Below are 72,089 nucleotides of genomic sequence, written 5' to 3'. Positions count from 1 at the left end.
GAAAAACTTTGCTAATAACAGTTCTTCCAATTAAATTTTCCCGTTGGTTTCAATTTAATTGGAGGACTAAACCTTTTTACTTTGCACCGGAAAAACATGAATAAAAATTCATGCACCTTTACAGAAAAAAATCTGTTAAAAATAAAAACTCATGAACTTTATTTTCCTTTTATAGAATCCATGAACTTTTCTCTTTCTGAAAATATTTCTTTTATTTTCAGAACCTTTTATTTTTCTTTGCAAAAAAAAACATGTTACTATTACAGAAAAATATTCTATCATAATTAAATATTCATGAACTTTATAATCCCTTTTATAAAATTCATGAACTTTTCTTTTTCTGAAAATCTCCTTTTATTTTCAGAATCTTTTATTTTTCTTTTCACAAAAATAATGTTGCAATTCTGCATAAAATCACAGAAACTTTGAACATTTTCTTTTACTTTTTCTAATCATGTTTTCGTAGGAAAAAATTCCTAGAAAAAACCTTTGAATCTGCCTTAATAGACAGAAACTGAAAACCCCCTTTAAAATAAATAAATGGCCGGCCAAGCAACCTCGCTCCCCCGGCCTGGGCCAGCCTTCCCTTCGGCCTGGGCCGGCGCTATCTTTCTGGGCCGCGGCCTGGCTGGCTCTAGGGTTTCGATCCTAACCGTCGATCTGAATCGAACGGTCGGCCGGTTCTTTCGCTTGAACAAAAACCGGCAGCATCAGGGGTGGGGAAAACCTCGATCCATTCTCTCCCTCCCCCAGGCGCCATTCTTTCTCCTCCCCTCGAGCCGAGCGGTGGCCAAAGCCCCTCCCTGGCGCGGTGGCTGTGACGCCCCGCCGAGAGGCCGTGAGCGCGCCGTCCCCTTTCCTCTCATGTCCCGCGCGGGGTGGCACACAAGGCCAAAGCCTCGATGGCCACGGCGGCCGAGCCTCCTCTCCGGCGCTTGTAGCCCGCGAGTAGGGGGCTCTGTTTCCGTGGTCGTCGAGCCTCCTGGCCGTGCGGCTCGTCCCTCTCCTTGCCGTGGTGGTTGCGAGGTGGAGGTGGCCGCCGGCCGCGGCGACTAAGGGTCCCATGCCGCGCGTGCCATGCCCTCCACCCTCTTCCCGTGGCGGCTCTTGCCGGGGTTGTTGTGGCCGCCGGCAGTGGAGACCATGAGTCCCGTGCCACGCCGCGCTGCACCTTCTTTTGCTCTGTTGGCGCCGTGACCACCCCTTTCGCCGGTGGTGCGTTTCCCTTAGCGGAAGCGCACCGCCGTCGAACGGCGTGCTTGCGGTGCCCTTATGCTTTTTATCTTTTGCCTAGCACCACCACGACCAGAGAAGGTTCTAGATGTGTGACGCGACGGCGTCGTCTCCGTCCCGTTTGCCGGCGTGCGCGAGCACCTCTAGGGTGAACGCGCCGCCGTCAAACGGCTCGGTGGTGGTGCCCTTTCCCCCCGGGAGTGGTGGATTTGTTTTGCCTTTGCTGTATAATACTTTGCTTCGTGTCACTGTGGCCTTTGCGTCGTTGCCTCCCCTTCGCCGGTGGCGCGTTTCCCTTAGCGGAAGCGCGCCGCCGTCGAACGGCGTAGCCGCGGTGCATTTACTTTGCCCCCGTAGGGGTGGCTTTCTTTGCTTTGCATGTTCCCCTCCTTTTTTTGTTTGCCTTTTTCGAATCCAATCCGATTCCTTTGTTGGTTTTCCTTTTGGATCTAATTAGATCCATACTTTGCCTTCGAGGAGGTAGGTTCTTCTTCCTCACACCTCGGCTTGCCGATGCGTGTGGGGATCGAGAGGAACAGGCGCGGCCGAGGCGGCGCTCTTTGCCGGAGAGGGCTCCGGTGAGCTATTCTTTTTGCTTTGAACTTTGCCCTTCTAGGGTTCATATCGGGGAGGGGAAACTTTTTCGCTTTCATTATCTTCTTGCAACTGGAACACATCTAAAGCCTTGTGGCTCTGATACCATTGATAGATCCCGTGGATCGACAAGGCTAGATGTGTTCGGTGAGATTAGTGGTTTGTTACCTTGTTGTGACCTCGATGAGCTTCCTCTCATCGTCCATCTTGATGTAGAGGAGACGGTGGGAAGCAGGGAGATGTGGTAGCGGCGGCGGTGGACTTCCCATCGCTTCAGTGCTACCCTCTGGATCGGATTAGGGTTAGAGAGTGGAAAACTAGTGGCGGCGGCGAACCTCGTAACCCTTGCCATGGTCCCCACCTCCTCTACATATAGCACTGCGCGACAGGGGCCCACCAGCCTTGCTTGGGCTGGACGCCCCCGATCAGGGCGTGAGTCAAAGTCCAATGGGCCGTTGGGCCCATTGGGAAAGAGATCAACCTAACACCCACCACCTGGTTGTCATCCCTGAGGAAGGGGATGGCGCCACCACTTTGTTCAGATCCAGCAGCACGTCAACGTCTCCTGTTGCCTCCAATCACATCTGTGAAGGAGGATAGTCAACGCGCGCGTCCACCACCGCTTAGGGCCGCCGGACGGCGCCCGAGTAAAGGGAGGAGAACCGATCTGGGGTTGTGAACCCCAGATCCGTCGGTGCCAGCCCCCGCAGCACCGTCGGGATCCCGTTGGGCCGCCGTCCGAGCACGCCAACTCCGCCTCCATGCCGTACGCCCAGGGGTACGGTCGCATCTCAGCCAAAGTATCCCCTCGTGAAGAAGGGAGGAAGGCCCACCGTCCGCCGTCCGCCGGACGAGCTTCGCTCTCCGGCCTCCTCCGACGGCGGCGGGGAAGCAGGGGAGGAGGGAGGTCGAGGGCGGCGGCGGTTAGGGCGCCCGAGTCGCCCCCGTGAGGGCGACTCGAGCGGTTACGAGTTCATAGGTCGTATTCTTTCATTCCACGATGTTACTACAGCCAACCTGTATAACAAAAATATCTTATGAATAAAATTTCCAGCTTTGCTTATATTACATAATTTTTCATGGGGAATAACGCACTAAAGGAAACATGCTTTATGCACGGTTCAGCAAACACTAACATCAAGAGAGCAAACGCGGACCAGATAAATAAGTTTTTTTCGAAAAAAAGAGCAAATGAGGGCCAGATAGATCAGTCATTTTTTTTGAAAAAAAGAGCAAATCTCTCCCTAATAATAGAGCGCCGACATGCCACTTTTACAAAAAAGCCCCTGACATTTTCTGAAATCAACTCGTAGTCCGGATTTAAGTCAGAAAACAAATCGTTATTTTGCATTTTTTAGGAAACCCCCTGATGTTTCAGGTAATCAATCCGCAGTCCGGATTTAAGTCAGAAAACGAATCGTTTTTTTGTATTCTTTAGAAAACCCCCTGATGTTTCAGGTAATCAACTCGCAGTCCGGATTTAATTCAGCCGAAACGTTTTTTTTCGTTTTAACAAAAAAACCTGACTTTTCAGTTAATCAATCCACATTTTATCTAAAACAAAATTTTCCATATCTTTTAAACCGTAACTCCGATTTTAACATGTTATATATCAAATTTGATTAAAACAATTGTGTAGAATCGAAATATGATGTTATTTTTAGCTGTTGAATACTTCTTAAATATTATTTTTGATGCAAACTTAATTTGTAGTGCACGGTCTTTTTTTCTCTATTTCTGACGACGATACGAATTGCAATAAACATTCATTAAATTAAAACCAAATTGAGAGGAAAGAAAACATCGTTAACCACACACGCACACCTTTGGAAAACCTCGTGGGGAGAAACAACATATTTCTCATCTTATTCCGAGTGACTGTACATTCAAACGTGTTTCATGAGACACATGACATCTATATAATTGTTATTGTTTCGATGAACAAGTGTTTTGTGACGTGTGCAATCTGTTTGACAAAAGTTCATGATGGAACATGCCTGTACATATGTCGTTTAAAATTGGAGCATTCCTTCAAGTGAAGATTTTATAGGAGTTTACATGTTTATTTAGCCTTCACGGCAACATGGGAATAAAGATTACACGAAAAATTAGTAAGTTGCAGATATTTAATTGCAAAAGTAAGGAGACTAGATTGTTGGAACGGGAGAAGTACTTGTTCTTTATCATGGACATATCTACCCTCGACGAGCAATAAAAGGAGTATGTTAAGCGTGCCTGAGAAGAAGTCTTGATCCAAATATAAGGAATGGCCATTAGAGGCATGTGAGCTACTATGGGAGGCATGGGTGGCATGGATGGATTTGGAGCTACCATGGGCGGCATAGGAGGCATGAGTGTCTTCGAAGCTACCATGAGGGGCATGGGAGGCATGAGTTTTGCGTCTCTTATGGGTGGCATGAGTTTTGCGTCTCTCATGGGAGGCATGGCAGCACCTTTGGTTGGACACATGTGTTCCGGTATGCCTCCTCACATACCTTCGCATGAAGCCATTGAAGATATTGCCAACACCTACCGAGCTCCACATGATGATGATGCACGCGTCAATGAAGACGAGGAGGAGGAAGAATCATCTTCGGATGAGTATGAAGAAACGGAGGAAGAAGAGGACGAAGATGAGGATGAGGCATGATTGTTGTGTGCCAGTTCTTTGTGTGAACTTTTTTTATGTCATGATGAACTTGGATGGATGATTTTGCACTTGGTTGGATGATGTGACATGATTTTTGATGTGCAGTGGAATTAAACTATGCTATGTATTTTTATTTATGTTTGAAATATCCATATTAATCTTCATGAAAATGAACAAAGTGCAAGCGTCGGCTGCTCGCGTGTGCTGAGTTTTAGCGCGTCCATTGGAGCGGCTCGCGCGCGCCATACTTTGGCGCGGACGCTCGAGCCGGCGCACTCCGACGTGCTAAAAATTCTTATTTCGACGCTGCATAATATTTTTAGGGCGCGCGACGGTTGGGCGCCAATTGGAGATGCTCTCAGGTGGCCGTGGCCGCGCCTGGCGTGTCCACTGTTGGCGCCGCAGCGTCCTGGGCCATGGCCGCGTCCTTAGCCACGCCCGCATGAGTGCATGCCTCCGCGAGCTTGCTGGGGCCTTCCCGCGGTCACCACCAAATGAGGAGCCGTCGCCAGACGGGCCGTCACCGCCGCTGCTGGATGGGCCGCTGCCGAGCCCGATGGCGAGCGTATTGGAACCGTCGGCGCGATCCCGAGCATCCTGGGCCATTTCTTCCAGAAGGAGCCGTGAGCGGGCCTCGTTGAAAGTGGGAAAAGGGGACTGCATCGGTATTATGGTGGCGATCACGTCGTAGCAACGGGAAAGGCCTCGCAGGAATTGCGTGTGTCAATGTTCGGGCGGTGACGGGCTCGTCGACCACCGCCAGTGCATCCGCGAGCTCGTAGAGCCACCCGTAGATCGGCGTGAGTGAGGGCGCTGAATTTGGCGCTGAGATGTACTGCCTAGGCAGGTTGGTTGGCGTGGAAGAACTCGCACAGCTGCTGTCACATGCGGCAGGCCGTGTTACCCTCACCGCGGAGGACCTCGTAGAGGGGGTCGGTGATGGTGGAGTATATGAGCAGCGGGATGGTAAGGTTACTGTGGTGCCTGTCGTGGTAACGATTTCGATAACAGAAAGGGGTAGGATAAAGAAGCATGATCTATCGAGATGCTAATGGGTGACACGGTGATTTTAGCGAGTTCGGGCCTCTCACGGTGGAGATAACAACCCGACGTCTCGTGCTCCGGAGAGGCTTTGCTTAGTGTCATGAACACGGATTTACATGGTCTATTTGAGGGAGAGAGGGAAGAACGGATCTTCATCCCTGAGCTAAGTCCTGAGGCTAATGTCGCGGAAGCCAAGGGGGAAGAATGAGCCGGCCATGAGCTATTTGGTGGGAATGGCTTATATAAAGTGCGTCACCCTCTCACCTCTTATGTTAAAATATGAGGCATTTATATCATAATATCAGCCTACTACAAAAAAGAACGGTGAAATTCGTCAAAATAGAATGAAAAAATATCAGCACAAAAGAGAAAATAGTGAGAGTCGTAGAAAACAAAAAAATAGAGCATGAAAATGTAAAATACATTAGAAAAGAAAAAAAAAGAGCACGAAAATAAACAAATAGAAAAGAAAGCATTAAAATGGAAATAAATAAACCAAACAGAATAATAAACGTCAAAAGAGAAAGCATTGAAATGAAAAAAAGCACGAAAAACGAAAAAATTATTAAAACAGAAAAGAAAGCACTAAAATGAAACAAAAACAAAAATAGCGGTGAAAGATGTCAAAAAGGAATGAAAAATATCAGCACAAAAGAGAAAATTAGCAGAGTGGTCGAAAACGAAAAAATAAAGCATGAAAATGATAAACATATTTAAACAGATAAACTAGAGCATGAAAATGAAAACAAATAGTCAAACAGGAAAAAAAAGCAATATAATGGAAAGAAATAAACTAAAAAGAATAATAAATGTCAAAAAAGAAAGTAATAAAATGAAAGAAAGGAGAATGAAAGAGAAAAGTATAAAAACAGAAAAGAAAGCACTAAAATGAAACAAAAACAAAACGGTGAAATATGCTAAAAAAGAATGGGAAAATATCTGCACATAAAAGAAAATAGTTAGAGTCGTTGAAAACAAAAAAATAAAGCATCAAAATATAAAATATATTAAAACAGATAAAATAGAGCATGAAAATAGGAAAAATATTAATACAGAAAAGACTGCATTAAAATAGAAAGAAATGAAACAAAAAAGTAGAGCACAAAAAAGGAAAACATATTGAAACGGAAAAGAAAGCACTAAAATGAAACAAAATAAAATGGAGCGGTCAAATATGTCGAAAAAGAATGGAAAAATATCAACACAAAAGAGAAAGTCGTCAGAGTCATCGAAAACAAAAAAATAAACATGAAAACAAAAATATATGAAACCACATAAAATAGAGTACGAAAATAAAAAACAATTATTAAAACAGAAAAGAAAGCATTAAAATGGAAAGAAATAAAACAAAAAGAATAATAAATGTCAAAAAATAAAACATTGAAATAAAACAAATAGCACGAAAATGGAAAAATGAAATACAACCGAAAAGAAAGCACTGAAATGAAACAAAAACAAAAAGAGCTGTCAAATATGTAAAAAAAATAGCACAAAAAACGGAAAACATATTAAAACAGAAAAGAAAGCACTAAATTGAAACGAAAACAAAAAAAAACGGTGAAATTTATCAAAAAAGAATGGAATATTAACAGCACAAAAGAGAAAATAGTACAGACGTCGGAGACGAAAACATAAAGCATGAAAATGAAAAATATATTAAAACTGATGAAATAGAGCACAAAAATGAAAAAAAAAGTATTAAAACTGAAAAAAAAGCTTTAAAACGGAAAGAAATAAAACGAAAAGAATAATAAACATAAAAAAGAAAGCATTAAAATGAAAAGAAACACAAAAAGGGAAAAAATTAAAACAGAAAAGAAAGCTCTAAAATGAAACAAAACAAAAATTGCGTCGAAATATGTCAAAAAAGAATAAAAAACATCAGCACAAAAGGGAAATAGTCAGAATCGTCAAAAACGAAAAAAATAAAGAATGAAAATGAAAAATATATTAAAACAGATTGTATAGAGCACGAAAATGGAAAAAAATATTAAAACAGAAAAGAAAGTATGAAAATGGAAAGAAATAAAGAAAAAGAATAATAAATGTAAAAAAGAAAGGATTAAAATGAAAAAAGCACAAAAAACAGAAAAGAAAGCACTAAAATGAAACAAAAACAAAAATTGCGCCGAAATATGTCAAAAAAGAATGGAAAAGTATCGGCACAAAAGGGAAAATAGTTAGAGTCGTCGAAAACGAAAAAATGAAGCATGAAAATGAAAAATATATAAAAATAGATAATATAGAGCATGAAAATTTGAAAAAAAATATTAAAATGACAAAGAAAGCATTAAAACGAAAAGAATAAAAGAAAAAGAATGGAGCACGAAAAATTAAAAACCTATTAAAAGAAAAAAGAAAGCACTAAATTGAAATGAAAAAAAGGTGAAATATATCAAAATAGAATGGAAAATTATCAGCACAAAAGAGAAAATAATAGAGTCCTCGAAAACAAAACAAAAATAGAGCATGAAAATGAAAAACATATTAAAGCAGATGAAAATATAGTACAAAAATGAAAAAAATATTAAAACAGTAAAGAAATCATTAAAATGGAAAGAAATAAAACAAAAAGAATAATAAACGTTAAAAAAGGAAAACGTTAAAATGAAAAAAGCACGAAAAAGGAAAAAAACTATTAAAACACAAAAGAAATCACTAAATGAAACAGAAGGAAAAAAGCGCGGTGAAAAATGTCAAAAAAGAATGGAAAATAGAAAATATATTAAAACAGATAAAAAATAGAGCACAAAAACGAAAAAATAGAACATATATTAAAACATATAGAAAATAGACTACGAAAACGAAAAAAAGACTGACATCACACCGTACTTCCAACCCCCAACACACAGCGAGGGTGACCACCCCCTCTAGGCGACATCCACGTCCTTTCAAAGGGGTTCTTTACTGAACGGGGCAGTAAGAACTGACTGGGTGGAAAGGAGGGCTTTGAGGTCGTCGAATGCAATTTGGGCTTCGTCTGTCCACTCGAAGGTATCTGATTTCTTCATGAGTCAGTACAGAGGTAACGCCTTCTCGCCGAGTCGAGCGATAAACCTGCTCAAAGCCGCTAGGCAACCTGTGAGCCTTTGAACATCATGTATTCTGACCGGCCGCTCCATTCGGACAATGGTCCCGATCTTTTCGTGGTTGACATCGATCCCTCGTTCGGAAACGAAGAAACCGAGTAACTTCCCGCTGGGAACGCCGAATGAACACTTGGCTGGGTTGAGCTTCATATCGTACCTACGTAGGTTGGCGAATGTTTCTGCCAAGTCAGTCAGCAGGTCGGAACCTTTGCGTGACTTGACTACGATATCGTCCATATATGCCTCCACATTTTGACCGATCTGGTCAAGGAGGCATTTTTGGATCATGCGCATAAAAGTTGCTCCTGCATTCTTCAAACCGAAAGGCATATTGATGTAACAGAAACACCCGAATGGGGTGATGAAGGCTGTTTTTAATTCATCCGGACCATACAGACGGATTTGATGATAGCCCGAATAGGCATCAAGGAAGGATAAACCCTCGCAACCCGCAGTCGAATCAACAATTTGATCAATGGGGGGAGCGGGAAGTGATCTTTCGGACAAACCTTATTGAGATGCTTGAAATCGATGCACATACGGAGAGACTTGTCCTTCTTGGGCACCATGACAACATTAGCGAGGCACTCGGAGTGGTGTACCTCGCGAATGAAGTTGGCTGCCAAAAGTTTAGCCACCTCCTCTCCGATTGCCTTCCTCTTGTGCGCGGCGGACCGACGCAAGCGTTCTCGGATGGGCCGAGCAGCAGGATCCTCATGCAGTCGGTGCTCAGCCAACTCCCTGGATACACCTGGCATGTCAGCGGGCTTCCATGCAAAAATGTCCCAGTTCTCATGGAGGAATTGGATGAGCTCGGCTTCCTATTTCGGATCAAGGGTGGTGGAGATGTTTGTCGGGGCAGCGGTGTCGTCCGTCGGGTGGATGCTGACTTTCTTCGTGTCTCCCGCCGACTGGAATGCGGACTCGGAAGCTGGCTTCTTTGAACGCATCAGGTCAGCAGGGTCGGCGGTCTTCTTGTACTCATCTAGCTCGAGAATAGCCATCTGCTGATCAGCAATCCTCGACCCCTGCTGCAGACACTCCTCAGCCCGCTCCCGATTGCCCGTGACCGTAATCACACCTTTGGAACCTGGCATCTTCAGCTTCAAATAGACGTAACATAGACGGGCCATGAAACGCGCATATGCCGGACGATCCAGAATCGCATGGTATGCACTCTAAAAGAATAATAAACATAAAAAAAAGCATTAAAATGAAAAGAAACACAAAAAGGGAAAAAATTAAAACAGAAAAGAACGCTCTAAAATGAAACAAAACAAAAATTGCGTCGAAATATGTCAAAAAAGAATGAAAAAACATCAGCACAAAAGGAAAATAGTCAGAATCGTCGAAAACGAAAAAATAAAGCATGAAAATGAAAAATACATTAAAACAGATAATGTAGAGCACGAAAATGGGAAAAAATATTAAAACCGAAAAGAAAGTATTAAAATGGAAAGAAATAAAACAAAAGGAACAATAAACGTAAAAAAAAGCATTAAAATGAAAAAAGCACAAAAAACAGAAAAGAAAGGACTAAAATGGAACAAAAACAAAAATTGCGCCGAAATATGTCAAAAAAGAATGGAAAAGTATCAGCACAAAAAGGAAAATAGTTAGAGTGGCGAAAACGAAAAAAAAATAAAAATAGATAATACAGAGCATGAAAATGGGAACAAATATTAAAACGACAAAGAATGCATTAAAACGAAAGGAAATAAAAGAAAAAGAATGGAGCATGAAAAATGAAAAACATATTAAAACAAAAAAGAAAGCACTAAATTGTGCTGGAAAGGGTGCTGGAAAGGGTGCGCGAGCTGTGACATCCTCGCCGCATTTGATGAGGCCATCGCGGACGGTGTCGACGTTATCTCCGTCTCGCTGGGCGCCGTCGGCAAGGCCCCGGAATTTTATGGCGATACGACCGCCGTGGGCGCATTCCACGCCGTCAGCAAGGGCATCGTCGTCTCCGCTTCCGCGGGAAACTCCGGACCCCGAGAGTCCACCGCCGTCAACGTCGCGCCATGGTTTTTGACGGTCGGCGCGTCCACCCTCAACCGCCAGTTCCCAGCCGACGTCGTTCTCGGCAACGGCGAGACCTTCACGGGTACTTCTCTCTACGCGGGCCAGCCACTGGGCTCGATCAAGATACCACTGGTCCTCGGCGAGGACGTGGGCTCGAATGTGTGCCAAGTCGGGAAGCTGAACGCGACCATGGTGGCCGGGAAGATCGTCTTGTGCGACCCCAACATGGTCGGCCGGGCTGCGAAAGGACACGCCGTCAAGCCCGCCGGTGGTGCCGGAGCAATCCGCATTAGCGACGTAGTGTACGGTGAGCAGTCCATCACCACGCCCCATGTCCTCCCCGCCACGGGCGTCCCATTCGCCGCCGGCGAGAAGATCAAGATGTACATCAGGGCGCAGGCATCGCCTACCGCGACGATCGTGTTCTGGGGCACCGTGGTCGGCCCGACGCCTCCTTCCCCTAGAATGGCGTCCTTCTCGAGCCGCGGCCCGAACACCCTCGCCGCTTTCATGGACACCTATAGTGGAATTAGGGTACCTTGCATTGTGTGAGGGCGTGAGGAGAATACGGTGGCCCTAGTGGCTTATTGGGGAGCATTGTGCCTCCACACCGCTCCAACGGAGACGTACTTTCTGTCAAAGGGAAGGAACTTCGGTAACACATCCTCGTCTTCATTGGTTCCACTTGTGGTTATCTCTAATCTTTACTTCGTGTATGCTTATGTTGTTGTCTATCTCTTACTTGTCTTAGTTGTTCTTGTTGTTAGCTTCATATAGGTTCACCTCGGTGTTGCAATTTTAGTGAACCCGTATGATGCTTATCCTAAGTTGCTAAGATTAATTAAAAAGTGGTCGTTGCCTATTTATCCCCCCCTCTAGTCAACCATATCGGTCCTTTCAGAAAGCACTGAAATGAAACAAAAACAAAAAGAGCTGTGAAATATGTCAAAAAAAGCACAAAAAACGAAAAACATATTAAAACAGCAAAGAAAGCACTAAATTGAAACAAAAACAAAAAACGGTGAAATATGTTAAAAAGAATGAAAAAATAACAGCACAAAAGAGAAAATAGTACAGACGTCGGAAACGAAAACATAAAGCATGAAAATGAAAACTATATTAAAACAGATGAAATAGAGCACAAAAATGAAAAAAAATTAAAACTGAAAAGAAAGCTTTGAAACGGAAAGAAATAAAACGAAAAGAATAATAAACATAAAAAGGAAAGCATTAAAATGAAAAGAAACACAAAAACGGAAAAAATTAAAACAGAAAAGAAAGCTCTAAAATGAAACAAAACAAAAATTGCGTCGAAATATGTCAAAAAAGAATGAAAAAACATCAGCACAAAAGGAAAATAGTCAGAATCGTCGAAAACAAAAAAACAAAGCATGAAAATAAAAAATATATTAAAACAGATAATGTAGAGCACGAAAATGGGAAAAATTATTAAAACAGAAAAGAAAGTATTAAAATGGAAAGAAATAAAACAAAAAGAACAATAAACGTAAAAAAAAGCATTAAAATGAAAAAAGCACAAAAAACAGAAAAGAAAGGGCTAAAATGGAACAAAAACAAAAATTGCGCCGAAATATGTCAAAAAAGAATGGAAAAGTATCAGCGCAAAAGGGAAAATAGTTAGAGTGGCGAAAACGAAAAAAATGAAGCATGAAAATAAAAAATAAATAAAAATAGATAATACAGAGCATGAAAATGGGAAAAAAATATTAAAACGACAAAGAAAGCATTAAAACGAAAGGAAATAAATGAAAAAGAATGGAGCACGAAAAATAAAAAACATATTAAAACAAAAAAGAAAGCACTAAATTGAAACGAAAACAAAAAAATGGTGAAATATATCAAAAAAGAATGGAAAAATATCAGCACAAAAGAGAAAATAATAGTGTCCTCGAAAAGAAAAATAAATAAAAATAGATAATACAGAGCATGAAAATGGAAAAAAATATTAAAAGACAAAGAAAGCATTAAAACGAAAGGAAATAAAAGAGAAAGAATGGAGCACGAAAAATAAAAAACATATTAATTTTGCTGGAAAGTGTGCTGGAAAGGGTGCGCGAGCTCTGACATCCTCGCCGCGTTTGATGAGGCCACCGCGGACGGTGTCGACGTTATCTCCGTCTCGCTCGGCGCCGTCGGCAAGGCCCCGGAATTTTATGGCAATACGACCGCCGTGGGCGCATTCCACGCCGTCAGCAAGGGCATCGTCGTCTCCGCTTCCGCGGGAAACTCCGGACCCGAGAGTCCACCGCCGTCAACGTCGCGCCATGGTTCTTGACGGTCGGCGCATCCACCCTCAACCGCCAGTTCCCAGCCGACGTCGTTCTCGGCAACAGCGAGACCTTCACGGGTACTTCTCTCTACGCGGGCCAGCCACTGGGCTCGACCAAGATACCACTGGTCCTCGGCGAGGACATGGGCTCGAATGTGTGCCAAGTCGGGTAGCTGAACGCGACCATGGTGGCCGGGAAGATCGTCTTGTGCGACCCCAACATGGTCGTCCGGGCTGCGAAAGGACACGCCGTCAAGCTCGCCGGTGGTGCCGGAGCAATCCGCATTAGCGACGTAGTGTACGGTGAGCAGTCCATCACCACGCCCCATGTCCTCCCCGCCACGGGCGTCCCATTCGTCGTCGGCGAGAAGATCAAGATGTACATCAGGGCGCAGGCATCGCCTACCGCGACGATCGTGTTCCGGGGCACCGTGGTCGGCCCGACGCCTCCTTCCCCTAGAATGGCGTCCTTCTCGAGCCGCGGCCCGAACACCCGCGCGGCGGAGATCTTCAAGCCGGACGTTTGAGCATGAACTTGCTCGAGGTATCAAGCATGCCACGGCACGGAGGTTTTAAAAAAAAAAACATGCCACGGCACAGGTGCGTAGCAGGGCGGGGGCACGGTACAGAGTTTCAGCCAATTATAAATGACGTATCGTTTGCCTAATTAAATCGTCTACGCTAAGCTGAAAAAAAAAGGTCTAGGCTAATGACAGACATGATCTAATTATAAGTATTACCGAAAATTACCACTGATCTGTTATCAAAACTAGTAGAACGCCCGTGCGTTCCCACGGGCTTTTTCCTTTCCCGATTTTACATATATAAAGATAATGCATATAGCTCAAGCAGGTGAAAGCCCGCCGTAGTACCCGTTAAAATCTTTACCTAATAATAAAGAGGCTAGCGCTTCTGTCAGAAAACCCGCCGCCGCCGTTTTTGCAAAAAAAACCTCATATTTTATGATAATTAACCCACATTCCTGTTTTCACTGACATAACGTTTCGTTATTAACAGACGAGGCGTGGGGCACGCGGATCGGTACGGGCGAAAAAAAACACCCGCACGATGCTCCTAATCCAATCTCCACCTCCATGCCCCGCCTCACAGTGCGCCGCCGGCCTAATCCTTCGCCGCCGCACGCTGCCCCTTCCCCCCGGATCCCATCTCTTCACCGTCCTCCATATCCCGGCATCCTCCACCTCCGGCCATCTCTAGCGTAATTCACCTTCTCGTGTTGTTCCTTGCCCGTCCGCGGCAGTCTGATGGCGGCGCTCCGTGAAGTGGAGGCTGGACGGGGAGAAGACTGGCGGGGGCGGGTAGGGGGAGAAGAGGGGCGGGGCCTCACCGCCGCCAGCAGAGGAAGAAGGTTGAGGTCCAGATGGAGCTCCACCAGTTTCGCCTCTTTGGCGCTCAACGCCGCCGAGCTCACCTAGCTCCTTGGTGAGCTCCTAGGCGTCTTGGATGGCGCCGGAGATATGATGCAGAGCCTTGCCCTTGCTGAACAGCTTCTTGGTCCGCTTGAAGAACTTGTTGACCCTGTTCTTGAGGTTGTTGGGGCCGAGGTCGCCATGGCTGCCGTCGTACAGGCGGACCATGTAGGCGTCCACGGCGTCCTCCATGTTGTTTGAGAGCTCCCGGACCTTGGCCGCCCAGACCCGGACCTGCCGGCGGACGTACATCATCTCCAGCTCCGTGGTGAGGGACTGGACGCCCTTCTTCACGCGGCTGCTGAGGGTGAACTCGGCCGCGAGCAGCTCGCTGAGCTTGCGGAGGAGGGGGCTTAGCGCCCCATTCGCGACCTGCATTATTGCTGTGGTCGATTGGATCTAATTAATGGTGTGGCTGCTCTGCGGCGGCTTGTCTCCAGCGAGGATGGTGAGGTGGACGGGCGGCTGGTGTATGGAAGGCACGAGTCCTCTCCGGCGACCGACGGGAGTGGTGTGCTTTGCTCCCAGTCCCGGTCCCGAATCTGGCGAGGTGGTGGTGGGTTGTACAGACTACAGAGGAGTGAGGAGAGCAGCAAGGCAGGAGGACTCGCTTCTGTGCGCGTGGACTCGGGTTGACTCAACGACTCCGGCGATCTAGAGATTTAGCAGGACGTTTAGTTTCTGGCGTGTGAACGTTTAGTTATCCAATGAAAATTTATATAAATGTAAATATAAAATAAAATCTCTCCCTAATCACTTCCTAATCTCCTTTAATAATAAAGCGCAGTTTGCTTATGTCGTCCGTCACAGCCTTTTTGCAAAAAAGCTCCTATCATTTTTGTTATTCAACCCGCACTACAGTTTTAAGTGATTCAAGAGGAGGAAAAAGAAGAACCAGTGGGCGACGGCTCTGGATCGGGATCCCCTCCCGTTCAGACGCTCGAGAACGGTTGGGGCGACACGCCGCGGCGGCTGGGTGTGGGGCGTGGTGCGACGGCTGACAGGAGGAGAGGACACGACCTGTCTTTTAGATTTTTCATGCTGACGGGCGAGAAGGCGATGGAGCTTGGAGGCGAGGGAGCTCGAGGAACGACCTTGTCGCCGGAGAAACGAGGCTGAGGGGGCGGGCGGAGCGCAGGGGCGCGAGCACGTGGAGGCGGAGAGGTCGGGCCAACGCGGGGCGGTGCGGGAGGCCACCGGGAAGGGGCGGCGCGGACGATCGGGACGGGGCGATGCGGGGGGCCACCGGGAAGGGGCGGCGCGGACGACCGGGACGACGCGAGGCGCGCTAACACCGGCTGTGAGCAGAGTGGCGCACGGGGGCAATCCCTCCCGTGCGGCCGCAGCCGAGATAGAAATAGCGGAAGCGCACGCAGCGGCACGCGCCAGGCCGGGGCGCGCCACGGTGCCGCCCACGCGCCCTCCTCGCCTCTCTCGCCACGGACGCGTGGGCTCCCCTACACCCCATCGCCACCGCCCGCGCAACGGAACGGGCACGCCATGCGCCCCCTCCATCCCGTTTCCTCCTCCTGTTGCTCCTTTTTCTCGACTCTCCGCCCTCGCGCGAACCAACAAGCACAACGAGCGAGGCCGCACGGCGACGGCAGCAAGCGACCCGTTTTCCTCCGATCCGTTTCCGTTCTAGGTACGCGCGTCGTCTGCTTCCGACCGCCCTCTTCTTGGTTTCTGTCGGTCCGCGGCTGACGGCAGCAGTGTTCTTGGTTTCTACTACGTAATCCTTCAGACGTCTCGCGAGCAGGGTATGGTCGCCATGCTGCCCGCCGCGAGGGGAGACGCCACCCCAGCCACCAGCGCCGGCGCCGCCGAGAAGCTCGTCCTCCGTGGGTAAGGCCCCTTGCTCGCTCTTGGTGCGGTTCCAGATCTCGTTTCGTTTGGGGTCGCCTTTCAGTCAATGGGTTATTCCACTGTTTATCTCCATCGTTGTATGAATGGAGCTCACGCCGGGAGTAAATGGACGCGCGCGAGGGCCGTGCTCATGCCCCACTACTGCTGACGTAGTAGCTTCCGATCCGCAGGCCCGTCATCGACGGCAAGTGCAAGAAGAAGGTCCCGAGGATGGTCCACAAGGCCGAGATTCGCCACCACGGGGTCGGTCCGCTCCACCCGCACTTCCCCGCCGGCCGCCGCGGAGCTCTACTCCCTCGCCTCCGAAGGCCCCGCTCTCAATGTTGCGGCGCGATCGAGGGAGGTGGCGGAGGAGCTGCCGCTGCGGCCCGCAGAGCTCGGAGAAGGAATGGCCCTGAACGGCAACGCCCCCTTGCCCTTTCTGTTGACCCCCGTCCCGTCGAAGCTCAACCCATCTCTGCTGTTCCGGCCTGCTAGAGATGTGGAGGGGCGTCGTGCAAGGAGGTGGCGACACAGTACCAGCGCTCGAGACCCATTGGAGGAGGCATTGAGCACTCATGGGATGGTTCTTGGTCACGGTCGTCCTCGTGTGCTGCTCGAGAAAGGAGAAAAAGGAGAAGCAAAGGTGTGGTGGGGAAGGCACGCTGGGTGTGTGGAAGACCAAGAAGATAAGGTTCAGAGAGAATTAGCGGTGGGAGGGCCAAACGACACACGTCGCCCATGCAAACAAGGGGATTAAAACAAAGAAAAAAAAGTTAATTTATGGGTTTAGTTCTACATTTTTGACAAAATATTTAAATCCTTTGTGCCCATTGTGACACAAACACATGGCGGAACCATATATGCCAAGACGAGAATGAAATAAGTACATAAATTATTACCGAGCATTGCTGATTCCGGTTTGTACAAGTGCATGCTAAACCATGGGTGACAAAACATAGTTCGGTTTTCAATTAGTAGCTGAACTCTGGAAGAATGTGCTTCAAAGTTGGAAAAAATAGACTAAACAGAAGTCGCACCCCTCGTTTCAACCATTGTCCCTAGACCCGTAGCAACGCACGGGCATTTTTCACTAGTGGGGACAGGGCCTATAGCCCCGGCCCGTAAGGGGCTTTAGTCCCGGTTCACCAACCGGGACTAAAGGGGTGGGACTAAAGGCCTAACCTTTTCGTCCCGGCCCTCTTACACGCCGGGACTAAAGGTGCTCCACGTGGGCGCCTCATAGCGCCCCAGGGGCAGGCCCTTTAGTCCCGGCTCGTTACACGGACCGGGACTCAAGATTTTCAGATTTTGCTGGTTTTTTGCTTTTTTTTGAATGAAATTATTTTTTGGTTTTAGGGTTTAGGGTTTAGGTGTTCAGGAGATTAACGTGATGCCTGGTTTTGTGTTCGGGAATTAATTTTCATATAATTTAAAATAGAAATAATTATGCATATATATATATATAAGATTAACTCATCTTACAAGCGATCATATACAATTATATGGAGATCTGAATTATCGGGACTAGAGCCCGTCTATTCGATTACATGGACGAACATCAGTAATGGCCCTTAGCTACACTAAATCGTCATTTGTCTTCTATAGCTTCCGTCCTCAGAAATCCCGCAAGCTCCTCTGCAACAGCAATCGCGCGTTGCTCTGGTAGGACCTTCGTCCTCATGGCCTCGTGCTATATAAGAAGAGGACATGAATATGAATATCAATCATGATAACAAAGAATGACGGGTAAAAATAGAGGTGTGAATGTTCATTGCTTACGTCGAATCTTTGCTCCTTGAACTAAGAGGTAAACGTGCGAATGGTCTCGCAAACATAGTATCCGCATAGATGCGTTCCCCGTGGCTGCTGGTCGCACTTTACGAGAATGGAATATATATAATCAAAATAATAATCTAGCATCATAAATGTATTGAAAATTAATAGAAGTATATCATACTACTACTTACCTGAGTCGCTCTAAAGGTCAGCTTCTCAAGAAAGTTACCGGGAGTCACGCACTTGAACCGATTCCAAACCCTGCCCGACAAGGATAATGATTTGCTAAGTTTTTCATTAATTGATATATCAAAAAAATCATCGAAAGAGACCGATAGAGCGCAAGAATGATTAAAATTACACTTGGAGCATGTCCTGCAGGCTTTGGAACTGTTCCAAGGGTCTAGATAATGGGTCGAAGGCATCAACTATTCCCTTATCAATTTGAATGTTAAACAGAATCCAATGGAAGCTGCACATGTATATATATATATATGTGTGTGTGTGTGTGTGAGTAACTTATCAATTACACTTATAAGTAAATGGACACAACAGAGTAAAGACCCTCACCTGAAGTTGTATGGAAACAGTATGTGGTCACAGAAATTTTGATCTCTTAGAAACCTTAGAAGGTTTTCCTCCGTCTCCTTGGGATAATTAGTTAGCGTCGCTATATGTATTTTATCTGGATCAATAAACCCGATATTTATGATGCTCTTACTTTTACACTCCAGAATCTTCATTCTTCATAATAGAGTACAAGTTATATATAGACAATGAATTGAAATAACTAAACAAGTTGTATGTAGACAACGAATTGAAAAACTTACAGACAATAGCAACTCATAAGCGATTTGTCGAGGGCGTCGCCATTGTACATCTCGAAGAGTTCATCAAAGTCGATATGGATTTCTTCGGAGCGGCCGTAGTACTCCTGTGGGACACTCAGCACGATCATCGTTCTCCCATTCTTTGATTCACTTAAGTACCATTTATGCAAGTAACGCATATTTGTTGGGAGATCATCTTTGCTGACCAAAGGCTCTCCCATGACAAACTGTGGCTTAGGGGCTACCACAGCCTTGGGTATCCTGTCGTCTTGGGAATTAGCCAGCAAATTTTCAACCGAGATACCACATTCATATGCCAACTCATTTGCGTTTTCAAAAGCTTGCCCCTGCACCGGAGGGGGAACATTCTCGGTTAATACCTTGAGGGGTGGGATCGACTGTTTGGCCTGTTGTCCAAGCTGAGGAACGTCTGATTTTTTCTTGCTTGTAGTTGAACTTGATTTGCTCCCACTTGCACTTGCATGTGACTTGCTCTTTTTCACTTCCTTCTGCAATGTGCGTGTATAGTCATCAGGCTTATAGTGTAAGTCATACTGTGATGGAGTGGTTATGAAGTCTTCTGCCCATGCTATGTTCTTCTCGGTGTATTTCGGGCGGGGCTCGGGTTCCTTCCTTTTCATCTGTGCCTCATGTTGTTCCTTTGCTATCCTGGCGTTTTCCTCGGGGGTACGATCATAAGGTCTGATAGGAAGATTAGCATGAGGTACCTTTGGGAGGGGCGACAGTTTGCGCTTTGGGGAGCTCCGTCGCTTAGAAATCATCGACGAAGCGTTCTTGCTGGCACGCTTCCGCTTAGTATCATGTGCGGGCGGCGGCGAAGACGGACGACCCAAGTCCGGCGGCGGTGATCGAGATGGACTCGTGTTGTGCTGGCCGACGTCATGTGGAGGGCTTGGAGGTAATGGAGGTGTAGGTGACCTGCGACGACTCGGATGCGGTGTTGTCCTTGGGGCCAAGCCTGGAAGCTTGATGTAGTTCTTGTCCCATAGGATGACTCCACCCAGTACTTCTCCGAGTGTCCTCTCATCTTCGGGTCCAGCTATGTCGAGCTCCATATCATTAAACCCCGTCATGATTTCATCCACCCCGACTTTAGCAAAGCCAGCTGGAATCTCACGGCCATGCCAGCGTGCATCAGGGCCAGAAGGTAAAGCTTGTCGGACGGCCACCTTCATGGATATGTTCTTGAATTTCTGATGGAGTTCACATGATGTTGACTCCTTAATTCCATCCACGGGGTAGCCGGGACCGCCCTCTATCATTCTTCGTTCATCGTCGGGCGGGGCCTCAGATTCAGCCACGCTGCTTTTCCGCTTAGATGGGGCGCCGGTAATATCAACTGCAGGATCTTCCTGGCGCGGTACTCCACTAAGCTCATCAATCTGCTTCTGTTGCTCGTTAATCCTGGCAAGCAACTGGTTGAACTTGTAATTCTCCTCATCCCGCTGCCGCTTCTTTGCTCTCTCTCGGCTTCTGTAAGTGTCTTGGTCTCTGGCAAACCCAAGCCACCACGGGTAAGAAGGACCGAAGCCTCGCGTTCGTCCTCCATGTTCGTCATTGCCGAGGACCAGTGTGAGCAAATCTTTCTCTCTATCTGCAGTGAACTTTCTTCTTCCCTCCTTAATTTCTTTCACTATCCTTTTCCAATTCTCCCTGGGTATCCTAAGATTGTCATTGCAGATGAGGTCCGCTGTTGTTTCGTCGTACGACCCATCATGCGCAAGGAACCAATTTCTTGCTCTCAATTCCCAATCATCACGGAGTGGTTCAGGTACGACGCCTTTATCTATCAGATCTTGCTCTTTCTTATCCCACTTTAGGATGGCAGTCTCATAGCCCCCTGGCCCCAGCTTGTGGTGATATATCTTCTTGTCGGCATTTATCTTGTTCTTTTCTGATAATGCCTGGGCATCTTCTGACTCCTTGTACTCTTGAAATGCCTTCTAGTGATTCGCGTGCTTGGCTAGATACCCCTCGAATACTGGCACTTTCTGTGTCTTCAGATAGTTTTTCCATAGCTTCTTCTTCCAGCTACGGAACAGTTCGGCCATCTTCTTCAGAGTCCACTGCTTGACTTTGGCCCTCAGTTTGTCAGCGGCCTCTTCATTCTCACATTCTGGCAGGTTGAAATGTGACATGAGATCATTCCAAAGATTATCTTTGTACCTTTCGGCGACATAGTCACTATCGGCTGCCCCTTTGCGCTTGTTCCACTCCCGAACGCTGATCGGGACGTGATCCCTAACGAGAACTCCGCATTGCTTCTTGAATGTGTCAGCAGCATTCTTAGGAAGCTTGGGTTCGCCCGTAGGAAATATCACCTCAAATGTGTAATGCGTCCGTGCATCCAACTTTCTAGTCGGGCCTCGTTTCGTAGTTTTGCTCGATGTGGAGGCCTAAGAGGGAGAAACATTTGTCAAATGAATGTATGTGTATACAATATAGAGCTATCTCCAATATTTTTCACATATTACAAGTGATTGTCGAACTTCATATGTATACCTCGCCGGACTTCTCCTCTTCACCGGCTTCTCCATCAGTGGAGCTATCACCTTCTCCGTCATTGGACCTATCTCCTGCCCCATCGGCTTCATCTTCGTGTCGCTCGACCTCCATTCCAACGTCCTGGTTTAGATATAACGACAGAGATTCAGCTGGTTCAACGTCGGGGCCGTCTTTGATTATATCTTCCAGAAGTTCTTCCTCTTCGAGGTTCCTGATATGTGGATCCATAGTTCTGCAAAAAACGGATTCTCTTAACCTTTGTACCAAAAACCAAAGTAGGAGTACTTTTCCAATTTGAGACTCCTAGATTTCTGCATAGTATTCAAAGTAGGAGTAAATTTCCAATTTGAGCATTCACTAAGCAAAACCAAATCATAAAATAAAGTAGTATTCAAATTAGCATGCATTCAATTATAAGCTAATACATCATCATTTTTGTCCGTACATCGTCGAATATTATCATTAATACTCCTCGAATACTATCATACATATAGCATCACTAATACATCTAGAACCGTAGCGCCCGACGGGTATCGGCGCGGGCGGTGGACACCCAAAGAGAAGGAACCATCACAGGATCATAGCTCCATTGAGATCCCCGAAGAACCTGCCAGGTATGCTCGAACCTGCCCTCCAACGCAACCATGTAGCGACGGACGTGCTCATCCTCCTCGCTGACACGGTGACGTACCACCTCCGCGGTGTCCGGAAGCCTCGGCACCCTCACTGGCCCACGCGACCGCCACCAAACAAGGATTGGGTCAACGACGGGCTGGCTCCTCACCAACCTACGCCCCCCGGAAGGTAGCACCTCCCAATACCAGCCGGGCGGAGCCCCGTCCCAGACAGGGCCCATCTGATCAAGCAGGTGTCCTCCGCCGAGTCGATGACGAGGATGCGGGATAGGCATCGTAAAATGAACTAAAAAAATAAACTAGTTCTATTAATTTTCTTGCTAAAAATAAACTATTAACACTTAAGCATATACAATAGCAAAATTAAACTATTAATACTATAGCAAAATTCCTCCTCTCCTTATACACTATACACTATATACACTATACACTTAAGCATATACACTATACAATATACACTTTTTCTTCTTTTCTTCTCCTTCTCTTCTTATTTTCATTTTTCCTAATCTTATTTTCTTATTTTTGTTCATATTTCTTCTTCTTGTAACCCTAACCTAATTCTAAATATTACTAACCCTAATAATCTAGCACAAACCTAATAACAATAGGAATTAAATGACAAAAAAATCTTTTCTTTTTCTTCTTTTCTTATCCTTTTTCTTCCTTTCTTCTTCTTTTTCTTCTTCTCTTCTCCTTTTTCTTCTTTTCTTCTATACTAGCCGGAGTGTTGGGGAGGAGGGGGCGGGGAGCTTACTGGCCGGAGTGTTGGCGAGGAGGACGGCGCGACGGCGAGGAGCACGGCGCGACGGCGAGGAGCACGGCGCGACGGATAGGAGGACGGCGCGACGACGAGGAGGACGGCGCGACGGCGAGGAGGACGGCACGGTGGCGAGGATTACGGCGACGAGGATGGCGAGGAGGACGGCGCGACGGCGAGGAGGACGGCGCGCCAGCGAGGAGGACGACGCGGCGACGACGAGGACGGCCGACGGCGAGCAGGACGGCGGGCAGCCTGACGGCGTTGGTTACGTTCGTCGCTGTGCCGTGCCGGACAGGAGAACGAGAGGAATGGACGAATTGGGTTGGAAATTTTCGAACTCCCGCTTATATAGGTGGATCTATAGTCCCGGTGCGTGGCTCGAGCCGGGACTAAGGACCCCCTTTAGTCCCGGGTGGAGCCACGACCCGGGACTAAAGGCCTCTTTTCGGGCAGACCAAGAGGCGGGAAGCAGGGGGTCTTTAGTCCCGGTGCGTGGCTCGAGCCGGGACTAAAGGGGGTCTTTAGTCCCGGGGCGTGGCTCCATCCGGGACTAAAGCCCCTCCTCGGCTGCACGATAAATTTAGTCCCACCTCGCCCAGCGAGGGGGACTAACACCTGTTTATAAGCCCCGTCGCAGCTTCTCCATCGAGCTCCTCCCTAAAGCAGGCTTACGGGCCTAAACTTACTGAAAATTGAAACTATATTCGAAATTGTGGATAAAATTCAATCTGAATTCAAAGAGAATTCAGGTCGAATTTTGTCCACGATTTCTCATATAGTTTCAATTTTTTTTATTTTCATAATTAATAATTTTGACTATCCAAACTATTATCTATTTTGTTATTTTCAATAAAAACTATTTTTATTAAAAATTCCTTTTGCATATTTGAGAATTTGACAAAACTATGATAATGAAAAGTGTTTCAAATTGAATAAATAATGCAAAACTATTTTTTATTTTCATAATTAATAATTTTGACTATCCAAACTATTATCTATTTTGTTATTTTCAATTAAAAACTATGTTTATTAAAAATTCTTTTTGCATATTTGAGAATTTGACAAAACTATGATAATGAAAAGTGTTTCAAATTGAATAAATAATGCAAAACTATTTTTCATTTTCATAATTAATAATTTTGACTATCCAAACTATTATCTATTTTGTTATTTTCAATTAAAAACTATGTTTATTAAAAATTCTTTTTGCATATTTGAGAATTTGACAAAACTATGATAATGAAAAGTGTTTCAAATTGAATAAATAATGCAAAACTATTTTTTATTTTCATAATTAATAATTTTGACTATCCAAACTATTATCTATTTTGTTATTTTGACTTAATTTGTTATATTTCGTGCATTTACTTATTTTTTTTTGAGCTAGTTGACCCTGAAATTGAAAAGCACTACAAATGAACTCTGAAAATGTTGAAAGTTGGCATGCTATCATCATTTCACCCACATAGCATGTGTTAAAAAGTTGATAGGGCTACGACAAAGACTGGATGCAGTTCGTGTACAAAACTGACAATCTCTCTCGAAGTAGGAGGGTTTCGAACGAGAACTCATCTCTTACAAAGGGATTTCATTTTTTTTTGAACTTATTTGAACTCCATACTTTTTGTGTGTTCAAAATGCACCATTCAAAGGCACATCACAAAATTTCAACAATTTCTGACTTCATTTGTTATATTTCGTGCATTTACTATATTTTTTTTGAGCTAGTTGACCCTGAAATTGAAAAGCACTACAAATGAACTCTGAAAATGTTGAAAGTTGGCATGATATCATCATTTCACCCACATAGCATGTGTTAAAAAGTTGAGAGGGCTACGACAAAGACTGGATGCAGTTCGTGTACGAAACTGACAATCTCTCTCGAAGTAGCAGGGTTACGAACGAGAACTCATCTCTTACAAAGGGATTTCATTTTTTTAAACTTATTTGAACTCCATACTTTTTGTGTGTTCAAAATGCACCATTCAAAGGCACATCACAAAATTTCAACAATTTCTGACTTCATTTGTTATATTTCGTGCATTTACTTATTTTTTTTGAGCTAGTTGACCCTGAAATTGAAAAGCACTACAAATGAACTCTGCAAATGTTGAAAGTTGGCATGCCATCATCATTTCACCCACATAGCATGTGTTAAAAAGTTGAGAGGGCTACGACAAAGACTGGATGCAGTTCGTGTACAAAACTGACAATCTCTCTCGAAGTAGCACGGTTTCGAACGAGAACTCATCTCTTACAAAGGGATTTCATTTTTTTTAAACTTATTTGAACTCCATACTTTTTGTGTGTTCAAAATGCACCATTCAAAGGCACATCACAAAATTTCAACAATTTCTGACTTCATTTGTTATATTTCGTGCATTTACTTATTTTTTTTGAGCTAGTTGACCCTGAAATTGAAAAGCACTACAAATGAACTCTGAAAATGTTGAAAGTTGGCATGCTATCATCATTTCACCCACTTAGAATGTGTTAAAAAGTTGAGAGGGCTACGACAAAGACTGGATGCAGTTTGTGTACAAAACTGACAATCTCTCTCGAAGTAGGAGGGTTTCGAACGAGAACTCATCTCTTACAAAGGGATTTCATTTTTTCAAACTTATTTGAACTCCATACTTTTTGTGTGTTCAAAATGCACCATTCAAAGGCACATCACAAAATTTCATCAATTTTTGACTTAATTTGTTATATTTCGTGCATTTACTTATTTTTTTGAGCTAGTTGACCCTGAAATTGAAAAGCACTACAAGTGAACTCTGAAAATGTTGAAAGTTGGCATGCTATCATCATTTCATCCACATAGCATGTGTTAAAAAGTTGAGAGGGCTACGACAAAGACTAGATGCACTTCGTGTACAAAACTGACAATCTCTCTCGAAGTAGCAGGGTTTCGAACGAGAACTCGTCTCTTACAAAGGGATTTCATTTTTTTAAAGTTATTTGAACTCCATACTTTTTGTGTGTTCAAAATGCACCATTCAAAGGCACATCACAAAATTTCAACAATTTCTGACTTCATTTGCTATATTTCGTGCATTTACTTATTTTTTTGAGCTAGTTGACCCTGAAATTGAAAATCACTACAAATGAACTCTGGAAATGTTGAAAGTTGGCATGCTATCATCATTTCACCCACATAGCATGTGTTAAAAAGTTGAGAGGGCTACGACAAAGACTGGATGCAGTTTGTGTACAAAACTGACAATCTCTCTCGAAGTAGGAGGGTTTCGAACGAGAACTCATCTCTTACAAAGGGATTTCATTTTTTCAAACTTATTTGACCTCCATACTTTTTGTGTGTTCAAAATGCACCATTCAAAGGCACATCACAAAATTTCAACAATTTTTGACTTAATTTGTTATATTTCGTGCATTTACTTATTTTTTTGAGCTGGTTGACCCTGAAATTGAAAAGCACTACAAGTGAACTCTGAAAATGTTGAAAGTTGGCATGCTATCATCATTTCACCCACATAGCATGTGTTAAAAAGTTGAGAGGGCTACGACAAAGACTAGATGCACTTCGTGTACAAAACTGACAATCTCTCTCGAAGTAGCAGGGTTTCGAACGAGAACTCGTCTCTTACAAAGGGATTTCATTTTTTTAAAGTTATTTGAACTCCATACTTTTTGTGTGTTCAAAATGCACCATTCAAAGGCACATCACAAAATTTCAACAATTTCTGACTTCATTTGCTATATTTCGTGCATTTACTTATTTTTTTGAGCTAGTTGACCCTGAAATTGAAAATCACTACAAATGAACTCTGAAAATGTTGAAAGTTGGCATGCTATCATCATTTCACCCACATAGCATGTGTTAAAAAGTTGAGAGGGCTACGACAAAGACTAGATGCAGTTCGTGTACAAAACTGACAATCTTTCTCGAAGTAGCAGGGTTTCGAACGAGAACTCATCTCTTACAAAGGGATTTCATTTTTTTAAACTTATTTGAGCTCCATACTTTTTGCGTGTTCAAAATGCACCATTCAAAGGCACATCACAAAATTTCAACAATTTCCGACTTCATTTGTTATATTTCGTGCATTTACTTATTTTTTTGAGCTAGTTGACCCTGAAATTGAAAAGCACTACAAATGAACTCTGCAAATGTTGAAAGTTGGCATGCTATCATCATTTCACCCACATAGCATGTGTTAAAAAGTTGAGAGGGCTACGACAAAGACTGGATGCAGTTCGTGTACAAAACTGACAATCTCTCTCGAAGTAGCAGGGTTTCGAACGATAACTCATCTCTTACAAAGGGATTTCATTTTTTTATACTTATTTGAACTCCATACTTTTTGTGTGTTCAAAATGCACCATTCAAAGGGACATCACAAAATTTCAACAATTTCTGACTTCATTTGTTATATTTCGTGCATTTACTTATTTTTTTTGAGCTAGTTGACCCTGAAATTGAAAAGCACTACAAATGAACTCTGAAAATGTTGAAAGTTGGCATGCTATCATTATTTCACCCACATAGAATGTGTTAAAAAGTTGAGAGGGCTACGACAAAGACTGGATGCAGTTCGTGTACAAAACTGACAATCTCTCTCGAAGTAGCAGGGTTTCGAACGAGAACTCATCTCTTACAAAGGGATTTCATTTTTTTATACTTATTTGAACTCCATACTTTTTGTGTGTTCAAAATGCACCATTCAAAGGCACATCACAAAGGGATTTCTTCTTCTCTCATATATGGTGGACACTAGTTCACCTGATTTTTCAACCGTCGATGATGGTCGCTACTCCTACTTCCCCTAGTGCATAACCAATATCTAGCACAAGGGGAAGAAGGAGAAGTGATTGTTTTAATAAAAAACAGATCTATTACAAAAGGGATTTCATTTTTTGAACTTATTTGAACTGAAGACTTTTTGTATATATACGTGGTCGAAATGCATGATACCATGAAGTTAGAAAGGGCTAAACCATTCAAAAGTAGCAAATGAAGTTAGAAAGGGCTAAACCATTCAAATTTGGAAACTATAATGGCACAAACAGAAACTAGACATATATAAATTGGTCCAAGAAGTACATGATACTAGTCCAAACAGTACATAATAATAGCTACAATATATATATATACAAGTGTTCGACGTTAAGAACACTACTCGTCTGAATCATCTGAATCAGAATGTCCACCTTCCTCGAGGGGATATAGGTGACGCTGGCCATAGTGGATACTCAATGTTGCGGTACAACTCGTATGAAACATATGCATCTTTTGCTGCATACTCAATGTTGATTTCATCAAGTGGGCCCTTCTCCCAAAGTCTGTGCTGAGACCTTGGGAAACTGGTCTTCATATCAGCATATGAATCGTCGATCAAGGCAACTGCCATACGAGCCATCGAAGTCCTGTCATGTTGAAGCTTGAATATCGTTTGGATATCAACAAGGCAACCAGCTGGTATCTCAATACCGAAGCTGTGCCTCATCTTCAGCCTGTCGTTCCTTATGTCAACGGAAGCAAAAGTGACGCCGCTGCGAAGGAACTCCATGAGTTCTGGACAATGCTTGTCACTCCTGCAACAGAAACAAATTAAAATGGACCAAATGTTACATACTGCTGCAATAAGGAAACATGTTTCACTACAACTAAAGAGAAACTTATCTTTAGGATTCATATAGCACATATGCAATGGAACCTAGAGATAGATTATGAACCTACTGCTGCAATAAGGAAACATGTTTCACTACAACTATTTGAAGGGAACCAACTATGATAGAAACAAATAAACTTATACGTGGAATTCACTATGATAGATTATGGACATTATGCATAATATGCAAACAAAAGAAAGCTTGTTAACTAGTAAATCCACACTACAAACTAAGTCTTATCGGATTGACAAAATTCGATCCAATGTGAATTATAAATGAACACAAATAAATCAAATGTACTCCACACATACTACACTACTAAATCAAATGTACTACACTACTAAATCAAATGTACAAATACACAAAATCAAATGTACTACACTACTAAATCAAATGTATTCCACTACTAAATCAAATGTACTACACTAGTAAATCAAATGTATTCCACACATACTACACTACTAAATCAAATGTACAAATACACAAAATCTACTACGCTACTTAATCAGATACACAAATACACAAAATCCATGTGAACGTGGGAGTAGTGACCCTAGGGGAGGGATTATCTTGGATCAAAGAAAGCCTCAAAACTTACTTCACCCATTGGAAGATCTAGACATGGGTTGCGAAGCATATTTGGATGACGGCGACACCACGTTGATCGGCCGTGTACTCCAGATCAAGCCCGAAGAACTTCTCATGATCCGGTGCGTGGTTAAACCATCGTTCCTTCAACTATTGAAGGAAAAAACGACACCTCCGTGCTTTGGTTCGTGTACACGACAAGGAGCTTCGTCGCGCCATGCGCGACCACCTCACGAAAGATAGTTGGCATGGTGGAAGAAGAGAAGGGAAGAAGAGAGGAGAAGAACAGAGAGGGCGACACGAGAGAGAAGAAGAACAGAGAGGGCGACGCGAGAGAGAAGAAGAACAGAGAAATGGCGACTGTACGCTTCGGTTCGTGCTTTTCATCGCCCGAAACGACGCGGGATGCAAACCGTTTGGGCCATTAATCCCGGGTTGAGCCACCAACCGGGACTAAAGAGGTATACCAAACGGTTTCCACCACTACGGCAGGCCACGTGTTAGGCTTTTAGTCCCGGGTTCAACCACCAACCGGGACTAAAGAGGTATGCCAACGGTCGCCCCACTACGGCAGGCCACGTGTTAGGCCTTTAGTTCCGGGTTGAGCCACCAACCGGGACTAAAGAGGTATACCAACCGCCGCCACAACCACGGCATGCCACGTGTTAGGCCTTTAGTCCCGGGTTGAGCAACCAACCGAGACTAAAGGGGGATACGAACGGTTGCCACCACCACCGCCCGCCGCGTAGCCCTTTAGTCCCGGTTTGGGACACGAACCGGGACTAAAGGCTCCTTACGGCCCGGGACTAAAGCCTCGAGGGAGGCATTGAGAATTGGGGCAACGTGGCCGGGCCTTTAGTCCCGGCCCAGAGGCACTCCGGGACTAAATGGTCCAGGCCAAAGGCCCGTTTTCTACTAGTGTTTCCTAGTAATAAATAATGCATATAAAGAGATCAATGCCAAAATTTGGCATGTATATAAAAATTGAATTTCAGTCCATTTGCAATGTAATCAACTATGTATATAAAGAGACCAATGATAATTATCTATTACAAACTAAGACATACTTATGCGTTTGAGATATTGATGAACACAAACATCAGGAATGTTGTCTTTCACTTCATTCACATGGTAATCATATTGCTTGTTGGGTCATATCCAACGACACAAGGAATGTTCATATGGGAGAGCTTGATTTCTCACGTTCACATACTCGTATAGTTCTTACAACAATCTCCTGAAGGTTACCAAGATCAAGTGGCCTTTGTGCATGGAAGCAAATAAAAAGATGGAATCAGAATACCTGCTTCATTCAAGTCAAATTAACTATGCATGGGTCTATTGTTTTGAAAACAAAAGATCCCTAGTCTCACGGTAAAACTTATAACAAAAAACCTTTATTAATATCGATAACATGATATGTGTCAGCAAATCACATAATGGTGGAATTAGTTTGTTAAGGATTTTCCATAACAATATTGTATCTTGTTGACATTATCAATAGGTGTTGGATAAGGTAGACAACACGAGGTGCATCTGTCTCGCTACAAAATAATTCAAAACTATTTATCCGTATTCCTCAAGCAATCCAACATCTTTTCAGTAACATTGTGTTGTTCAACTTTTCAAATGCTGGAATTCGGACATTCTGAGATATTCAAGAAAAACATAGATAATCAACACAATGGTTCAGAGGCCCAACAACATCATTAGTGGTTTTTACAAATAATGAATCAGGAAGTTGGAGAATCATATGCATGGAGAAAAAAATGGTTACCTTAGGAGTAGAGATTTCTGGGGAGACGCTCCCACCATAAAATTGCAATACAGATGAACTGTGAGAATTAATTCACTTGGCTTGGTCAATCACCCTATGGTCCATCAACACGATGATGTTTCTTGAATCACCATTCCAAGGAACCAAGACATGGGAACCATCAACACCCACAGCAACTGCAAGCACCATCCTCTGTTACTAAGTCTCTGTTACTAAGTTGGTAAACCTCTACTCGCCTAACACAAAATTCTCCATTCAAACCATAGAACACACACGGCTAATGCGGATAATCAACAAAATCCCAATTTGTTACTATTAATTGCTGCCGAAGTGTAGAAAAATAGTTACATTGAGATTGTTGATGGGGTGGTGGATGCTTATGGTGGAGAATAACTTGGTCACGACCTTAGGGGAGGGACAGTGGAAGTTGACGTAAGCGAAGCTACGCCCGTTGGTGCACACTATCTCGACGCCGGCAAATCAATCCAATTTGAGAAAGCATACATGCGTTCAAGATCAACACTGTTTGTGCCATACTTATTGACCCCACAAACATCATTAGTCCAAAATTGCTCATCAAAATTTACTATATACATCCAGCGAACAAACATCCAATCTAATGGTAGGTAACAACCAACAAAACATGAGGAGAATAAGAAAGGAAGTCAAATGCAGGTTTACCTTGGGTGATGAAGGATCCCACGAGTGCCATTGGCGCGACGCTATGCAGGGGCATCTGCATCTCCAGACCCACCGCCACCGACCTGCAACAATGCCACATCATCAAGTCATGCATGAAGTCATAAATTACTTTTTCCATTAATCTCTTCATGCAAAACATACGACCTCATGCATTATTTTTTTCCAGGGAATTAAGTCATGTAAGAAATTTTTATATTTGTTTTTGCATTAATTTTAGTCTTCTATCATTTATCCATGCATTTTTTAACAAGGTTTCCGTCGCAACGCGTGGGGCATCGTCTAGTTAAGACAACATGAATGGATAATGTAAGAGGATTGGTCCTTTGCAAAGAAGAACTGGAAAGGGAATATATTGCTTCAATTCTCACATTTTGGCTTGTCACCTCCATTGTAATTGTGCGTATCTTTATCCCTCTAGGACTACAGGAGAAAAATGCATATGCACACGTTAGTGGGTATCATGTTAACACAAAAAGATGTTTCGATTAACAATAGCAGTACCATGAATGTTACTCCACTTCTCCACAGCGCAATAGTTGTCTGGCACTGAAAATTCTATCTCATTCTCACCTGCTGATTGGTTTCCTTTAGCTGTTGCTCTTCTTTACGGACATACCATTGCCGGCCTAGTTGTCACTTGTGAAATCACGTTAGAGCATGTGTGACTGGACTATGTATGTTGGACTGGAATACATGTGTCTCGGCTGGACTGGACCTATCCGGCTGTTAGGTATTTCTGATGTGAGGAAATGAAAGGAATACTAAATATAGATAAGTAAATGGTACATATATAAACAAAAGGTAACCCTTAATATTGTTTCTTGGTCTAGTGAGAGACGATGTAGCTCTTTTGCCACCAAATTATCCTGGAACATACAAATACTATACAAAAAAATATTGGATTTGCCCACTGAATAACAAATTCAGTTAGAATTTCATGTCGGCAGCAATGAAGATTTTGTATTGCCATTACGAAATGACGAAGCAGAGTAGAGATAGCAGCAACTGGTCACCAAATTTTAAGACTCGGTTGTTTGAGAGCACGTGGCAAAATCTTGAAGTTATTTCGAAGCTATCAAATACTTCAATCTATAAGATCATATATTACATCACATAAGAATAAAATGCTAATGTAAATTATATACTTACTGAATTAAATTTATCAAGTAATTGTTTCAGTCACTACAACATTGTTTACTTCACTAAAACCGAATGTCATGTGTTGCATATTACATTAGCATGTCAAATTAGCTTGACCTCTAGCAACACAGGAAATGACATGAATTAACAACATATGTACGAACCATCAAACCTCCATCAACCAAATGTAAACTACAGTCTAGCATATCAACATCACATGCCCCCAAAACATTTAAAAGCAAGCTAAATTAATTTTGGGTGTATGGTCTGATTACATGAGATCCTCCACAATGATTCGGTACTTCACCAAGCCCATACCTGGTTTGATAAATCTTCTATCGTTTCTTATCCCTATTGACGATGCCTGCCTTGCAACTTTGAATCTTCAACTACAACAAGAATCAAAGCTTTGTCCTCCAATTGTTTTCAGTAACTACTGTAGAAATATCAGATGATGAGGCACATAACCACTAACTACACAATAAGAAGCAGACCAAAGAAAGCCACCTAGGAGTATGGCTGGATGAACACTTCATTTCACCGGAGCTGGTGTTCAGAACTTGATGAACGGAGACACCACAATGCAGGTCACAACTTGAAAGAATTGTCTTATGTGATTCACATGTTAAGCAAGCATACCACAGACATGGGTTAAATTGAACGCATCTACATCAGTTTTTTCATCTTCGTCCAGTCGGTTAAAGCAAAAATTCCACGACTTTCACCTTGTTCCGGTCAATGAGTGGGCAGCCTTCAAGAACCTGGAAGTTACACGCAGATGAACTTTTTCGTAGTCCTATGGAGCGATAAACAAAGAGAAGATGAGTGTCCAGTACAATTTTTTAAAGAAAATGATTCTGATAGAAAACTGAAAGGAACTCTCATATGTAGACTCAAATGTCGCGCGACATTTTGGTAAAATGCGCGTGCGCGCGCGCACACACACACACACTTGTTGCGTTCCATCCTTGCACCGTCAATGTCCTTTATACTCTCACTAAGAATTTTGAACACCTCATCAACACCAAGGCGAGCAACATGAAACATATGGTGTAACCTGGTTCTTTTTTAACCTTTAGACATTGATACATACCTCGGCTATTATATATTGAAAGAGATTGACCTCTTTACCCAGTGAGGGAAATTGTGTATTTGACCGCAGGCTCCTCCTTTCCCCGGAACCACCTCATCCCCTTCCCTCCTGTTACTTTGCAAATCCACAGTCATACTCGTAGTATGCCCACCTCACTAGCATGTTCCATTGATCATGTCCTCCGCGACCGCCGTCCCGAACAACCTCTTGCACCCTCATCCGTTGCCCCTCTCCAAGAAGCCATGGTATCGGCGACCGGTCGCGACCCAGTCGGAATCATTCCTACGCCGCTCCACCATACCCCCACCCCTCCCATCACCACCACCACCACAACCAACCGGACCAAAATGCGAACACCAACCACAAGCGTCCTATGTAGACAACATCAATTGGGTATCTCATGGATTCCTACAAGCATGCAAGCAAGGATTAATGTAAGATTGTTGATGGATATAATACGGTGCAATGAAGCAATATTCAACTCAAAATCATTAGCGAACAAATTCCCTGTACCAAACGATGCGGTTTCTCAGGCTTAGACTTGCTTTCGCAGCGTCTGTGGCGGTTGAGACACCAAACTTGTTAGAGGAAGGCCATCGTCGCTGCGAGAAGATAGAGCTAGTCATGACTCTTCATTTTGGCTTCTCTGGCCGGTGACGCCAAAATATGATCAAGAGCGTTATACCCAGCAGGAGCATTCATCTCGTCCTCCAAAAACAAAGCGAATATTTATATACATATTACAGAGATACAAAACCAAGCTTGTAGTAACTTTTAGAACACATGCATGGACAAAAAGTAAAATAACCAGCTGCTGTAGAAGTAGAATGTTGTTGTCACCCTCAAATGTAGACTGGACATCAGATTTGGCTTTCAAAGCTCAGTCTTCAAACCTTGATCACCACAAGCCCCACGAAACTACTGATAAAAGTGAAAGAAAATCCACTGAGAACTACTGATCCAAGTGTAGAAAAATATATACTCGATTATTTTAACATATTCGCAGTACCTGAATTGTGGTCATATTCTGTCAGGTTACTGTAGCTTTCAGAGCACTTATCCTTTAACTAATTTAAGGTGTTCTCTTCACGTTCATATTTTCCTGGATGCATAAAGGTTATATAAGTAATATTCTGGCTGAAATTGCACTTCTCCTATTGGCTTCACCTACGTATTTTTTTGAGAAAGTTCTTTCCCATTTTCTATCCTCTCTAATTTGTTTATATATTATGCTGCAAATTTCTTGATTATACTTTGCTGCAAAATCTCAGGCTCACTTAGTAGAGAGGACACCATAGGTGAATTTTAATTGTAACAGGATTTGAGAAAACCTGCTTATAGTGGTATTTAATCAATCTGCTTTGTTTCTTCTATGGATTTATAGCATGAAGAATCAATATGAGAAAATAGATATAACAAAATACCATGATTTCTTTGGCGAATGAATGTTTGCAAACTGCAATTGACATGCATAGGGCATCATGAGACAATGTTATACTTAGAGTTTTAATACCCGTTGAGGCATTAGATAAACTTATTTTGCAAGTGGGGCGGCATGGATAGCAGTAGCAGGTCAACTTTGCACAACTGGAACCTGCTTGTCGTGGAGGGTGCTCGTGGTACGTGAACCAGCTCCACCGTTGGAGGACTTGTCGTAGTACGTGTGATCGACCACGCATCAGGCCTCTAGGAACACCAGGTTCTCAAAACCATGAATCAGCAAGAATCAAAGCGCATGTCAGGCTGAACCCTCGGTTGGCTCACGTTGTTGCTCCCTTGCGGAACTTGGCATGGAGTCCAGGACTCTTCAAACTCGTCTTGAGTCTTCTGGCAGTAATTCCATGCGCACCTCCTTCCTTCTGTGGGTCTAGAAAGTAAGCATATTTTTCATAAGCAACAGCGTACCTAGCAAATGCACAATAGGAGAAGCACACATATCCAACAAGACATTCAACAAGATCTAACACAAGAGGAGTTTTGTAGTTCATCTTGAGGAAAAGGACATGGCTTGAGATTTATTACCGCAATGGGATGGTGTGTGTCGTGGGTATAAGTCTGACACTAGATGTATGGGGTACGAAAGGATGGGCAGAGCCTTAGCTACGGCGAGGATGTATGAGTTCAGACCCCTCTACGGTGGAGGTAAAAGCCCTACGTCTCAGTGCTCTTGAGAGCTTAGTGTCGAGTGGATTATAGGATTACAGCAAGTGCCAACCCCTGTACCAGTGGGGAAGAGCGGCTTATATAGAGTGCGCTGCCCTTCATAATGGCCCGGTGGACAGGGGTGAAATAGTGGCGAATAAATGCCTACGTTACAGGTAACGTAAGCCTTAAATGTTAATAATGGTGTATGAAAATGTACGACCATTGCCCTCTTGGGAGGTTACGATGTACAGAGTGGAATCCAGTCGGTACGTTAAATATGCTCCGAGTGCTCGTCGCCGACTGGATGATGGGGGCGTCCTTAGTTCAGTCGGAACTGTCTAAGAGCCTTGTCCTCTATGAAGGGTAGTCCTTGGATAGGATCTATAGGACAGGACTATGACCCTACCCTGGGACTATAACCCCATCATTAGTCCCCGAATGGATCGGGGTTGGAACGATGAAGTGATGTCTGGAGTATGGAACCGACTGGTATGGAGGTGACTTTAGCGTTGTTTGTCTCGATCTATTTTATCCTTTCAACTAGTGATCCGAGTGAATATACCAGTGAAATGAACCTCAGGGACCGAGTGCTTCCGCGGAATCTTTCGACGTGACTGGTCAAACTGACAGCGCCGGATTTTCGAGGATCCTCAAATTTCGGTTGCCGCGCGCTCAGCGGGGATGACGACATCGCCATCGAGTAGGTTTTGCCTCCTCGATTACCGCGCCTTTATCTTCTCCACTAACCTCGCAGTAGCCGGTTGGGGGGGATTAGATCTCGGGTCCACCTGTTAGTGACCCAGTCGGAAGCCTATTTAAGCCTCTCCAGCGGGATTTCCTGTTGCGCTGCTCATCTTCCTCGCATTAATCCCGCTCCTCCCGCAGCTCTCTGCACGCCTCAAGCCTCCTCCTTCCCCTCCTCCTCTGCGGATCCGTCGCCTTCGCCATGACGAAGGGGCAGACCAGCAAACTCGAGTCGCAGAAGAAGAAGAAGAAGGGGGCGGCCCCTACTCAGCGGCGGTAGCGGGCGTTGCCGGCTGGTTGGATCCAGGGGGATTTCCTCCCCTCCTCGGTGATGGAGGACGACTTGCTGGAGCTGGTGGAGCATGGCATGATCGTCAACAAGTCCTGGAGGCTGCCGGAAGGCGAGACGGAGCCGGCGCCAAAGGAGGGGGAGCGCGTTCTGCTGCTCAGCCACGTGTTCAGAGGCTTCTCCTTGCCTCCCCATCCTTTCTTCCGAGGTATCATGACTTACTTCGGGGCGCAGCTCCATCATTTTCCTCCGAACGCAATATCCCACCTTGCTGCATTCGTCACCCTTTGCGAGTGCTTTATTGGATGTCCCCCCCACTAGGGGCTCTTTAAGTACGTCTTCTCCGCTAGATCCCAAACCGTCAAAAAGCTTAGCCAGTCGGATGATAAGACCCATATCCTCCAGCGCTGCGGGGGTTTAGGCTTCCAGAAGAAAACAAAGAGTAGCTACCCCCCCTCCAGTTGTCCGAGTCAGTCAGGAACTGGCAATCGTCCTGGTTCTATTGCCAGGACATTGCTTGTCCGAATGCTTCGAGTGGGTTGCCACCTTTTAGCCTAGACCGTCCGGGACCTCCCAGGAAGCTTGCGCTCTCTAAGGGGGAAAGGATCCAGATCCAGCCTTTGGTCGACGCGTTGATAGCCGTCGTCCGCAAGGGAATCACCGGCACGGACCTCCTGGAGATTTTTCTGGGTCGGCGCATCCAGCCGCTGTAGGCCCGACACCACGTCATGTGGCACTACGCGGGGCCTTCGGATTCCACTCGGTCTCATCCAGAGTGCGTGAGCGGGGAGACTGTGAGAGCATGGGTCCGCGGCATCACAGGCGCGTGTTATAACCCCGAAGGAGCCCGGCGGGTGAAGCCCTTCCGCGCCGACAATCCTCCTCCGAATGAGGTGAGCACATCTTGTCGAGTGCTTTTAATCTTCTTAGATTTATTGCTTTTCTTGTCCCACCGACTGACGTTGCCGACTGTGTTTTGTGCAGGAGTGGACCAACTGGTATTCTGCCATCTCGAACGGGAATCCAGCCGAGGAAGAGGAGGGCAGCCAGGAGGGCAGCGTGGATAGCGCCGAGTATGTCTCCGACAGTGGGGAGACAGAGGAGGAGACGGAAGAGGAGGAGGAGGAGGATGGGGAGCAGAGCTCACCACCTTCACCACCAGAGCACTGAACTAAGCGCCGTCACGATCCCGCTGCTCCGCCGGCTCCTCCAGCGGCCCCGAGTGCTCCGCCAGCCCCTCCCGTGGCTCCGAGTGCTCGGAGTGTGAAGAGGACCAGGGACGCTGCTGCCAAGCCCGTGAACCAGCCGTTCAAGGTGGCCAAACCTAGTGGGCCTAAGCCTCGGAAAGCTTTGCCTCGGATGAGGATCGCTGTTCCGGTCGCCTCAGCGTAAGTGTCTTGTTCTTCCATCTTCCTTCAGTATCCGACTGAACTCATGCTTATCCGTCGAGTGGATTTCACTCAACAGAGCTGCTACCTCCGCTACCTCTCTGCCGCGCCAGGACGATGATCCCATGGACACGGATAATGCCGCCACGTCCCAGCAAGGTACGTTGTCACGACTCCGAGAGTTGTATTATTGTTTCGCAGGTGCTGTCTTTGATCTTGCCCTTTTTCTGTAATTTCATTTTGTTCAGTCGGGCTTCCCTTCGGAGGTGATCCATCTGGAGGACGACGACCAAAGGGGGTCGAAGCCAGCTTTGGCGCCTGTCCTTGAGGTTGTCCCATCTACTGTTGCTCCCACCATGAACATGCCGCCGACTGAGACGGTGCCCCTCACGGCGGAACCGACTGGAGCGGAGCTCGGGATGCCCAGGGAGTCTTCTGTCGCGCCGGGTCCGTCAACCATTCAATATGACGCCCGACGCCTCCCGGAAGACCAGGTGGGGGCCGCCAAGGACGCCATGGTGCAGGTGGAGCTGATGGTGGGTGACGCCAAGGGAGCGTATGACTCCATCGCGTCTTTGTACAAGAAAAGCTTGGAACTCCGGGACGATATCCGAGTAAGTGCGCTAGTAAGTGTTTACTTTCCTCTTGTTACCCACTGGGGGTTTCAGCGATATACTCGGATACAGTAGGATGATTTTGCAGTGGGTTCACTCCGAGTGAACCCAGTGGGTGTAGTCCCCGAGACTTCCGCCGAGTGCTTGCACCGACAGTTGTATTTATATGTATTTTCCGTAATCTAAACAGATCAGAGCTGATCTGCCCGAATGGTACCAGTGGGGGCACTCCGAGTGCACCCACTGGGTGTAGTCTCCAAGAGTAGTGTTACTCAGGTCGGGTAATAGTAGTCTCATAGTGTTGTGTGTTTGTCATGGAGCTCAATAGGGCCGACCTGTTCGAGCTTCATGCCAGTGGGGTCACTCTCAGTGAACCCACTGGGTGTAGTCCCCGAGACCGCTGTCGATTGCTTGCATCGGCAGGGGTCTGAAGAACTTTGAGCTTTGATTGTTTTGTCATATGTGTCGATACTTTTTCCTTGTTGAATGTGTCTGATCCTCCCTTTGTGTCTATTTGGCAGAAGACTTGCGAAATGGGATCTGCGTACAATGCTCTGAAGGCTGAGAAGATTCAGCTTGTTGCGGACTTGGAGGCGGCTGTGAATGACCTGGCTGGTGTGAAGGAGGCTCTTGCTGACCGAGAGAAATCTTTGGAGGAGTCTCGGAGACCAACAAGGCATTGCTAGCCGAAGTTGAAAAAATGAAGAGTCAGAGATCCGAATGGATGGGCCAGCTGAAGGTGATGAACGCTCGGTGCATGGCGCAGGAGAACTACGTCAGCGACTGGGCAAGGAAGATGGTTGCACTGCTTGGTGGTAAGTTGTTGCCGAGTGCTTCTTGACTTTGGAGTTCACTCCGCGCTTACTTTCTGCTTGTCTTTTATTTGCAGACTTCTGTCGGGACGTTGAGGCTGAAGCAGCCGACATCGAACGGTCGCTTGTTCCGAACGTTCCACTCGTCGATGAAGCCAACCGGGACATGCTCCGAGCGTATATTCGCCTTAACAGGGTGGGACCTTTCATTGGCCGCCTGAGAAAAGTTGTTGGCCGAATCGACAAGAAGCTGTGGCCAGAAGACGACTCCCGGAGTGAAATAGATGGGTTGATGACTCGGCTGGAGGCCGTCCCAAGCAGAGTGCAGGCTTGGAAGAAGTCCGCCGCTCGGTGCGGTGCGGACGTGGCTCTATCTCTGGTCCGAGTGCACTGCAAGGAAGCCCGCGAAGAAAAACTGAAGACGTTGCAGGTCGCCAACACCAAGAAGCTTCGATTCGAAGATTTCATGGAGACCTTCCTCGACACAGCCACTCGCATTGCAGACGGAATCGACCTTGACACCTTTGTGGAGCCTGCCAGTCCCGGCGACGCTTGAAAAAACTTTATGGTGAACGCACATTAACCTTGGTATGCCGAGTGGTATCTGTATTAAACTTTGGCCACTGCTGTTGGCCGTCACATTCGTGGTTCGTCATGGATAAACTTGATTCACACCGAGCCGACTGATCGTAGATCCAACTTTGAATTCGAATCGGATCTTTTGCTCTTCTTTCGCTGAGTTTTTTTTGACACGATTTTGGCTCGTGGTTTTTGTTTGGCGTCTCTTGGTGAAGCCAATGGCAAACATGCGGAGCATGTAGTTGTCAGTTGTCTTCACATTCACATGAGCCTCAATGAGGGTCTGCTAAGCCTCCGAGTGCGCACTCGGAGCGAGCTTTTACTTAGGCGACTCTGGGTCGCGGCTAAGTCTCCGAGTGTGACTGTTAGTGCGCACTCGGAGCAAGTTGTCACTTAAGCGACTCTGGGTCGCGGCTAAGTCCCCGAGTGTGACTATTAGTGCACACTCGGAGCGAGTTGTTACTTAGGCGACTCTGGGTCGTGGCTAAGTCCCTGAGTGTGACTGTTAGTGCGCACTCGGAGCGAGTTGTTACTCATGTAGTTGTCAGTTGTCTTCACATCCACATGAGCCTCAATGAGGGTCTGCTAAGCCTCCGAGTGTATCTCGAGTATACACTCGGAGGAAGCTTTTTACTTAGGCGACTCTGGGTCGCGGCTAAGTCCCCGAGTGTGACTGTTAGTGCGCACTCGGAGCGAGTTGTTACTCATGTAGTTGTCAGTTGTATTCACATCCACATGAGCCTCAATGAGGGTCTGCTAAGCCTCCGAGTGTATCTCGAGTATACACTCAGAGGAAGCTTTTTTACTTAGGCGACTCTGGGTCGCGGCTAAGTCCCCGAGTGTGACTGTTAGTGCGCACTCGGAGCGAGTTGTTACTCATGTAGTTGTCAGTTGTCTTCACATCCACATGAGCCTCAATGAGGGTCTGCTAAGCCTCCGAGTGTATCTCGAGTATACACTCGGAGGAAGCTTTTTACTTAGGCGACTCTGGGTCGCGGCTAAGTCCCCGAGTGTGACTGTTAGTGCGCACTCGGAGCGAGTTGTTACTGATGTAGTTGTCAGTTGTATTCACATCCACATGAGCCTCAATGAGGGTCTGCTAAGCCTCCGAGTGTATCTCGAGTATACACTCAGAGGAAGCTTTTTTACTTAGGCGACTCTGTGTCGCGGCTAAGTCCCCGAGTGTGACTGTTAGTGCGCACTCGGAGCGAGTTGTTACTCATGTAGTTGTCAGTTGTCTTCACATCCACATGAGCCTCAATGAGGGTCTGCTAAGCCTCCGAGTGTATCTCGAGTATACATTCGGAGGAAGCTTTTTTACTTAGGCGACTCTGGGTCGTAGCTAAGTCTCCGAGTGTGAATTTTGGTGCGCACTCGGAGCGGGTTTTTACTTAGGCGACTCTGGGTGGCAGCTAAGTCTTCGAGTGTGACTTTTAGGGCACATTCGGAGCGAGTTTGTACTTAGGCGACTCTGGATCGCAGCTAAGTCCCCAAGTGTGACGTTTAGCGCACACTCGGAGCGAGTTCGTACTTAGGCGACTCTGGTTCGCAGCTAAGTCTCCGAGTGCGACTTTTAGTGCGCACTCGGAGTGAGTTTGTACTTAGACGACTCTGGGTCGCAGCTAAGTCCCCGAGTGCGACTTTTAGCGCACACTCGGAGCGAGTTTTTACTTAGGCGACTCTGGGTCGCAGCTAAGTCCCCGAGTGCGACTTTTAGTGCGCACTCGGAGCGAGTTTGTACTTAGGCGACTCTGGGTCGTAGCTAAGTCCCTGAGTGTGACTTTTAGTGCGCACTCGGAGCGAGTTTGTACTTAGGCGACTCAGGGTCGCAGCTAAGTCCCCGAGTGCGACTTTTAGTGCACACTCGGAGTTAGTTTTTTTGGACCGGAGTCTGCAAACGCGGAAGAATTTTGAATCGGCAAGAAATCAATCTGCTTTGTATTACTTCAATGATACTTGTTCTTTACATTGTCTCCGTTGGCAGTTATGTGTAGAAGCGCTTCAGGAGATCTCCATTCCATGCCCGCGGTTCGTCCGTCTCCCTGTCGAGGTTGTAAAGTCGATATGCTCCGTTGTTCAGCATCTTAGAGATGATGAAGGGCCCTTCCCAGGCGGGAGCCAACTTGTGTGGTCTCTGCTGGTCCACTCGGAGCACGAGGTCCCTGCTTGGAATGTGCGGCTCCTGACGTGCCGCACGTGAAATCGACGCAGATCTTGTTGATAAATCGTTGAACGAATTAGTGCCATCTCGCGCTCTTCTTCTAGAAGATCCACTCCGTCTTGCCTGGCTTGCTCTGCTTCGGCTTCAGAGAAGAGTTCGACTCGTGGAGAGTTGTGAAGCAAGTCACTCAGAAGGACTGCCTCTGCTCTATAAACGAGGAGGAACGGGGATCACCCTGTAGATCTATTCGGAGTTGTGTGGAGGCCCCACAGCATCGAAGGCAGCTCGGTGACCCATGCGCCGGCGGCATGTCCAACTTCTCGCAGGAGTTGAGGCTTCAACCCTTGAGGAATAAGTCCATTCACCCGCTCTGCTTGCTCGTTTGTTTGGGGGTGAGCCACGGATGCAAAATCCACTCGGATTCCTTGGCCTGTGCAAAAACCTTTGAACCTGTACGAGTCGAAGTTTGTGCCGTTTTCGGTGATTATGTTGTGCGGAACCCCGTATCTGGCGATGATGTCTCTGATAAATTTGATGGCCGTGAGGGCGTCAAGCTTCTTGATAGGCTTGGCTTCAATCCACTTGGTAAACTTGTCAACTGCTACCAGCAGATGAGTGAATCCTCCTTGGCCTGTTCTGAATGGCCTGACTGTATCTAATCCCCACACAGCGAATGGCCAAACAAGAGGAATTGTCTTCAGCGCAGACGTTGGCTTGTGGGACTTGTTTGAATAGAACTGACAGCCTTCACAACGGTCGACCATATCTTTTGCCATTTCATTGGCCTGCAATCAGAAGAAACCAGCTCTGAATGCTTTGGCGACGATTGCCCTTGAAGAGGCATGATGACCGCAGGTTCCCGAGTGGATTTCTTCCAAGATTAACTGTCCCTCCTCAGGGGAGATACACCACTGAAGGACACCTGAAACACTTTCCCTATACAACTGGCCATCAATGACGGTGAAGGACTTCGACCTGCGGACGATCTGCCTAGCTTGGACTTTGTCTTCTGGTAACTCTTGCCTCGTGATGTATGCAATGAACGACACAGTCCATTCGGGAATGACAGCCAGAATCTCCATGATCAAATCAACCACAGCGGGGACCTCGACTTCAATCAGATCTGTTGAGCTCTTCGGTTGTACTGGTTCCTCTATAAAAGGATCTTCCTTCACCGAGGGGAGATGTAGGTGCTCGAGGCAGACATCACTCGGGACCGGTCTCCGAGTGGATCCAAGTTTTGCCAATTCATCTGCTGCTTGGTTTTTCAGTCGGGGAACATGGTGAAGTTCCAGACCCTCGAACTTCTTCTCAAGCTTCCTTACTGCGTTGCAGTATGCAGTCATGGTGGGGTTCCTTACATCCCATTCCTTCATCACTTGATTAACCACCAGATCTGAGTCGCCATAGACCATCAGGTGATGGACGCCGAGTGTGATGGCCATGCGCAACCCGTAAAGGAGCGCTTCGTACTCTGCTTCGTTGTTGGAAGAATCAAAATGTATCTGCAACACATACTTGAGTTTATCGCCTTTTGGGGATATGATCACTACGCCGGCGCCGGAGCCATTCAACATCTTCGACCCATCGAAGAACATGGTCCAATGAGCCGAGTAGATGTGGGTCGGTTGCTATTGTTCTACCCATTCTGCTATGAAGTCAGCCAGAGCTTGAGACTTTATAGCTTTCTTGGCTTCGAACTTGATGTCGCGGTATAGCATCTCCATTGCCCACTTTGCCACTCGGCCTGATGCGTCTCGATTGTGGAGAATTTCCGACAACGGAGCATCAAATATGACAGACACCGAGTGGTCTTGGAAATAATGAGCCACCTTATTTGCAGTCATGTAGATCCCATAAATAAGCTTCTGATAATGGGGATACCTCTGCTTGGAAGGAGTCAGGACTTCGGAGACGTAATATAATGGCCGCTGAACCTTGTACGCTTTGCCTTCTTCTTCGCGTTCGACTGTCAAAACAGTGCCGACGACTTGATTTGTAGCCGCGATGTATAGAAGAAGGGGTTCTTTACTGAGCGGGGCAGTAAGAACCGGCTGGCTGGAAAGCAGGGCTTTGAGCTCGTCGAATGCAATTTGGGCTTCGTCTGTCCACTCGAAGGTATCTGATTTCTTCATGAGTCGGTACAGAGGTAACGCCTTCTCGCCGAGTCGAGCGATAAACCTGCTCAAAGCCGCTAGGCAACCTGTGAGCCTTTGAACATCATGTATTCTTACCGGCCGCTCCATTCGGACAATGGTCCCGATCTTTTCGGGGTTGACATCGATCCCTCGTTCGGAAACAAAGAAACCGAGTAACTTCCCGCTGGGAACGCCGAATGAACACTTGGCTGGGTTGAGCTTGATATCGTACCTACGTAGGTTGGCGAATGTTTCTGCCAAGTCAGTCAGCAGGTCGGAACCTTTGCGTGACTTGACTACGATATCGTCCATATATGCCTCCACATTTCGGCTGATCTGGTCAAGGACGCATTTTTGGATCATGCGCATAAAAGTTGCTCCTGCATTCTTCAAACCGAAAGGCATAGTGATGTAACAGAAACACCCGAATGGGGTGATGAAGGTTGTTTTTAATTCATCCGGACCATACAGATGGATCTGATGATAGCCCGAATAGGCATCAAGGAAGGATAAACGCTCGCAACCCCAGTCGAATCAACAATTGATCAATGCGGGGGAGCGGGAAGTGATCTTTCGGACAGACCTTATTGAGATGCTTGTAATCGATGCACATACGGAGAGACTTGTCCTTGGGCACCATGACAACATTAGCGAGCCACTCGGAGTGGTGTACCTCGCGAATGAAGTTGGCTGCCAAAAGTTTAGCCACCTCCTCTCTGATTGCCTTCCTCTTGTGCGCGGCAGACCGATGCAAGCGTTCTCGGACGGGCCGAGCAGCAGGATCCACATGCAGTCGGTGCTCAGCCAACTCCCTGGGTACACCTGGCATGTCAGCGGGCTTCCATGCAAAAATGTCCCAGTTCTCATCGAGGAATTGGAGATGTTTGTCGGGGAAGCGGTGTCGTCCGTCGGGTGGATGCTGACTTTCTTCGTGTCTCCCGCCGACTGGAATGCGGACTCGGAAGCTGGCTTCTTTGAACGCATCAGGTCAGCAGGGTCGGCGGTCTTCTTGTACTCATCCAGCTCGAGAATAGCCATCTGCTGATCAGCAATCCTCGACCCCTGCTGCAGACACTCCTCAGCCCGCTGCCGATTGCCCGTGACCGTAATCACACCTTTGGGACCTGGCATCTTTAGCTTCAAATAGACGTAACATGGATTGGCCATGAAACGTGCATATGCCGGGCAGCCCAGAATCGCATGGTATGCACTCTGGAAGTCCACCACCTCGAATGTCAGCTTTTCCTTGCGGAAGTTCTTCTCAGAGCCGAAGACGACATCCAACGCGATCTGGCCGAGTGATTTGGCCTTTCGTCCTGGGACGACTCCGTGGAACTGCATAGTGCTCTCGCTAAGTTTGGACATCGGAATGCCCATCCCCTTGAGAGTGTCGGCGTACATGATGTTCAAGCCGCTGCCGCCGTCCATGAGGACTTTGCGCAGCCTGACTCCTTCCACCACAGGGTCGACGACCAGAGCTTGCCTCCCTGGGGTGGGTACGTGTGTTGGATGGTCTGACTGATCAAAGGTGATCGCAGTCTGTGACCATTTGAGGAACGTGGGGGTGGATGGGGTTGCCATGTTCACCTCCCTGTTAACCAACTTCAGTCAACTCTTGCTTTCCACATCAGCAAAAATCATCAGCGTTGCATGGACTTGGGGGAACGGATCCTCCTTGTCCTCATCATCCTGCTCGGTGTCCTTTTCACTCGACTGACCTTCACCAAATGCTTGGATTAGGAGGCGACACTGCCGAGTGGTATGCTTTGGGAATATGGCGTTGCCTTCTTCGTCCATCTTCGTGTGGATTGGACACGGTTGATCCAGGATGGAATTTCCTGACTGCCTCTTCTTGGGGGTGTACTGAGCTTTCCCCTTGCCTTTGAACTTGGCATTTGTAACAGCAGCTGCCTCTGCCTGCGGAGTGGATTGAGCCTTCTGCTTCTACTTCCAACTACTGTTTCCATCTCCATCGGCGACAGAGTTATGCTTGCCGCTACGTATGCGGTCCTCCTCTTCGTCATTTGCATAGCGTGCGGCTATCTCCATCATCTTGCTCATGGAGATGTCGCCTGTCCGACCGAACTTCAGGTACAGATCTCTGTACCGCACGCCTGCCTTGAAGGCGTAGACTGCTTGGTGTTCTGTGACGTTCTCCACCGTGTGGTAGAGGGTTGTCCAGCGCTGGATGAAATCGCGCAAGGGCTCGTTCTGCTTCTGGACGCAGTGCTGGAGCTTCACGAGACTAGCAGGGCGTTTGCACATGCCCTCGAAGGTCCTGATGAAGACTCGGGACAGATCTGCCCAGCTGTAGATGCTTGACGGAGCCAAGTGGTTTAGCCAAGCTCGCGCCGAGCCGTCGAGCATCACGGGGAGATGTTTCATGGCGACCTGGTCATCTCCGCCACCGATCTGGACCGCCACTCTGTAGGCATCCAACCAAGTTTCTGGCTTGGACTCTCCTGTGAACTTGCTGATTCCCGTCGCCAATCGGAAGTTGGGAGGGATGTCAGCTGAGCGGATGGCCCGACTGAAGCACTCGGGGCCAGAAACAACAGTCATGCTTCCACTCGGACGGTCTCTGTTGTGACCATCATGGCGGGCTCGACTTCTGTCGACCTTCTTCTGGGCGATGTACCCTCTTGCGTCGGGCCTTGGATCATGCGCGTCACCGACTGAACGACGATCATCGTGATGCCGGGGCCCGTAAGGCCCACCCCGCGGAGGGGTGCGCGAACGGCGACGATCTTCTGGATGAGACCGAATGGGAAGCGGATTCCGACTCGGGTCCCTGGAACGGCTGCCTTCTCTGCGTCGCTGATGAGAGTCGGGACTGAAAACCGACCGATGCGTGTCCGCGTGAACATAACTGTTGTGGATCCTGTTGTGCGACTGGGAGACCGCCGAATTTTGCTGTTGCGCCGTGTGCAATAGGGCACGGATCTGCTCTATCCCTCTACCAGCCTCTGAATCGGTCGGCTGAAGAGAATCGGTTATCCTGGCAGCCGCAACCAGGTTGAGGATGGGTGTGCGGAACACCTCGACGTTGCTCGGGCGAGTGCGTCGACTGGCAGAACTATGGTGTTGACGACGAGCGCCGGATGATTCTCCGACCTCATGCTTGTTCCGACCAGTCCGGAGGGGACTTTCATGGGAATCGTCCATGAGAACTTCGGCTGCAGGCCCGCGACCCAGGTACTCGGAAGGTAGCTCAGTCGGAACTGAGTCCAAGCACTGGGATGGCGGCGCGACCACAATCGATTCGAGCACCGTCACTTGAGAGGACGCGCTCTGTCGCGCCTGGGCATGTCGCACCCAACGCTGGAGCCGCGGACGACGGGAACCACGGTGGGCGCCAACTGTCGTGGGTATAAGTCTGACAGTAGATGTATGGGGTACGAAAGGATGGACAGAGCCTTAGCTACGGCGAGGATGTATGAGTTCAGGCCCCTCTACGGTGGAGGTAAAAGCCCTACGTCTCAGTGCTCTTGGGAGCTTAGTGTCGAGTGGATTATAGGATTACAGCAAGTGCCAACCCCTGCACCAGTGGGGAAGGACGGCTTATATAGAGTGCGCTGCCCTTCATAATGGCCCGGTGGACAGGGATGAAATAGTGGCGAATAAATGCCTACGTTACAGGTAACATAAGCCTTAAATGTTAATAATGGTGTATGAAAACGTATGACCGTTGCCCTCCTGGGAGGTTACGATGTACAGAGTGGAATCCAGTCGGTACGTTAAATATGCTCCGAGTGCTTGTCACCGACTAGATGATGGAGGCGTCCTTAGTTCAGTCGGAACTGTCTAAGGGCCTTGTCCTCTATGAAGGGTAGTCCTTGGGTAGGACCTATAGGACAGGCCTATGACCCTACCCTGGGACTATAACCCCATCAGTGTGCGAGACGAATACCAGGGACAGGGAGGCAGTGTGGATGCCGCCCCGAGAGGGGGGGTGGTTTGGACGACATGGACTGGCCGGGTTGGCCAAGTCGTTGCCCCCATCCACATGCAAATGGAGCACCCACAGGACGGGTCCGACTGGATGTGGTTGGAGCAGGCGGCCGAGTCCTTCGAGTGGAGCCATCGACGACCATAACTGTCGCATGACCCTCCTCCTTGAGGCTTGACCATGTATCAACGTATCTGGGGGAGGATGAATCCCATCTCGGCGTAGTCACCGGGAAGAACTGAGAGGACCTCCTTGAGATGAATACGACACCCTTCGCCAGGGCACACGAACATGGGTACCGGCCGACGTATTGGTGATCCTGTACGCCGTTGATGACGGCGGCGATCCAAGGGGAAGCGATGATGACGACGGCGGCGTAAGGAGGCGTTGTGCGTCCATGTATTGTGGCGGCGGCGGTGATATGCGATCGAGGGATCCCTAGCTACGATCCCTTGCTGTAGATGTGGAGTTTTTTTTCGCGTGGGTGTGCTGGTTTTTTTCGTAGCGAGGGGCTAGAGCCTGAACCAAGGTTACTCTTGTGCGGGGGCTGGTTGTTTTTGCGGCAGATTTTATTTCGTGAAGGTGGGAGACGAAAATAAACCAAACAATGATGGAATGATGGACGAAAAAAGACCGGTGAGCGACGGCTACCAACTGTCCCTTTAGGAGTAGAGATTAGAGAATGTCGTACATTCTTTTTGTGATGTTATCACTTCGCATTTGTGCATATCCTACCTAAAATGATATGGTTTCAAAGTAGTGTTAAATTCCGGTTAACTATATCTCTACCCCATGGATGTTGCCTTCCCCTTTGTTGCAAACGCATAGTTGCATGCGACCAAATCGATTTAGTATACTTTGTTACCGACCGATTGGTTCATGGATTAATCATGGACAGGAAAATGGGAGTTGGAGGAGGAAAGGGAAAGAATACTTATTTTATTGGATCCACGTCTGTTTGATTCCTTCTTGCTGCAAGGGTAGATCTCAGTTGACTGCCACATATCCAATAGTAGCTCAGATGCTCATTTCAAATTCTGTATGAGAAATTTGGTTGTAGCACCTACATGAAACTTGTAGACAATCTCCTGCTGATATTCGTACTATTCTCAATTTCTTGATTTGTTGAAGTGCATTAAGATTTATGTTATGGGTCATATATGTTCAAAATGGTTTTAATGTTTAAGTGAGAAAGAGGAAGATACGATTTTAGTATCTTAGTGAGGGCCAGCTGAAAAATGTTGAGAAATAAGGTATTTTAGGTTCCTGGAAGGAGCGACACTGCCTGTGCACCGTGATGATTTTTTTCATTTATTATTTTTGATAATGAATTTAGGATAGAGGGAACAATGCTGCTGTCAGAACGGCAGGAGCTGGACATACTTGATGAAGCTTTTTGCTAATTGCAAAGTATGTGCAAATCAGTAGTGAACACTCTGTATTGTTGTTCCAGAAAAATAAGTTTCAGCAGTTTATGCGACGTTTCATGTCTGCTCCATGAAGCATTGTATGCACAGAGTATATTGATAATTTTATTTTACCTTCATGAATGCTTAGTTTTCTTATAAAACACAAATGGTTTGTGTCTTGATTGGCGTGCTGATAGATGCAAATATAATTCCTGATACAAGCATAATCTCCTTCTTCTATCTATCTATCTATTTACTAATTGGAGGCACCTTTCAGATACTCTCATTAATCCACATCATTAACATTAATTACATCGTTGGATTGTAGAGTTTACGTATAGGATAAAATGAAAACCAGCGTAACACAGATTGTCCTATCTCATAAAAAAATGCATCTGACACGTCTAAGATTAGTGGTATATAAAATAAATAAAGCCTCAATCCGTTCCCAGGAAATAAAAAGTAAAGCCACACGTTAGTTAGAAAAAAAAGTAAAGCCTCACACCAAAATAAAATACGAAGAAAATCCTGGATCGGTAGCATCACGTTTGTTTAAATAAAGTAAAGCTTCACATAGAAAAAGAAGAACGCTACGCGTTCGCCGGATGATTTTTAAAAATTATCCGTCACCTAGCTAGCCGTCGGATGCCGATCTAACGCCCCACATTCCTGCCGCATGGTCAGTAGTTATTTCCTGAAACGACCCTCGAGTTGCGGAAACTTTCGCTTTGTTGCAAGAAATAAACTTTGGATCCGTTAATTCCTGAAACAATGGTCGAGTTTCAGAAACAATTGGCTTGTTGCAGAATTACTTTTTTCTTCGTCTTTCTGTAACATAAGTATTTTTACGGAAGAATTTTTTGCAACAACGGTCGAGTTTCAGGAATTTTTGCAACGAAAGTCATGTTGCAACCGGGATCCATGCTCAACGGAGAGTCGAGCGCGCGAGCAGGGACACATCTCCAGCGAGGCAGAGAAGCTCCCGGCGGCGGGAGATCGCCGGCGTCCGCGCCGCACACCTCCTCGTTCGCCGGGCGAGGTGGGGATCCGGCGATCCGGTGAGGTGGGGATCCGGCGAGGGGCTAGATCTCGTCGGCGAGGTGGGGATCCGGCGAGGGGCTAGATCTCGTCGGCGAGGTGGGGATCCGGCGAGCGGGTGAGGACCGACGGCGGTGACGGTTCGCCGGACTCCGGCAGGCTCGTCCCTGGTAGCAGAGGAGCCACGACGAGGAACCTGGAGTGCTCCAGCTTCAGCCCCCGTCCTAAAACAACGCTTTAGTTTCTGAAACAACGAGCCAGTTTCGAAAAATGATTCGTGATCGAGGCGAGATCTAATGGACGAGCAGGCGGCGGATGGATCAAACGGATCAGCCGGTGGAACGTAATCTTTTCCCATAGAAAAAGGAAAAAAGAAGGATAAATAAAGGGGACTTCCACCGGTAGATATCTAATAAAACATATATCATCACGATAATCATCAGATCTCTGCCTGCGCAGTCGCCAACAGCCATCCGATCTAACTCTCGACACGCAGTTCGATCGTCTCCTTCGATACATTAATTCCCGAAACAACAAACCAGTTGCGGAATCAACCGCTTTGTTTCGGCCCCGACGGACCTGCAGATCGCTATAAACTTTTTTCTGTCACAAAGATTTAATACGGGATGATCGACAGATTGAGCTGACAGCTTTTGCAACAAGCATAATGTTGCGTTCGGATGTTTGCAACAGGGACCGTGTTGCGGAGCTTTTGCAACATAGATATCACTGCAGGAATTTTTCTGCAACAAAGCTAATGTTGCAGATTTTTTTAACTTTACGTTGGTTTTACGAAAAATGTTCTGCAACATAACTGATGTTGCATAATTTTTTCTTGCAACAATGAAGATGTTGCAGAAAAAAACCCAAATCCAGCAGTTCGTCTTCCTAACCAGACGAGCCCCGAAACACCCCTACTATTATTCAGTATTAGGAATGTTTGTCCTGAAACAACAGGTGAGTTGCAGAAAAATGAAAATGACTACGGCAGACACGAGGACGTTGTCACCGTCTGATCAACACACGATCAAACGGCCACGGAATCGACGGACGGCCGCGCGCGATCAACCAATAAAAGTTAATCTTTTCCCATAAATAAAAGAGTCCTGCTCTCCTATACCACGGTGGTGAGTCCTCCTCCTCTTGGTCTTTGCCTAAAAAAAACTGAGCGTCATCTCCTCCTCACGCAAAAAACTAAACAAATACTCATACTATTCATCATACTTTTTTTCTGCCGTGAGTAGTCCAGACTCTAGATATAGCTATCCTTCCTTCAATGTAATATCTCATCTATCAACTTCTCCCAATCTCTTTGGCACGCCGCGGCTGTCCTCAGCACCTCCATCACCCAGCCTTATCAAGCCGCCATCTCCACGCACATCACATCATCCTCTGCATCTTCTCTCCTACACCTCTCTAATGAATTCTTTCAAGCCTGTTGTCAGATGGAGGCTGCCGCCGCAGGTCGATGCGTCCACTTGAAGACAAGTGCGTTCACTTAATCTTGAGATAATTGCACATTTGCTCCTGGTAGTTGCTGGTGCGGTCCAAGTCAGTCCTGGAACTTGCGAAGTGCTCCATTACGATCCCGGTACACGAAAATACGTCTTCAATACAGTCCTTAAACTTGAAACCACAGTACCGGCTATACACCACCCCACGTACCGCGTACTCCCCCGTATGCCACGTCATCCTGGCCCCGCTTGTCAGGAAGGACCCACCTGTCAGCACTAGTGGATAAGGCGCTGTACCGTTTCGTCCTAAGGAAAAAAAATCCCCACGCACGCCCCACGGCTGCCGCGCAGAGGCCTGCTGACCTCCGTGCGTACGGCTCGTTCCTGCGTGACCACATCCCCGTCGAGATGTCGAGCCCGGCACCGAGGGTGTTCTACTCCTACTCCCACGCCGCCACCGGCTTCGCGGCGCGCCTCGCGTTCTCGGGCTCCGTGCTCGCCGTCGTGCCCGACGTGATGCAGGAGCTGCACACCACCCTCACGCCGTCCTTCCTCGGCCTCTCGCCGTCCTCCGGCTGCTCCCGGCGTCCAACGGCGCCACCGACGTCGTCATCGGGGTCATCGACACCGGCGTGTACCCGGAAGGCCACGCGTCCTTCGCGGCCGACCCGTCGCTGCCGCCGTTGCCGCCCGTCAAGTTCCGCGGTGGGTGCGTCTCGCGCTCTGCAACAACAAACTCGTCGGAGCCAAGTTCTTTCACAAGGGTCAGGAGGCTGCACTCGGCCGTCCACTCGGTGAGGACTCGGAGTCGCCGCTCGACACCAACGGGCATGGCACCCACACCTCCTCCACCGTCGGCGGCTCTGCTGTTGCCGACGTGGCCTTCTACGACTATGCCAGAGGAAAAGCCGTCGGCATGGCCCCGGGCGCGCGCATTGCCGTCTACAAAGTGTGCTGGAAAGGGTGCGCGAGCTCTGACATCCTCGCCGCGTTTGATGAGGCCACCGCGGACGGTGTCGACGTTATCTCCGTCTCGCTCGGCGCCGTCGGCAAGGCCCCGGAATTTTATGGCAATACGACCGCCGTGGGCGCATTCCACGCCGTCAGCAAGGGCATCGTCGTCTCCGCTTCCGCGGGAAACTCCGGACCCGAGAGTCCACCGCCGTCAACGTCGCGCCATGGTTCTTGACGGTCGGCGCATCCACCCTCAACCGCCAGTTCCCAGCCGACGTCGTTCTCGGCAACAGCGAGACCTTCACGGGTACTTCTCTCTACGCGGGCCAGCCACTGGGCTCGACCAAGATACCACTGGTCCTCGGCAAGGACATGGGCTCGAATGTGTGCCAAGTCGGGTAGCTGAACGCGACCATGGTGGCCGGGAAGATCGTCTTGTGCGACCCCAACATGGTCGGCCGGGCTGCGAAAGGACACGCCGTCAAGCTCGCCGGTGGTGCCGGAGCAATCCGCATTAGCGACGTAGTGTACGGTGAGCAGTCCATCACCACGCCCCATGTCCTCCCCGCCACGGGCGTCCCATTCGCCGTCGGCGAGAAGATCAAGATGTACATCAGGGCGCAGGCATCGCCTACCGCGACGATCGTGTTCCGGGGCACCGTGGTCGGCCCGACGCCTCCTTCCCCTAGAATGGCGTCCTTCTCGAGCCGCGGCCCGAACACCCGCGCGGCGGAGATCTTCAAGCCGGACGTTTGAGCAGACCTAGATGTACACTTCTACCAAAAGCATGAAGCATGAAAATGAAAAATATATAAAAATAGATAATACAGAGCATGAAAAATGGGAAAAAAAATTAAAACGAAAAAAAGACTGACGTCGCACCGTACTTCTAACCCCCAACACACAGCGAGGGTGACCAAGGGTAACAGGCCGACAGGACAGGCCCAGCCAGAAGCACGTAGCGACTGCTTTTTGCCTCGGCAGAGCTGAGCTTTGCGTCCTCGGCGATGGAGAGCTCAGCAGCGGACTAGTTAAGCCGCATTTAACCTACTTAACCGAGCAAGGTGGTACTAAACTTGGGGATACCAGCGCTGCGGTTAATTCGTTCCTAGTCTGGGCCGTCGTCATCTTCGGGCCACCAGCTATTTATTTTTTGAATCATCTATATGCCACTCTACGGCCCAGGAAGAAAGACCAGGGCCACCAGCTTTTCTTTTTTAGATCGAGAGACCATGAACTTGCTCGAGGTATCAAGCATGCCACGGCACGGAGGTTTAAAAAAAAAAAACATGCCACGGCACAGGTGCGTAGCAGGGCGGGGGCACGGTACAGAGTTTCAGCCAATTATAAATGACGTATCGTTTGCCTAATTAAATCGTCTACGCTAAGCTGAAAAAAAAAGGTCTAGGCTAATGACAGACATGATCTAATTATAAGTATTACCGAAAATTACCACTGATCTGTTATCAAAACTAGTAGAACGCCCGTGCGTTCCCACGGGCTTTTTCCTTTCCCGATTTTACATATATAAAGATAATGCATATAGCTCAAGCAGGTGAAAGCCCGCCGTAGTACCCGTTAAAATCTTTACCTAATAATAAAGAGGCTAGCGCTTCTGTCAGAAAACCCGCCGCCGCCGTTTTTGCAAAAAAAACCTCATATTTTATGATAATTAACCCACATTCCTGTTTTCACTGACATAACGTTTCGTTATTAACAGACGAGGCGTGGGGCACGCGGATCGGTACGGGCAAAAAAAAACACCCGCACGATGCTCCTAATCCAATCTCCACCTCCATGCCCCGCCTCACAGTGCGCCGCCGGCCTAATCCTTCGCCGCCGCACGCCGCCCCTTCCCCCCGGATCCCATCTCTCCACCGTCCTCCATATCCCGGCATCCTCCACCTCCGGCCATCTCTAGCGTAATTCACCTTCTCGTGTTGTTCCTTGCCCGTCCGCGGCAGTCTGATGGCGGCGCTCCGTGAAGTGGAGGCTGGACGGGGAGAAGACTGGCGGGGGCGGGTAGGGGGAGAAGAGGGGCGGGGCCTCACCGCCGCCAGCAGAGGAAGAAGGTTGAGGTCCAGATGGAGCTCCACCAGTTTCGCCTCTTTGGCGCTCAACGCCGCCGAGCTCACCTAGCTCCTTGGTGAGCTCCTAGGCGTCTTGGATGGCGCCGAAGATCTGATGCTGAGCCTTGCCCTTGCTGAACAGCTTCTTGGTCCGCTTGAAGAACTTGTTGACCCTGTTCTTGAGGTTGTTGGGGCCGAGGTCGCCATGGCTGCCGTCGTACAGGCGGACCATGTAGGCGTCCACGGCGTCCTCCATGTTGTTTGAGAGCTCCCGGACCTTGGCCGCCCAGACCCGGACCTGCCGACGGACGTACATCATCTCCAGCTCCGTGGTGAGGGACTGGATGCCCTTCTTCACGCGGCTGCTGAGGGTGAACTCGACCGCGAGCAGCTCGCTGAGCTTGCGGAGGAGGGGGCTTAGCGCCCCGGTCGCGACCTGCATTATTGCTGTGGTCGATTGGATCTAGAAATAATGCATATAAAGAGATCAATGCCAAAATTTGGCATGTATATAAAAATTGAATTTCAGTCCATTTGCAATGTAATCAACTATGTATATAAAAAGACCAATGATAATTATCTGTTACAAACTAAAACATACTTATGCGTTTGAGATATTGATGAACACAAACATCAGGAATGTTGTCTTTCACTTCATTCACATGGTAATCATATTGCTTGTTGGGTCATATCCAACGACACAAGGACTGTTCATATGGGAGAGCTTGATTTCTCACGTTCACATACTCGTACAGTTCTTACAACAATCTCCTGAAGGTTACCAAGATCAAGTGGCCTTTGTGCATGGAAGCAAATAAAAAGATGGAATCAGAATACCTGCTTCATTCAAGTCAAATTAACTATGCATGAGTCTATTGTTTTGAAAACAAAAGATCCCTAGTCTCACGGTAAAACTTATAACAAAAAACCTTTATTAATAGCGATAACATGAGATGTGTCAGCAAATCACACAATGGTGGAATTAGTTTCTTAAGGATTTTCCATAACAATATTGTACCTTGTTGACATTATCAATAGGTGTTGGATAAGGTAGACAACACCAGGTGCATCTGTCTCGCTACAAAATAATTCAAAACTATTTATCCGTATTCCTCAAGCAATCCAACATCTTTTCAGTAACATTGTGTTGTTCAACTTTTCAAATGCTGGAATTCGTACATTCTGAGATATTCAAGCAAAACATAGATAATCAACACAGTGGTTCAGAGGCCCAACAACATCATTAGTGGTTTGTACAAATAATGAATCAGGAAGTTGGAGAATCATATGCATGGAGAAAAAAATGGTTACCTTAGGAGTAGAGATTTCTGGGGAGACGCTCCCACCATAAAATTGCAATACTGATGAACTGTGAGAATTAATTCACTTGGCTTGGTCAATCACCCTATGGTCCATGAACACATGATGTTTCTTGAATCGCCATTCCAAGGAACCAAGACATGGGAACCATCAACACCCACAGCAACTGCAAGCACCATCCTCTGTTATTAAGTTGGTAAAGCTCTACTCGCCTAACACAAAATTCTCCATTCAAACCACAGAACACACACGGCTAATGCGGATAATCAACAAAATCCCAATTTGTTACTATTAATTGCTGCCGAAGGGTAGAAAAATAGTTACATTGAGATTGTTGATGGGGTGGTGGATGCTTATGGTGGAGAATAACTTGGTCACGACCTTAGGGGAGGGACAGTGGAAGTTGATGTAAGCGAAGCTACGCCCGCTGGTGCACACTATCTCGACGCCGGCAAATCAATCCAATTTGAGAAAGCATACATGCGTTCAAGATCAACACAGTTTGTGCCATACTTATTGACCCCACAAACCTCATTAGTCGAAAATAGCTCATCAAAATTTACTATATACATCCAGCGAACAAACATCCAATCTAGTGGTAGGTAACAACCAACAAAACATGAGGAGAATAAGAAAGGAAGTCAAATGCAGGTTTACCTTGGGTGATGAAGGATCCCACGAGTGCCATTGGCACCACGCTATGCAGGGGCATCTGCATCTCCAGACCCACCGCCACCGACCTGCAACAATGCCACATCATCAAGTCATGCATGAAGTCATAAATTACTTTTTCCATTAATCTCTTCATGCAAAACATACGACCACATGCATCTTTTTGTTTTTGCATTAATTTTAGTCTTCTATCATTTATCCATACATTTTTAACAAGGTTTCCGTCGCAACGCGTGGGGCATCGTCTAGTTAAGACAACATGAATGAGGATTGGTCCTTTGCAAAGAAGAACTGGGAAGGGAATATATTGCTTCAATTCTCACATTTTGGCTTGTCACCTCCATTGTAATTGTGCATATCTTTATCCCTCTAGGACTACAGGAGAAAAATGCATATGCACACGTTAGTGGGTATCATGTTAACAAAAAAAGATGTTTCGATTAACAATAGCAGTACCATGAATGTTACTCCACTTCTCTACAGCGCAATAGTTGTCTGGCACTGAAAATTCTATCTCATTCTCACCTGCTGATTGGTTTCCTTTAGCTGTTGCTCTTCTTTACGGACATACCATTGCCGGCCTAGTTGCCACTTGTGAAATCACGTTAGAGCATGTGTGACTGGACTATATATGTTGGACTCGAATACATGTGTCTCGGCTGGACTAGACCTATCCGGCTGTTAGATATTTCTGATGTGAGGAAATGACAGGAATACTAAATATAGATAAGTAAATGGTACATATATAAACGAAAGGTAACCCTTAATATTGTTTCTTGGTCTAGTGAGAAACGATGTAGCTCTTTTGCCACCAAATTATCCTGGAACATACAAATACTGTACAAAAAAATATTGGATTTGCCCACTGAATAACAAATTCAGTTAGAATTCCATCTGGGCAGCAATGAAGATTTTGTATTGTCATTACGAAATGACAAAGCAGAGTAGAGATAGCAGCAACTGGCCACCAAATTTTAAGACTCGGTTGTTTGAGAGCACGTGGCAAAATCTTGAAGTTATTTCGAAGCTATCAAATACTTCAATCCATAAGATCATATATTACATCACATAAGAATAAAATGCTAATGTAAATTATATACTTACTGAATTAAATTTATCAAGTAATCGTTTCACTACAACATTGTTTACTTCACTTAAACCGAATGTCATGTGTTGCATATTACATTAGCATGTCAAATTAGCTTGACCTCTAGCAACACAGGAAATGACATGAATTAACAACATATGTACGAACCATCAAACCTCCATCAACCAAATGTGAACTACAGTCTAGCATATCAACATCACATGCCCCCAGAACATTTAAAAGCAAGTTAAATTAATTTTGGGTGTATGGTCTGATTAGCTGAGATCCTCCACAATGATTCGGTACTTCACCAAGCCCATACCTGGTTTGATAAATCTTCTATCGTTTCTTATCCCTATTGACGATGCCTGCCTTGCAACTTTGAATCTTCAACTACAACAAGAATCAAAGCTTTGTCCTCCAATTGTTTTCAGTAACTACTTTAGAAATATCAGATGATGAGGCACATAACCACTAACTACACAATAAGAAGCAGACCAAAGAAAGCCACCTAGGAGTATGGCTGGATGAACACTTCATTTCACCGGAGCTGGTGTTCAGAACTTGATGAACGGAGACACCACAATGCAGGTCACAACTTGAAAGAATTGTCTTATGTGATTCACATGTTAAGCAATCATACCAGAGACATGGGTTAAATTGAACGCATCTACATCAGTTTTTTCATCTTCGTCCAGTCGGTTAAAGCAAAAATTCCACGACTTTCACCTTGTTCCGGTCAGTGAGTGGGCAGCCTTCAAGAACCTGGAAGTTACACGCAGATGAACTTTTTCGTAATCCTATGGAGCGATAAACAAAGAGAAGATGAGTGTCGAGCATATCTTTTAAAGAAAATGTTTCTGATAGAAAACTGAAAGGAACTCTCATATGTAGACACAAATGTCGCGTGACATTTCGGTAAAATGCGCGCGCGCGCGCGCGCACACACACACACACACACACACACACACACACTTTTTGCGTTCCATCCTTGCACCGTCAATGTCCTTTATAGTCTCACTAAGAATTTTGAACTCCTCATCAACACCAAGGCGAGCAACATGAAACATATGGTGTAACCTGGTTCTTTTTTAACCTTTAGACATTGATACATACCTCAGCTATTATATTTTGAAAGAGATTGACCTCTTTACCCAGTGAGGGAAATTGTGTATTTGACCGCAGGCTCCTCCTTTCCCCGGAACCACCTCATCCCCTTCCCTCCCGTTACTTTTCAAATCCACAGTCATACTCGTAGTATGCCCACCTCGCTAGCATGTTCCATTGATCATGTCCTCCGCGACCGCCGTCCCGAACAACCTCTTGCACCCTCATTCGTTGCCCCTCTCCAAGAAGCGATGGTACCGGCGACCGGCCGCGACCTAGTCGGAATCATTCCTACGCCGCTCCACCATACCCCCCACCCCTCCCACCACCACCACCACCACAACCAACCGGACCACAATCCGAACAGCAGCCACAAGCGTCCTATGTAGACAACATCAATTGGGTATCTCATGGATTCCTACAAGCATGCAAGCAAGGATTATTGTAAGATTGTTGATGGATATAATACAGTGCAATGAAGCAATATTCAACTCAAAATCATTAGCGAACAAATTCCCTGTACCAAACGATACGGTTTCTCAGGCTTAGACTTGCTTTCGCAGCGTGTGTGCCGGTTGAGACACCAAACTTGTTAGAGGAAGGCCATCGTCACTGCGAGAAGATAGAGCTAGTCATGACTCTTCATTTTGGCTTCTCTGGCCGGTGACGCCAAAATATGATCAAGAGCGTTATACCCAGCAGGAGCATTCATCTCGTCCTCCAAAAACAAAGCGAATATTTATATACATATTACAGAGATACAAAACCAAGCTTGTAGTAACTTTTAGAACACATGCATGAACGATGGACAAAAAGTAAAATAACCTGCTGCTGTAAAAGTAGAATGTTTTTGTCACCCGCAAATGTAGACTGGACATCAGATTTGGCTTTCAAAGCTCAGTCTTCAAACCTTGATCACCACAAGCCTCACGAAACTACTGATAAAAGTGAAAGAAAATCCACTGAGAACTACTGATCCATGTGTGGAAAATATATACTCGATTATTTTAACATATTCGCAGTTCCTGAATTGTGGTCATATTCTGCGAGGTTACTGTAGCTTTCAGAGCACTTATCCCTTAACTAATTTAAGGTGTTCTCTTCACGTTCATATTTTCCTGGATGCATAAAGGTTATATAAGTAATGTTCTGGCTGAAATTGCACTTCTCCTATTGGCTTCACCTACGTATTTTTTTGAGAAAGTTCTTTCCCATTTTCTATCCTCTCTAATTTGTTTATACATTATGCTGCAAATTTCTTGATTATTCTTTGCTGCAAAATTTCAGGCTCACTTAGTAGAGAGGACACCGTAGGTGAATTTTAATTGTAACAGGATTTGAGAAAACCTGCTTATAGTGGTATTTAATCAATCTGCTTTGTTTCTTCTATGGATTTATAGCATGAAGAATCAATATGAGAAAATAGATATAACAAAATACCATGATTTCTTTGGCGAATGAATGTTTGCAAACTGCAATTGACATGCATAGGGCATCACGAGACAATGTTATACATAGAGTTTTAATACCCGTTGAGGCATTAGATAAACTTATTTTGCAAGTAGGGCGGTATGGATAGCAGTAGCAGGTCAACTTTGCACTACTGGAACCTGCTTGTCGTGGAGGGTGCTCGTGGTACGTGAACCAGCTCCACCGTTGGAGGACTTGTCGTAGTACGTGTGATCGACCACGCATCGGGCCTCTAGGAACACCAGGTTCTCAATGTTGGAAATATGCCCCAGAGGCAATAATAAAATGGTTATTATCATATTTCCTTGTTTATGATAATCGTCTATTGTTCATGCTATAATTGTATTAACAGGAAACAGTAATACATGTGTGAATAAATAGATCACAATGTGTCCCTAGTAAGCCTCTAGTTGGCTAGCTCGTTAGTCAATTGATGATCATGGTTTCCTGATCAAGGGCATTAGATGTCATTGATAACGGGATCACATCATTGGGAGAATGATGTGATGGACAAGACCCAATCCTAAGCCTAGCACTAGATCGTATTGTTCGTATGCTAATGCTTTTCTAATGTCAAGTATCTTTTCCTTCGACCGTGAGATTGTGCAACTCCCGGATACCTTGCTTTGGGTGTATCAAACGTCACAACGTAACTGGGTGACTATAAAGGTGCACTATGGGTACCTCCGAAAGTGTCTGTTGGGTTGGTATGAATCGAGATCGGGATTTGTCACTCCGTGTGATGGAGAGGTATCTCTGGGCCCACTCGGTAGAACATCATCATGAGCTCAATGTGACTAAGGAGTTAGTCACGCGATGACGTGCTACGGAACGAGTAAAGAGACTTACCGGTAACGAGATTGAACAAGGTATAGGTATACCGACGATCGAATCTCGGGCAAGTTCTATACCAACAGACAAAGGGAATCGTATACGGGATTGATTGAATCCTTGACATCGTGGTTCATCCGATGAGATCATCGTGGAGCAAGTGGGAGCCCCCATGGGTATCCAGACCCTGCTGATGGTTATTGGCCACAGAGGTGTCTCGGTCATGTCTGCCTGTCTCTCAAACCCGTAGGGTCTACACACTTAAGGTTCGATGACGCTAGGGTTATAGGGAATTGTTATACAAGGTTACTGAAAGTTGTTCGGAGTCCCGGATGAGATCCCGGACGTCACGAGGAGCTCCGGAATGGTCCGTAGGTAAAGATTGATATATAGGACGGATGGTTTCGGATACCGGAAGTGTTTCGGGCATCACCGGTAACGTACCGGGACCACCGGGACCACCGGAGGTGGCCCCGGGGGACCACCGAAGGGGGCAACGACCCCAGGAGATAAGGTGGGCCAAGTGGGGGTGGGAACCAGCCCCTAGGTGGGCTGGTGCGCCTCCCTACTCAGCCCATTGCGCAAGGGAGAGAAAAGGGGGGGCAAACCCTAGGCCAGGTGGGCCTAAGGCCCACCAGATGGTGCGCCACCCCCTCCTCCCCCCTCTGGCCGCCGCACCTCCCATCTGGGGGGCTGCCGCACCCCCTAGGGTGGGAACCCTAGGGGTGGCACCCCCTCTCCCCTCCCCCTATATATATCGGGCACTTTTGGCCATTGAGACACACGGTTTTTCCCTCTCTCTCGGCGCAGCCCTGCTCTTCTTCCTCCTCCTCTCCGCCGGTGCTTGGCGAAGCCCTGCCGGGAGACCTCGTCTCTCCATCGACACCACGCCGTCGTGTTGCTGGAGTTCTTCCCCAACCTCTCCCTCCTCCTTGCTGGATCAAGGTGCGGGAGACGTCATCGGGCTGCACGTGTGTTGAACGCGGAGGTGCCGTTTTTCGGCACTAGATCAGAATCGCTACGAGTACGACTCCATCAACCGCTTTCTAGTAACGCTTCCGCTTAGCGATCTTCAAAGGTATGAAGATGCTCTTACCCCTCTCTCGTTGCTGGTCTCTCCATAGGAAGATCTGAATATGCGTAGGAAAAATTTGAATTTATGCTACGTTACCCAACAGTGGCATCCGAGCCAGGTTTTCTATGCGTAGATTCTATGCACGAGTAGAACACAAAAGTTGTGGGCGATGATTTGTAAATTTGCTTGCCGCTACTAGTCTTATTCTTTTCCGGCGGTATTGTGGGATGAAGCGGCCCGGACCGACCTTACACGTACGCTTACGTGAGACTGGTTCCACCGACAGACATGCACACCGTGCATAAAGGTGGCTAGCGGGTGTCTGTCTCTCCTACTCTAGTCGGATTGGATTTGATGAAAATGGTCCTTATGAAGGGTAAATAGCTTTGGCATATCATCGTTGTGGCTGTCACATAGGTAAGAAGGCGTTCTTGCTAGAAACCCAAATCAGCCACGTAAAACTTGCAACAACAATTAGAGGACGTCTAACTTGTTTTTGCAGGGTTTCACATGTGTTGTGATATGGCCAAAGTTGTGATGTTGCATGTATGATGTATGAGATGATCATGTTATTGTAATAGGTTTCACGACTTGCATGTCGATGAGTATGACAACCGGCAGGAGCCATAGGAGTTGTCTTATTTTATTGTATGAGATGCAACACCATGTGCTTACTACTTTTACTTCATTGCTAACGGTTAGCTATAGTAGTAGTGATAGTAGTAGTTGGCGTGACGACTTCACGGAGACACGATGATGGAGATCATGGTGTCACGCCGGTGACGATGATGATAATGCGATGCCTGAAGATGGAGATCGAAAGAGCAAAGATGATAATGGCCATATCATGTCACTATATGATTGCATTGTGATGTTTATCATGTTTTACATCTTATTGCTTAGAACGACGGTAGCATAATAAGATGATCCCTCTTAAAATTTAGAGAACGTATTCCCCTAAGTGTGCACCGTTGCGAAGGTTCGTTGTCTCGAAGCACCACGTGATGATCGGGTGTGATAGATTCTAACGTTCGCATACAACGGGTGTAAGCCATATTTACACACGCGAAACACCTAGGTTGACTCGACAAGCTTAGCATGTACAGACATGACCTCGAATACAAGAGACCGAAAGGTCGAACATGAGTCGTATGGTTGAATATGATCAGCATGAAGTTGCTCACCATGGTGACTAGTCCGTCTCACGTGATGATCGGACACGGGTTAGTCAACATGGATCATGTATCACTTAGATGACTAGAGGGATGTTGGTTTAAGTGGGAGTTCATACTTAATTTGATTAAATGAACTTAATTGTCATGAACTTAGTCTAAAAGTTGTCTTTATAAATATTGTAGATGTCCAACGTCAACCTCAATTTCAACGCATTCCTAGAGAAAAACAAGCTGAAAGATGATGGTAGCAACTATGCGGACTGGGTTCGCAACTTGAAGCTCATCCTTGAAGCAGCTAAAAAGGCTTATGTCCTTGATACGCCGCTAGGTGACCCTCCCGCTCCCGTAGCAGCCCAGGACATTCTGAACGTCTGGCAAACTCGGAGTGATGACTACTCTCTGGTCAGGTGTGGCATGTTATACAATTTAGAAACGGGGCTCCAAAGGCGTTTTGAGCAACACGAGGCATATGAGATGTTCCAGGAGCTGAAGCTAGTTTTTCAAGCTCATGCCCGTGTCGAGAGATATGAAGTCTCCGACAAGTTCTTCAGCTGTAAGATGGAGGAGAACAGTTCTGTCAGTGAGCACATACTCAAAATGTCTGGGTTACACGGTCGTCTGACTTCACTTGGAGTCGAACTTCCGGATGATGCTATAATTGACAGAATCCTCCAGTCTCTCCCACCAAGCTACAAAGGGCTTTGTGCTTAACTACAACATGCAAGGGATGGAGAAGACCATTCCCGAGTTGTACTCGATGCTCAAGTCTGCAGAAGTAGAAATCAAGAAAGAGCATCAAGTGTTGATGGTCAACAAGACCACTAGTTTCAAGAAAGGCAAGGGTAAGAAGAACTTCAAGAAAGACGGCAAAGCTGTTGCCGCACCCGGTAAGCCAGATGCCGGGAAGAAGAAAAAGAACGGACCCAAGCCTGAGACTGAGTGCTTCTATTGCAAGGGAAAGGGTCACTCGAAGCGGAACTGCCCCAAATACTTAGCGGACAAGAAGGCCGGCAACGTTAAAGGTATATGTGATATACATGTTATTGATGTGTACCTTACCAGCGCTCGTAGTAGCTCCTGGGTATTTGATACCGGTGATGTTGCTCACATTTGCAACTCAAAGCAGGAACTGCGGAATAAGCGGAGACTGGCCAAGGACGAGGTGACGATGCGCGTCGGGAATGGTTCAAAGGTCGATGTGATCGCCGTCGGCACGCTACCTCTACATCTACCGTCGGGATTAGTTTTAAACCTTAATAATTGTTATTTAGTACGAGCTTTAAGCATGAACATTGTATCAGGGTCTTTCTTAATGCGAGACGGCTACTCATTTAAGTCAGAGAATAATTGTTGTTCTATTTATATGAGTGACATGTTTTATGGTCATGCTCCGCTGGTGAATGGTTTATTCTTGAGGAATCTCGATCGTGATGTTACACATATTCATAATGTGAGTACCAAAAATGCAAAGTTGATAATGATAGTCCCACATACTTGTGGCACTGCCGCCTTGGTCATATCGGCGTTAAGCGCATGAAGAAGCTCCATACTGATGGACTATTAGAGTCTCTTGACTTTGAATCATTTGACACATGCGAACCGTGCCTCATGGGCAAGATGACTAAGACTCCATTCTCAGGAATAATGGAGAGAGCAACCGACTTATTGGAAATAATACATACTGACGTGTGTGCTCCAATGAACGTTGAAGCTCGCGGTGGTTATCGTTATGTTCTCACTCTCACCGATGATTTGAGTAGGTATGGGTATATCTACTTGATGAAGCACAAATCTGAGACGTTTGAAAAGTTCAAGGAATTTCAGAGTGAGGTCGAGAATCGACGTGACAGAAAAATTAAATGTCTACGATCTGATCGTGGAGGAGAATATTTGAGTCACGAGTTTGGCACCCACCTAAGGAAGTGTGGAATCGTTTCACAACTGACGTCGCCTGGCACACCGCAGCGCAACGGAGTGTCTGAACGTCGTAATCGCACTTTATTAGATATGGTACGATCTATGATGTCTCTCACCGACTTACCGCTATCATTTTGGGGATACGCATTAGAAACTGCAGCATTCACTTTAAATAGGGTATCGTCTAAATCCGTTGAGACGACACCGTAAGAACTATGGTTTGGCAAGAAACCTAAGTTGTCGTTTCTTAAAGTTTGGGGCTGCGATGCTTATGTGAAGAAACTTCAACCAGAAAAGCTCGAACCCAAAGCGGAGAAATGCGTATTCATAGGATACCCTAAGGAAACTATTGGGTATACCTTCTATCTTAGATCCGAAGGTAAAACCTTTGTTGCCAAGAACGGATCCTTTCTAGAGAAAGAGTTTCTCTCGAAAGAAGTAAGTGGGAGGAAGGTAGAACTTGATGAGGTAATTACACCCCCTCTCGAACAGGAAAGTAGCGCAGCGCGGGAAGTTGTTCCTGTGGCGCCTACACCGACTGAAGAGCAAGTTAATGATGATGATCATGAAGCTTCGGATCAAGTTACTACTGAACCGCGAAGGTCCACAAGGGCACGCTCCGCACCAGAGTGGTACGGCAACCCTGTGATGGAAATCATGTTGTTAGACAACGGTGAACCTTCGAACTATGAAGAAGCAATGGCGGGCCCGGATTCCAACAAATGGCTTGAGGCTATGAAATCCGAGATAGGATCCATGTATGAGAACAAAGTATGGACTTTGGTGGACTTGCCCGATGACCGGCGAGCCATAGAAAATAAATGGATCCTCAAGAAGAAGACTGATGCAAACGGTAATGTAACCGTTTACAAAGCTCGACTTGTCGCAAAGGGTTTTCGAAAAATTCAAGGAGTTGACTACGAAGAGACTTTCTCTCCCGTAGCGAAGCTGAAATCAGTTCGAATCATGTTAGCAATTGCCGCCTTTTATGATTATGAAATTTGGCAAATGGACGTCAAAACAACGTTCCTTAACGGGAACCTTAAGGAAGAGTTGTATATGATGCAACCAGAAGGTTTTGTCGACCCTAAGGGTGCTAACAAAGTGTGCAAGCTCCAGCGCTCCATCTATGGGCTGGTGCAAGCATCTCGGAGTTGGAACATTCGCTCTAATGAGGTGATTAAAGCGTTTGGGTTCATACAGGTTTACGGAGAAGCCTGTCTGTACAAGAAAGTGAGTGGGAGCTCTGTAGCTTTCCTCATACTATATGTGGATGACATATTATTGATGGGGAATAATATAGAGATGTTGGAGAGCATAAAGGCCTATTTGAACAAGAGTTTTTCAATGAAGGACCTTGGAGAAGCTGCATACATATTAGGCATCAAGATCTACAGAGATAGATCGAGACGCCTCATAGGTCTTTCGCAAAGTACATACCTTGACAAGATATTGAAGAAGTTCAATATGGAAAACTCAAAGAAAGGGTTCTTGCCAGTTTTGCAAGGTATGAGATTGAGTAAGACTCAGTCGCCGACCACGGCAGCAGATAGAGAGAAGATGAGTTCTGTCCCCTACGCTTCAGCCGTGGGCTCCCTAATGTATGCCATGCTGTGTACCAGACCTGATATAAACCTTGCCATAAGTTTGGTAGGGAGGTACCAAAGTGATCCCGGTACGGAACACTGGACAGCGGTCAAGAATATCCTTAAGTACCTGAAAAGGACTGAGGAAATGTTTCTCGTTTATGGAGGCGACGAAGAGCTCGTCGTAAAGGGTTACGTCAACGCTAGCTTCGACACAGATCCGGATGACTCTAAGTCACAGACCGGATACGTATATGTGTTGAATGGTGGGGCAGTGAGCTGGTGCAGCAGCAAGCAAGAAGTCATGGCAGCATCTACATGTGAAGCGGAGTACATAGCTGCTTCAGAAGCGGCTCATGAAGGAATTTGGATGAAGGAGCTCATCACCGACCTTGGAGTGGTTCCAAGTGCGTCGGGTCCTATGACAGTCTTCTGTGATCACACTGGAGCCATTGCCATAGCCAAGGAGCCCAGGTTTCACCGGAAGACGAAGCACATCAAGCGCCGCTACAACTCCATCCAGGACCATGTCCAGAGTGGAGTGATAGATATTTGTAAAGTACACACGGATCTGAATATTGCAGACCCGTTGACTAAACCTCTTCCACGAGCAAAACATGATCAACACCATAATGCTATGGGTGTTCGATACATCACAATGTAACTTGATTATTGACTCTAGTGCAAGTGGGAGACTGTTGGAAATATGCCCTAGAGGCAATAATAAAATGGTTATTATCATATTTCCTTGTTCATGATAATCGTCTATTGTTCATGCTATAATTGTATTAACAGGAAACAGTAATACATGTGTGAATAAATAGATCACAATGTGTCCCTAGCAAGCCTCTAGTTGGCTAGCTCCTTAGTCAATAGATGATCATGGTTTCCTGATCATGGGCATTAGATGTCATTGATAACGGGATCACATCATTGGGAGAATGATGTGATGGACAAGACCCAATCCTAAGCCTAGCACTAGATTGTATTGTTCGTATGCTAATGCTTTTCTAATGTCAAGTATCTTTTCCTTCGACCGTGAGATTGTGCAACTCCCGAATACCGTAGGAGTGCTTTGGGTGTATCAAACGTCACAACGTAACTGGGTGGCTATAAAGGTGCACTACGGGTACCTCCGAAAGTGTCTGTTGGGTTGGTACGAATCGAGATCGGGATTTGTCACTCCGTGTGACGGAGAGGTATCTCTGGGCCCACTCGGTAGAACATCATCATGAGCTCAATGTGACTAAGGAGTTAGTCACGCGATGACGTGCTACGGGACGAGTAAAGAGACTTACCGGTAACGAGATTGAACAAGGTATAGGTATACCGACGATCGAATCTCGGGCAAGTTCTATACCGACAGACAAAGGGAATCGTATACGGGATTGATTGAATCCTTGACATCGTGGTTCATCCGATGAGATCATCGTGGAGCAAGTGGGAGCCACCATGGGTATCCAGACCCAGCTGATGGTTATTGTCCAGAGAGGTGTCTCGGTCATGTCTGCCTGTCTCCCGAACCCGTAGGGTCTACACACTTAAGGTTCGATGACGCTAGGGTTATAGGGAATTGTTATACAAGGTTACCAAAAGTTGTTCGCGGTCCCAGATGAGATCCCGGAGGTCACGAGGAGCTCCGGAATGGTCCGGAGGTAAAGATTGATATATAGGACGGATGGTTTCGGATACCGGAAGTGTTTCGGGCATCACCGGTAACGTACCGGGACGACCGGAGGTGGCCCCGGGGGACCACCGAAGGGGGGCAACGACCCCGGGAGATAAGGTGGGCCAAGTGGGGGTGGGAACCAGCCCCTAGGTGGGCTGGTGCGCCTCCCCACTCAGCCCATTGCGCAAGGGAGAGAAAAGGGGGGGGGGCAAACCCTAGGCCACGTGGGCCTAAGGCCCACCAAATGGTGCGCCACCCCCTCCTCCCCCCTCTGGTCTCCGCACCTCCCATATGGGGGGCTGCCGCACCCCCTAGAGTGGGAACCCTAGGGGTGGCACCCCCTCTCCCCTCCCCCTATATATATCAGGCACTTTTGGCCATTGAGACACACAGTTTTTCCCTCTCTCTCGGCGCAGCCCTGCTCTTCTTCCTCCTCCTCTCCGCCGGTGCTTGGCGAAGCCCTGCCCGGAGACCTCGTCTCTCCATCGACACCACGCCGTCGTGTTGCTGGAGTTCTTCCCCAACCTCTCCCTCCTCCTTGCTGGATCAAGGTGCGGGAGACGTCACCGGGCTGCACGTGTGTTGAACGCGGAGGTGCCGTTTTTCGGCACTAGATCAGAATCGCTACGAGTACGACTCCATCAACCGCGTTCTAGTAACGCTTCCGCTTAGCGATCTTCAAAGGTATGTAGATGCTCCTACCCCTCTCTCGTTGCTGGTCTCTCCATAGGAAGATCTGAATATGCGTAGGAAAATTTTGAATTTATGCTACGTTACCCAACACTCAAAACCATGAATCAGCAAGAATCAAAGCGCATGTCAGGATGAACCCTCGGTTGGCTCACGTTGTTGCTCCCTTGCGGAACTTGGCATGGAGTCCAGGACTCTTCAAACTCGTCTTGAGTCTTCTGGCAGTAATTCCATGCGCACCTCCTTCCTCCTATGGGTCTAGAAAGTAAGCATATTTTTCATAAGCAACAGCGTACCTAGCAAATGCACAATAGGAGAAGCACACATATCCAACAAGACATTCGACAAGATCTAACACAAGAGGAGTTTTGTAGTTCATCTTGAGGAAAAGGACATGGATTGAGATTTACTACCGCAATGGGATGGTGTGTGTCGTGGGTATAAGTCTGACAGTAGATGTATGGGGTACGAAAGTATATGGGCAGAGCCTTAGCTACGGCGAGGATGTATGAGTTCAGGCCCCTCTACGGTGGAGGTAAAAGCCCTACGTCTCAGTGCTCTTGGGAGCTTAGTGTCGAGTGGATTATAGGATTACAGCAAGTGCCAACCCCTGCACCAGTGGGGAAGAGCGGCTTATATAGAGTGCGCTGCCCTTCATAATGGCACGGTGGACAGGGGGGAATAGTGGCGAATAAATGCCTACGTTACAGGTAACATAAGCCTTAAATGTTAATAATGGTGTATGAAAACGTACGACCATTGCCCTCTTGGGAGGTTACGATGTACAGAGTGGAATCCAGTCGGTACGTTAAATATGCTCCGAGTGCTCGTCGCCGACTGGATGATGGGGGCGTCCTTAGTTCAGTCGGAACTGTCTAAGAGCCTTGTCCTCTATGAAGGGTAGTCCTTGGATAGGATCTATAGGACAGGACTATGACCCTACCCTGGGACTATAACCCCATCATTAGTCCCCGAATGGATCGGGGTTGGAACGATGAAGTGATGTCTGGAGTATGGAACCGACTGGTATGGAGGTGACTTTAGCGTTGTTTGTCTCGATCCATTTTATCCTTTCAACCAGTCATCCGAGTGAATATACCAGTGAAACGAACCGTCAGGGACCGAGTGCTTCCGCGGAATCTTTCGACGTGACTGGTCAAACTGACAGCGCCGGATTTTCCGGGATCCTCAAATTTCGGTTGCCGCGCGCTCAGCGGGGATGACGACATCGCCATCGAGTAGGTTTTGCCTCCTCGATTACCGCGCCTTTATCTTCTCCACTAACCTCGCAGTAGCCGGTTGGGGGGGATTAGATCTCGGGTCCACCTGTTAGTGACCCAGTCGGAAGCCTATTTAAGCCTCTCCAGCGGGATTTCCTGTTGCGCTGCTCATCTTCCTCGCATTAATCCCGCTCCTCCCGCAGCTCTCTGCACGCCTCAAGCCTCCTCCTTCCCCTCCTCCTCTGCGGATCCGTCGCCTTCGCCATGACGAAGGGGCAGACCAGCAAACTCGAGTCGCAGAAGAAGAAGAAGAAGGGGGCGGCCCCTACTCAGCGGCGGCAGTGGGCGCTGCCGGCGGGTTGGATCCAGGGGGATTTCCTCCCCTCCTCGGTGACGGAGGACGACTTGCTGGAGCTGGTGGAGCATGGCATGATCGTCAACAAGTCCTGGAGGCTACCGGAAGGCGAGACGGAGCCAACGCCGAAGGAGGGGGAGCGTGTTCTGCTGCTCAGCCGCGTGTTCAGAGGCTTCTCCTTGCCTCCCCATCCTTTCTTCCGAGGTATCATGACTTACTTCGGGGCGCAACTCCATCATTTTCCTCCGAACGCAATAGCCCACCTTGCTGAATTCGTCACCCTTTGCGAGTGCTTTATTGGATGTCCCCCCACTGGGGGCTCTTTAAGTACGTCTTCTCCGCTAGATCCCAAACCGTCAAAAAGCTTAGCCAGTCGGACGATAAGACCCATATCCTCCAGCTCTGCGGGGGTTTAGGCTTCCAGAAGAAAACAAAGAGTAGCTACCCCCCTTCCAGTTGTCTGAGTCAGTCAGGAACTCGCAATCGTCCTGGTTCTATTGCCAGGACA

At 46.7% G+C, this 72,089-nt stretch overlaps 1 pseudogene; it reads left to right on the top strand.

Moving 5' to 3' along the window:
* Positions 1-16,117: 16,117 nt before the first annotated feature.
* On the top strand, positions 16,118-54,094 carry LOC123409465 (annotated as a pseudogene).
* Positions 54,095-72,089: the final 17,995 nt, after the last annotated feature.

The sequence above is a fragment of the Hordeum vulgare genome, chromosome 7H (genome assembly GCF_904849725.1).
Source record: "Hordeum vulgare subsp. vulgare chromosome 7H, MorexV3_pseudomolecules_assembly, whole genome shotgun sequence".
Classification (NCBI taxonomy): domain Eukaryota; kingdom Viridiplantae; phylum Streptophyta; class Magnoliopsida; order Poales; family Poaceae; genus Hordeum; species Hordeum vulgare.
Note: the sequence above shows the minus strand (reverse complement) of the source record. Positions and strands in the feature narration are given on the sequence as shown.